The sequence below is a fragment of the Homarus americanus genome, unplaced genomic scaffold (genome assembly GCF_018991925.1).
Source record: "Homarus americanus isolate GMGI-L3 unplaced genomic scaffold, GMGI_Hamer_2.0 scaffold53377, whole genome shotgun sequence".
Classification (NCBI taxonomy): Eukaryota; Metazoa; Arthropoda; class Malacostraca; order Decapoda; family Nephropidae; genus Homarus; species Homarus americanus.
The window spans coordinates 359,579-431,071 of NW_024719124.1; the positions used below are offsets into that span (position 1 = coordinate 359,579).

A 71,493-nucleotide genomic window follows, 5' to 3' on the forward strand; every position below is an offset into this window, starting at 1 on the left:
GCGAGAATAATACCACAGTTCGCGGCGTATACTGGATGAATCCGATGAATGTACGCACGGTGTTAGTTATCAACAAGAGAGGCAGGAGAGATGGGGTCTTTTGTGTGGGGTTCGGGCCGAGGAGGCATCTCGCACCCCACCACTTCATCAATCTCCATCACCGTCATCCCGGGCGGACTGATCAGATCCTCCGTGTTTGATCAGATGGAGAAAGAAAAGAAATGTGAGGAATGAACGGTAATCACCCGAGTCCTCAGTCGCCACGTATCCACATGTTATCTTCGGGTGTGGGTTTATCCGCCGTTCTTTATCCATATATAACACGTTAACGTTCTCTTAACCACACACCATTCTAGTCATATATACACAAGCAAATATTTTATTATTTCGTCTAAATTTAATAAATACGAAACAACAATATCGGTACAGACACAAGAACGGATACTAGTACAGGTAGTCAATTAATTTATAAATAACGGAACAGGTACACATAGAGGCATATAAAGACAACACTACACACACACACACACACACACACACACACGCACACACTAATTAGGATCACTATATACATTGTTACGTCACAACAATTTATACCCACACAGTACAGGTCCTAGTGTAGCCTCCTGACCAATAGGAGTGAGGGTAATTAAGACTGGTAGACATAAGAACTGGGAGTCGTTAGTGACTGGTGGTGTGTGATGTACAGTAGTCAGGAACCTAACCTAACCTGACCTAACATAACCTAACCTAACCTAACCTGTAATCCTCCACAGTCTAGTTTTATAAAAAGTACGAATTGTTTTAATCAAATAGTTAACCTGTGTGATGCAAAACAGTCTGAAAAGCTGGTAATCAGGTCATTTGCATATGCATATAAATAAGCCAGCGAAATCCCCTGCATGTGTCAGGTATTTTCTGATATTAACGTTGTGATCAAAATGTAATGATATGCTGGTAACAACATAACCTTTATCAGTCTCTGAAACACACACACACGAGAGAGACAGGCAGACAGATAGACAGGCAAGTAGACATATAGATAGGCAGGTAGACATATAGATAGGCAGGTAGACGGACAGACAGACAGACAGACAGACAGATTTTAAGATACAAAAAAACAGGTTTAATTGACAGCGAACAAGAAGTCGGTGAATATATTGGTTGATGTGTGGGTAACTGTGGTACTGATCACTGCTCATCACTAGATAACACCATCACCTGATCACTGCTCATCACTAGATAACACCATCACCTGATCACTGCTCATCACTAGATAACACCATCACCTGATCACTGCTCATCACTAGATAACAGCATCACCTGATCACAGCTCACCACTAGATAACACCATCTCCTGATCACTGCTCATCACTAGATAACACCATCTCCTGATCACTGCTCATCACTAGATAACAGCTTCACCGTAAAGTATCTGAAACGTCCCAAAAGTTATCACAGCCTCATAAAAGATAACACTATCTCTACCTGACCCCCCCCCCACATCACCTGATACCCCCTTCTCTAAATCACTCTGACCCCACACACACATCAATTGACTTCCCCGTCACCTGACCCCCTTATTACTGTAAAATATATACACGGGTAAAGGGAACGAACACGTAATTCCTTATCAGTTTGACTCATCTCTGACCTTGACCTGACCTGACGTGACCTAACTTGGAAGGGGAGGTTGTTGATGAGAAAAAGCTACACCATTATTAAAGTAAAAAGAAAATATAGTGTTGCCCTTTTTGAGGTTGATCGCTGCATAACCTAACCTAACCTTGACCTAACCTTAACCTTTCCTAACCTTAACGTGACCCAACCTACCTTAACCTAACCTAACTCGCATTTACTTAACCTAACTAACTTACGTAAACCTAACTAATTCACTTAAACCTAACTAATTCACTTAAACCTAACCAAACCTAATGTAATCTACCAGAAAACTATGACCTCTGGCCACAGGAGATGAGTCAGCTGATTGGTGAACAGGTGACTCTCCTGAGCTCACCCCCTCCTCCCCTCCTCTCTTAACGGAAGGCCAGGTGGTCAGTGGAGAGGGGTGGCAGATGGAGGGTAGGTGGAGAGGGATGGAAGGTAGGGAGGTGGAGAGGGGTGGAAGGTAGGGAGGTGGAGAGGGGTGGAAGGTAGGGAGGTGGAGAGGGGTGGAAGGTAGGGAGGTGGAGAGGGGTGGAAGGTAGGGTGGTGGAGAGGGGTGGAGGGGTACGAGGGAATATTGAGACTCTAATGACCAAAGGTGAGGTGGAAGGAGTGGTTAGGTGAGGGAGGAGAGAGTGAAGGAGTAAATGGACAATTAAGGGAGGGAAGGAAGGGTGAGAAATGAGGAAAGAGTTAAAGGGGATAGAAGAGAGTGAAGGAGGGGATGAAGAAAAGGGTAAAGTAGGGAGTGGAGGAGAGAGATAAAGTAAGAAGTGAGGGAATGGAGAGAGATAAAGGAGGAAGGGGATGGGGAGGTAGGAGGAAAGAATGGAGGGTGAGGAAGAAAGATAAGGTAAGGAGAGAATATAGTTAGGGATGAGGAAGGAAGGAAGGGTTAAGTGAAGGACGGAAGGAGAGAGAGGGAGGTGACAAGGAACGGATAATTAAGTTTAACTGCTATTAGTTCATCGATTCTCAAGTTCTCAGTTGCTAGGTGGGACGGGGCGATGAGGAGAGAGGTGGGTGGTGGGGCGGGGCAGATGGGTGGGGGGCGGGGGTGACGGGCGATGAGGGGGGCAGATGAGTGAGAGGGGGTGTTAGACGCTGTGGGGGTAGGGGGAGGAGTAGTTCATTTGGTTACATTGGCAGGGGAAGTAGATGGATGTGGAGTAAGGGGGGGGGAACTAAGGGTGAGGGAGGGGTGAAATGGAAGGTGTAGGGGGAGGTAGGGATATTGTAGACAGTAGAGAAGGGAAGGAAAGGGTGAGACATATAGGTAAACACCGGGGAGCTAGCTAGGTGTAAACAATGTAAGTATAATATTAATATGTTATTACGTAAACAAATGTCTCCTAGTCGAGTTTCTCTCTCTCTCTCTCTCTCTCTCTCTCTCTCTCTCTCTCATTCATTTAAAGGGGTTATAGGTGGAATGGGGCCCAACCCTACTGGGCCCTCATTTTAACCATCAAGGTTGTAGTCCATTGCCATTAAAACACTTTAGGACTGGGCCCCCAATCCTCACTGTTAGGTTAGGTTAGGATAGGTTAGTATAGGATAAGCTAGGATAGGTCAGATCAGGTCTCCTCTTCCATCATTTTACGTTCTTCTCTCCTTTCTCTTCCTTCCTCCGTTCCTTTGTCTTCTTTCTTTTATATCTATATCTTTTCCTTCTCCTCTTTGTTTTCTGTTCCTCTTCTTCCTCCTCCTCTTCCCCCCTTCTTTAACCATTTCTTATCTTTCGTGTTTCCTCTTTCATCATCTCCTTCCTCTCCCTCCTCACCTCCTTCCCTCCTATCATCCCCCCCTTCCTTCCTCTTTTCCCTTCATTATCTTCACCACTCTTCTTTCCCTCCTTTCACCCCACCCCACCTCCCCTCCCCTCCCTCCTCCTCCCCCTCCCCACCTCCCACCCCTCTCCCTCCTCCCCACCTCCCCTCCCTTCCCACTCCCTTCCCTTACCCCACCCATCCCCTCCCTAGCGTCCACTGCAGCACCACCACTAGGTAATCATTATCGCAGGCTCGTATATTCATCAGGCGTCACGTGTTAATATCCCAGATGCAGGCGGTTGTTAGTGGCCGGAAATTGACTTGGTATCATTATTGTCAAGATGTGAACTTACACACCTCTGCTATCTTGCTCCCTCACCCGTCTCCCTTACCCGCAATGCCTTCTACACCTTTTAGGGTTTTTTTGCGTGTAACTTTCAAGATTTTTTTTATGGCCTTTTGTACCGGAAGTTAGTTATAAATCGTATTTTTTGTGACTTTTGTACCAGAAGTTAGTTATAAATCGTCTTTTTTGTGACTTTTGTACCAGAAGTTAGTTATAAATCACCTTTTTTGTGACTTTTGTACCAGAAGTTAGTTATAAATCGTCTTTTTTGTGACTTTTGTACCAGAAGTTAGTTATAAATCACCTTTTTTGTGACTTTTGTACCAGAAGTTAGTTATAAATCACCTTTTTTGTGACTTTTGTACCAGAAGTTAGTTATAAATCACCATTTTGTGACATTTAAACCAAAAATTCCTTAAACAACATCATTTGTTTTTTATTTGTGCCACAAGCGAGTTATTTACGAATCTTTTAAGTCGACAAGCTATTTAGAAAACGCCTTTTATGGGGCATTATTTTTTTTTACCTCTCTCTCCAAGTGGCTAATAAACATCTCTTTTTTCCCCTGTGTGTTAGTGTGTGTAAGGCGATACCAGCTACCCCGTGAGAGGTCTTTTTTCTGTTGTTTTTTATTTCCTTTTTGGTCGTACAAGTGAGGGGAGGCGATGCTTAGTAGTAGTAGTAGTAGTAGTAGTAGCAGTAGCAGTAGTAGTAGTAGTCCCACGTGAGTTGCAGTTTAAGAGTGTGGGCTATTGTGTTTGTGTGGTATTGTGGGTGGGTGTGAGGATTGCTGAGACAGGGTATGTCTGATTGCCACCACATTACACCACACCTCACCACACCACACCTCACCACACCACAACTAAGAGCGCCGCGCCACATTACTACCACACCACGTCATAACTACACGTCACTGTCCACCACACCACACCTTCACAACCTGTCACATCACTACCACACCTCTCCACGCCACATTACCACATACTACACTATATCATACTTCACTATACCCTACAGTACATCACAACCACATCACACCATATCACAGCCACATCACACCACAACCACATCACAGCCACATCACAGCCAAAACTATAACCATTTAACAACCACAGCCACACCATAACCACACCACAACCACACCACAACCACAACACATCAAACAAGTGTAAAGTTAGGTTGACCATACACGCCCACCAAGTTATGACAGTAGTTGAGTCATTAACAGAGTTGAATGTAAAGTCTTAATGGTGCGTGGTGAGTCGTGAGGGTGCAGCTGCCTGGAAAGTCATAGCATGCAGAGTCAGTCGAGATACATGTAGTCGTTAAGCAAAGTTATACCATGGAGAGAGTGTTGAGGGCGAGAGGAGTTTTGATGGAATTAATGTAGAGTCGTCATTGTAGGTCAAGTATAGTGGATTAGTCATGTAGAGTGGAATTATGTGCGGGGGAGGGGAGGAGGATGTGTGTGGGGTGTGGAGGATGTGTAGGGAGGATGTGTAGGGAGGATGTGCATGTGTGTGTGCTGGGTAGTGTTGGTATATGTAGAGTCGTAATGGTTCTCAGTATAGTGTTGTACTATCATCACCACTTCCATACTATCATCACCACTTCCATACTGTCATCACCACTTCCATACTATCATCACCACTTCCATACTATCATCACCACTTCCATACTATCATCACCACTTCCATACTATCACCACCACTTCCATACTATCATCACCACTTCCATACTATCATCACCACTTCCATACTATCATCACCACTTCCATACTACCATCACCACCACTTCCATACTATCATCACCACTTCCATACTATCATCACCACTTCCATACTATCATCACCACTTCCTTACTATCATCACCACTTCTATACTATCATCACCACTTCCATACTATCATCACCACTTCCATACTATCATCACCACTTCTATACTATCATCACCACTTCCATACTATCATCACCACTTCCATACTATCATCACCACTTCCATACTACCATCACCACTTCCATACTATCATCACCACCATACTATCACCACCACCATACTATCACCACCACCATACTATCACCACCACCACCACAACTACCACCACCATCAACGTGTACACAGTTAAGACGTGTGTGTGTGTCGCGTGCGTGAGGGTTGGCTGGCTGGCGTGTACCGTAATAGCCTCTCTCATTAACTCCAATCTAAAGTCCTGAATTATTCATTATCGTCGTCTCTCACACACCACTCTATTTTATGTCATATTTTCGTATTATTCCCAGACGAGTTACTGTTGTTATAAGTCAGCGGAGGTCGGTATTATCTTTGTTCCTCGCGTTACGTTTGTTCCTCGCGTTACGTTTGCTCCTCGCGTTATGTTTGTTCCTGGCGTTACGTTGTTCCTCGCGTTACGTTTGCTCCTCGCGTTACGTTTGTTCCTCGCGTTACGTTTGTTCCTCGAGTTACGTTGTTCCTCGTGTTACGTTTGTTCCTCGCGTTATGTTTGTTCCTCGCGTTATGTTGTTCCTCACATTACGTTTGTTCCTCGTGTTACGTTGTTCCTCGCGTTACGTTGTTCCTCGCGTTACGTTTGAGGGTCGGTAAAGAGGGGTGGGTGATGGGAAGGTTAATGCAGGGTCTGTCTCCTGTAGACCTTGGGGTAATGTTGTTATACCGTAGTGTTGTGTTGACTGATGCACACTAACCGACCTACAGTACTGCTACACCCACTACCAACCGACCTACAGTACTGCTACACCTACTACTAACAGACCTACAGTACTGCTACACCCACTTAACCGACCTACAGTACTGCTACACCCACTACCAACCAACCTACAGTACTGCTACACCCACTACCAACCGACCTACAGTACTGCTACACCCACTACTATTGTTGGATGTACTTGTTTGTTAGGTAGTAGTAGTATTGTTATTATCATTGTTATTATTATTATTATTGTTATTATAACAAACTTAGCATCGATCGAAATATTGAAACTGCTTTTAATAATAATAGTAGTAGTAGTAATGATAATAGTGAAAAATTCCCTCTCAAAAAGTAGACCATAAATTTTTCAACAATATCCCTGGGTAAAGAGTACTGGTACCTGAAGGCTTACTGAAATTAATCTCTTAATTATTTTTTTTTTTAGTTTTCCAAGTTCCAATATAAAAAAAAATCCTCCATTATTTTTTCTGAATTATTTAATAGACAATGACTTACTTGACGTATATACAAAGAGAAGGATTATTTTTTTATTAGATTTCTACATATTTTTAGGTAGATTTAAAAATATTTCGCTATTTTTAAAGTTATTCTCAGAACCACAACAAAAAATCGACTTAACTAATCATTATTTTTTTTTTACGATTTGGTCTCGGAACAACAACAACAATAACCACACTAGCAACAACCATCGTGTTTCATTTGTTAATCGTGGAGGTTGTGTGACTCCGCTTACCTGGTCGTACATAAGAGGAAAGAGCAGCGTGGGAGGAAACGTGTGGGGATTAGGAGGAAAAATGGTCGTTTTCATCAGGCGGTGTGAAAGAGCAGGACACACTGAGGCGCCCAGATAAAGGAAAACTTAATATGTGTCTCGTGTGTGTGTGTGTGTGTGTGTGTGGAGTATGTTAAGGTGTGTGGAGTATGTTAAGGTATGTGGAGTATGTTAAGGTATGTGGAGTATGTTAAGGTATGTGGAGTATGTGTGTGAAGGTGTGTGGAGTCTGTCTGGAAGTATCTGTTGGTGTGTGGAGTGCGTGTTGAAGGTATGTGGGGTGTCTGGAAGTGCGTAAAGGTGTCTGGAGTGTGTGTGTGTGGAGGTGAACGATTGGAAAAATAATTACGGTGAGGCGGATCAGGTAAAGATTAGGCAGGCAGGTATACTATCGCTTATTACACCTGGTGATTCAACACCTGATGATACCGTAATGTTACCTAGGAAGGGGATTGAAGTTAGTTTAGGTTAGGTTAGGTTAGGTTTAGCGTTACGATGGATTGGGTTAGGTTAAGATTAGCGTTAGGGTGGTTAATCTTAAGGTGATATAAGCTGCGGTCTCATCTTCATATGATCCGGTGAGGCTTGTCGAGTTACCTGTTTTGATTACGAAAATAAATTACATAGTTGCAACTTCTAAAAGCTACCACTACTACCACTGTTACATAACTACTACTACTACTACTTTCGTCATTATGAAAGTAAATAATACTTTAAAATGAAATTAATAATAATAATAATAATAATAATAATAATAATAATAATAATATAATAATAATTTACTTACACCAATACCCAATAAACTTCACTACTTTGATGCATTAATTTATAATGTTTTTAATTACTCCTTAACTTATAGGGCAGCCCTCTGGGGTGGTGTGTGTGTGTGTGTGCGTTAACGGTGTAAGTGTTGGAGACGGTGTAAGTGTTGGAGACGGTGTGGGTGTTGGAGACGGTGTGGGTGTTGGAGACGGTGTAAGTGTTGGAGACGGTGTAAGTGTTGCAGACGGTGTAAGTGTTGGAGACGGTGTAGGTGTTGGAGACGGTGTAAGTGTTGGAGACGGTGTAGGTGTTGCAGACGGTGTAAGTGTTGGAGACGGTGTAAGTGTTGGAGACGGTGTAAGTGTTGCAGACGGTGTAAGTGTTGCAGACGGTGTAAGTGTTGGAGACGGCAGCATCAGCCACCATCAGGAGGTCTTGGCTGCCTCGTTCCCCATCGTCCCATAGTATAAATGGTATCGTTGCCGCCCGCACCTCCCTCAAGTTTTTTCTGGCAGTATGAACGAGGTTGTACGCTGTTGTCACCCGCATGTCATGAATTATTAAACTTTTTTTCTCTACTGTGAACGAGGCGTTTCCTTTTATGAACGAGGCTGTACTTTGTTGTCATCTGCCTAAATCAGGAATTTCTTTTCCGTAGTGTTAACACAGGTAAACGTTGTTGCTATCTGCACAATTTTCAGAATGTTTGAACATTTCTCTTTTGTGAACGAAATATTTTTTTTCCTTTGAGAATTCAGGAATTTCATGTTATTTCAAGCATATATATACAGTATGTATCGTAGCTAGTCGACGTAGTAATATGAAAAAAAAAATCTCTAGTACAGTCGAAGTAGAATTTTGTTACCATCTGCCAGTGTATAAGAAAATCCTTCTTATTTTTAGTATGGACGCAAATATTCTAAGTTACCATCCAGCACAGCGCCAGGGATTGAATTATGGCTAAATTTACACTTGTTTCGTTATTACCCGCCAAAAATATCAGACATCACTCCATTTTTCCCAGTATAAACCAGAATATTCTTAATTACCATCGATCATGTCAGATTTTTAATTAATATAAGCAAGTTTAATATAGTTAGCTTATGGTATAGTTAGAGAGACAGCTTTTTTTTTTCTTTTTTTTTCTTTGCATTACGTTTATCAAGCCGAGGCAGCTCACGTACCCAGACCGCAGCAAACTTCATTAGAATTTACGTGACCAACTATGGCCGGGTTTATTAATCGGTCGGGCTGGAGGTGATTGATGGTGCTGCTGTTCATGGTAGAAAAAAAAAAGGATGCAGCCGTTTTCTACATAACCCGGCGACCTCCCTTGTTGGCTGAGCCCTGTTAACTGTGGCTCGTGTTGACGCTCCACACACACACACACACAGTACACACACACACACACACGAGGGCGGACAATAAGGTATTATTATGAGTGATCCACAAGGCCGAGTTACCACACAGCGACCAATAATAACCTTCCCATCACACACGGACACAAAGTCGTAAGTTGAATAATTCTCGTAAGTGAAGAGGGGTAAGACTCACCTGAAGTTCGTAAGGTGAATCTTTCTCAGGTTCGTAAGATTACAGTTCTTCGTTAATGATGATTCAAGGTTAGGTTAGGTCAGGTCAGGTCTAATGACGCATTTTACAAACACAACTTAAAAAAAAATGGCATCAAATTTACATTGACTTGACCTTAACTACTCACGCCCACTTAAGTACCACTTAAAGAGATGATATTAAGAGACGGGATCTTTATCCACCGATTATGTAACGTTATTGAAGCCTTTAAATGATATTAACTGAATGTATCTTTGTAAGGTAGAGTCTCGGTGGAATTTGGCTGCCATATTGGATGTCATTCGTATTTTGTTTTTGTTATTGAAGTTATTAATCAGTTAGTTACATTCTTCAGCCTTTGTAGTTAACGAGGATTTTTTTTATAATACGACCCTCTGAGAACGCCTTAGGGGTCGTTTGTGTCTTGCTGGTAGCCGAGTGATTAAGTGTATAGATAGCTTGATGCGACCAACTTAGCTGTGGGGTTTGTGGGTGTTATGAGGTGGTTTGTAGCTGTGGTTTTTTAGGTGGTAAGAGGTTTTTGGTTGTGGTTTTTAGCTGTTTTTTGTTTTGTGGAAGTTTTTATGGATGTTAAGGGGTTTTAGCTGTGTTTTTTATGGATGTCGTGTGAAGGTTTTTAATAATGTAGCTGTAGACGGCCGTTTTAGTTGTAGTTTTTACAGTACTTCTATCGCAACCTGTAGTTGTGATAAATATGGCATTTAACTTTGTACACATTTTAGCTGTGGTTTTGACACCCATCGTGTGAAATGCTTTTAGCGGTTTGGTTGTAATGTTCTGTGATAGCTTTAGCTTTTGTTTAACTGATTGTAATATTTTATAGATTATTGAGAATTGCCACTAGTAACAGCAAAAGCAGTAGCCCCCACCAGTCATAATAATAATAATAATAATAATAATAATGTTTACCGTAATAATAATAATATTATTATTTTTATTATTATTATTTATTATTATTATTGTTGTCGGTAATATTATTATTAATTATTATTACTACTATTATTATTAAACCTCATCACAGAGTATGTAACCCTGCCAATGAACCGTTACCACGACACTGTTACTATAAATTAATGTAGTTTTTGTAACTCCTATACGTGTCATCACAGCGCGAACCTTTACTATGGTAACACTTGGTCAGTTTTGCGTGACCTGCACCCACCAAAAAATTATGTAGGCTTTGTCACATGCTGACCAAACCTACCGAGTTTGGTGCAGATTTACAGACCAAATTTGAAGGTTTTCTGGGGACACAGACAGACGGGACAGAAAGCATTACCCGTCCATGCAGTTGTGGGCAGGGTAATAACCGCGTCGTTTCGGCCATCAAAAGCAGAGGGCTCCCTCCCCCCACCCGCTGTAAGCTACCTAATCTTTAATTGGAATTGGGAAACTCCCACTTGGATCAGTGTGTGTTCTCCGCCATATAATGATGCGCGCGCACAAGTTTTAGAGGCAGTTTAATGTTTAGTAATATTTATTATAATTCCGTGTCGTGCGTCACGGCCCAGAGTCCTAGACACATATGATAAATTTTCACCTGGGAATGCCAGAAGGTATCTCACCTGTCTCAATTCTGGTATCTGCTGCTCAGAGATTCCGGCTAGATTGGCGGCGGGATTGCACACGGATTGCACTGCAATTAAATACGTTCTCTTATCCCCAGTCTGGAAAAAGACCGACTTAAGGAGTTGTGAGAATCTTGTCTGGGAAGCTATTTTAACACTACCAGTCAATACTCGGTGTGTGACTTAGTTATTACACCAATTGAAGCATTGTTCGATATAATGTGTGAGTGTTGTGTCAGGGGGGGCCCTAGGAACAGTAGTGAATATCTGCATGTGTGAAGTGGGTGTGTCGGGGCGAGTGTACACGACGTCACTATTCTCCATTAAGCTAAGATGCCTGTGGCGGGGGATCACGCCTCAACCCAGGATTAGTGTTTCATAAATCCTTTATTGTACCTACGAACATCTTCAGTAACACACTATTGTCTACACTCTACAGTATGTCTTAATGCGCCCAGACTACACGACAAACATTAAAGCTGCCAGGAATTATGATGGGGAGGTTATAAAAAAGGATAATTACAGCGGAGTACAGCGTCAACACCTCCGTCTTCCGCCTCTTCTTTCAAAAGGCCACGAAGAAAAGCGCGGAAAACTTATTCCCTAATGGGTTCTTGGGGATAACAATTTCTCACCTTCTTTGTGCTGTTAACTGGTTCCACTCAGGCAGAGCGGCAAGGCACTCCCCGGGAAACACCTGGCTTTTGACCCCAAACTCTTCTTTTAATGCAAAAAGAAGGGGAGACGAGAGAGTATGAAAAGCTGAAAGGTTAAATGTTTGGCCAAGGGATGGATCGTGCGCGAGGCAGCTCTTCCCGCTATTAATCTTCATTCTCTCTTGTTTTGTTTACATTTAGTCTTGCCATCGTGAGGCGTTTTTGTCACTAGATATTTTGCCACCAGGAAGCTTTTTTTATGCTGTGTGACTGTTTGTGTTCGTTGCCAAGAAATGCATTTGAATTTGTGTTGGGCGCTGTCGAGTGTTTAGCTTGGGCTTATTCTGTAAGAGTGGCGTTTACGTGGGTACCTTTGAAGTGGTGTTGCGTGTTATGGCATCCGTTACCGAGGCGCCTTCACATTTACCGGGTGTCTGGCGCTGAGTTCCTTGGTAGTTCAGTAAAGTTGGCGCATACCGAACACTGCTTACCAGATACCTGTCGAAACTGCAATTATTAAAGTAGGAGATTCTTGTGACATACTTGAAGAAACATTTTGGTCATATGGTTAATTTATCTTCACAAGGAATATTATCTCAGTTATTGTATGGTAGAAGTTACTTAAAAGGTTGGCTGTTTACCCTAATATATTAACTAACCCCCCCCCTAAAAAAAAGTAATTAGAAGAAATCCACGAGACGTTTTGAGTTCCTGGTAATAAAAATTATCAATATCCAATACTCTGTTTATGTTTTGACTCCATTGGTTAATTCACGGTAGATAATACTTTTATCTCGAGTTAATTATCCAGTTAAGAACCTCAGTGCAGTTTTCCAGATGGAGTTATCACAAGTCAGTCAGTCAGTCTTTCTACTCAGGAAATGTGAATAGGATGTTATGAAAAGATAACATAGTGTTGATGTAGTTAATGATGTGTCGCGGGAGATAAGAGAATATTAATGTTCTCTTGTTGAAAGTTAATGGGATTTTAACTGCTGAGAAATACTGTATTGGGATTATATGTATCGAGAATTTGTGTTATAGAGGACCTCTCTCTCTCTCTCTCTCTCTCTCTCTCTCTCTCTCTCTCTCTCTCTCTCTCTCTCTCTCTCTCTCTCTCTCTCTCTCTCTCTCTCTCTCTCTCTCTCTCTCTCTCTCTCTCTTTTAGTACAAAATTTCCCACTGAAGTAACATCAATGACTATAATAATACCAATAATAATGTAAACAAATTATCAATAGACAGTTCTACAAAAAATACAGTAACTTAACAAATAAATCACCTTTACATCCAGTGCTGTCAAAAATAAACTGTTTTATTTCTGTCGTTAAATATGTTAATTTTGGTTCACCAGAAGTCTCTTCCCACAGCTTATTTCACCTTAAGATTAACCACCCTGACGTTATTGGGGAGGGTGAGGTTAGGTTAGGTTTGGTTTGGTTAGGTTATGTTAGCGTTACGTTGGTTAATGTTTTTTTTTGTGAAATAAGCTGGGGAGAAATTTTAGGTGAAATAAGCTGGTGGGGAGAATCCACGTAAAATAAGCTGGCGGGGAGAATCTTCACGTAAAATAAGCTGGTGGGGAGAATCTTCACGTAAAATAAGCTGAAGGGGAGAATCTTCACGTAAAATAAGCTGAAGGGGAGAATCTTCACGTAAAATAAGCGGGCGGGGAAAATCTTCACATAAAATAAGCTGGTGGGGAGAATCTTCACGTTAAATAAGCTAGCGGGGAGAATCTTCACGTAAAATAAGCTAGCGGGGAGAATCTTCACGTAAAATAAGATGAAGGGGAGAATCTTAAGTGATCCGAAATTTTTAATAAGGAGAGGAAAAGTGAGAGGAGGAAACAGTGAAGGAGTTAATGAGGGTTGAGAGACGCTCTTACGCCTCTATGAAATCTATTTAAGTTTCTTTAAAAAATTTTCCTCCGTTTTTTTATGGTGTATTTTAGGCTTTTAGTTATTTTACAGGATAGACTATAGTACTTTTTTATTTATTATACAGAATAAACTAGAATATTTTTATTTTACAGGTTTAACTATTTTTTTTGGGTAGGATAGACTGTAATGGTTGTTTTCTTTTATTAAATTTACAGGATAGACTACAATATTTTTTTGTTTATTTTACAGAATAAACTAGAATTTTTTTTTTTACAGGTTAAACTAGATTTTTTTTTGTAGGCTAGACTGTAATGCTTGTTTTCTTTTATTTATTTTACAGGATGAACTATACTTCTTGTTTATTTTATGGTTGATTGTTATCATATTATCACACGAAATATTGTCGAGAGAGAGAATGAGAGAGAGAGAGAGAGAGAATGAGAGAGAGAGAGAATGAGACAGAGAGAGAGAGAATGAGAGAGAGAGAGAGAATGAGACAGGGTAACAAGGTAAAAATATGAAAAAAGAGAACATTCTTTTTCATTACTCTTGCCAGCTGAGCGTTTATGATCAGGCAACAGTAGTGCCCCCCCCCACGCCCCACGTGACACAGATGACGAAAGGGGTAGGTGGCAGATGGAAAGGGTGTAGGTAGATGGCAGTCGGAAGGGGTAGGTGGCAGACGGAAGGGGTAGGTGGCAGTCGGAAGGGGTAGGTGGCAGACGGAAAGGGGGTTGGTAGGTAGGTGGCTCTAGATCTGCCTCGCACACTTGTTGAATTTCTTATCCTTTTTACTTAATCTTTTATTGAACGTCACTTCAAAACACCCGTCGGCTTGAAAAGGGAGTTGCTGCTGTGTTTTGATCACACTGTCCATTTGATCTGTGATAGGCAATACGGTGTTGTCCGTTGTCCCTCCTCCCCCCCCCCCGAAACAAGTGACGAGTGTTTGGTTGGGTGACTTAGGCACGTCACCCAACAGAACTTGTTTATTAGTAGTAGTAGTATATTTATAATCATTATTATTATTATTGTTCATTATTTATTATTTTTATTATTGTTCATTTATTATTATTATTCATTGTTTATTATTATTATTATGTATTTGTAATATTATTGTTATTTGTCGTTTTTGTTATCGTGCTCTTGAGTCAAAAGGTCTGGTAGGTTACAGCAACACGTTATAGTTTTACTTAGGTTATTGCCCCTCCGTCGTTCTCGTCATGTCAAGGAGGGAGGGAGGGGCAGGAACCGGTGCAGTTTTTCCCTGACGTTGACTGATGTGTGCAATGATTCTGTTGCGCGTGGAGGCGTGTAACGTGATGACCTGCTGTGAGGCCTTCGTCAGGGAGAGCTTAGTGTTACTATAGGAATTGTGAAACGTTTAAATAGAGATTGTGGAGACGTATCAATCGGGATTTTAAAGCATTGTAATTATTAATAGGGATTGTGAAGCCTTAGTTAGGGATGAGTACGAATTTTGAGGAAGGTGTGGTGTATGGCATGTTATTGTTATTGTTGTTAGTTGTACACACACAGACAAACACACACACACACACACACACACACACACACACACACACACACACACACACACACACACATCTCTCTCTCTCTCTCTCTCTCTCTCTCTCTCTCTCTCTCTCTCTCTCTCTCTCTCTCTCCAAAAAATACATTATTTAATGAGTTGTTGTTGACAGTGTACGCAAGTAATCCCAGGCTTTGATGTGTAAGCCATTCTTAGGTGGTGTTTGTTGGGGGAAGGAGAGAGAGAGATAGATGGAGGGAGGGAAGGAGATAGAGAGAAAGTGAGGGAGATAGAGAGAAAGTGAGGGAGATAGAGAGAAAGCGAGGGAGATAGAAAGTGAGGCAGGTTAGAGAGAGGGACAACGGAAGTTTGTCATACGGAATTAAAGTTTAATTACTGGTAAGACAAAGAGAGAGGTTGGGTAAGGGTGTTGGAGGAGGGTGAGGGGGTAAGGGTGTTGGAGGAGGGTGAGGGGTAAGGGTGTTGGAGGTGAGGGGTAAGGGTGTTGGAGGAGGGTGAGGGGGTAAGGGGTGTTGGAGGAGGGTGAGGGGGTAAGGGTGTTGGAGGAGGTGAGGGGTAAGGTGTTGGAGGAGGGTTGGTGTTGGAGGAGGGTGTGGAGGAGGTGAGGGTAAGGGTGTTGGAGGAGGTGAGGGGTAAGGGTGTTGGAGGAGGGTGAGGGGGTAAGGGGTGTTGGAGGAGGGTGAGGGGTGGAGGGGAGGGTAAAGGGTGTTGGAGGAGGGTGAGGGGTAAGGGTTGGAGGAGGGTGAGGGTAAGGGTGTTGGAGGAGGGTGAGGGGGTATGGGTGTTGGAGGAGGGTGAGGGGGTAAGGGTGTTGGAGGAGGGGTGAGGGGGTAGGGTGCTGGAGGAGGTGAAGGGGTAAGGGTGTTGGAGGAGGGTGAGGGGTAAGGGTGTTGGAGGAGGTGAAGGGGTAAGGGTGTTGGAGGAGGGTGAGGGGGTAAGGGGAAGGGGTAGGGTGTTGGAGGAGGGTGAAGGGGTAAGGTGTTGGAGGAGGGTGAGGGGTAAGGGTGTTGGAGGAGGGGTAAGGGTGTTGGAGAAGGGCGAGTTTTTTTTATAAGGGATCGGGGTGATGGGGGGGAGAGTTAAGCACCAAGGGGGAGAAAGAGAAAGTTACGGAGGTGAGGGAGGGAAGGGTGAGACAATAAGGGAGATGGAAGTGAAGGGGGTAGACGGAGGGAGGGCCAGATGAGAGAGTTGTAGGATATTAAAACAACAATAATAGTTTTTTTTTCCATCAACGATTTAACAATTTCACTTCACCCTGACGGCAACACGGCTCTCTCTCTCTCTCTCTCTCTCTCTCTCTCTCTCTCTCTCTCTCTCTCTCTCTCTCTGGGGGTCCTATTATGCAATGCCCTGATTAACTGCTCGTCTGTGCTGGTAACACTGTAGCTTTTTATACGTGATTCCCTCCTGCTACGTTGGTAACCCTGTTTGTCTTACCCCCAACTCCCTGTCATGGTAACATTACTCTGGAGCCTCGTCATTAGGGTACCTCCTCTTCACTGGCTACACTTAACATCTGATAGCCTGTCTCTCTCTGATGGTAATACTGTTTATCTTTTTTATGCCCTTTTTCCCATCCTCTGTGTTGGTAACATTGCTCAGATCTTTTCATGCGTACATCCTTGACTGGTAACGCTGGTTGACATCTGGTGGGGGTGATTCTCTTACATTGGTAACACTGCTGAACCTCACACGCAATGGTGTATCCTTTGGTCTGGCATCACTGTTCGATCGCTCATTACTGGAATTTTGTACTGGTGAAACACACTCACTCACTCACTCACTCACTCACTCACACATACACACACACACACACACAGCAAGACGGGGTCACTGGCGGGCCATTAGTTGCAACAATGCATTAAGGATATTATCAGTGAGGAACATTAATCTGAGTTGATTAGAGGACCCATGTCTGATCCATGGCTGATAACAGGCGCCTCCACTGATGGCTTAATTATGGGGGTGTCTGGCTTCTTAATGGGGGGAAGGACATGATGTGGGTTATGGGGTGGAGAGTACATTGATGTGGGTTATGGGGGGAGAGACATTGATGTGGGTTATGGGGTGGAGAGTACATTGATGTGGGTTATGGGGGTTATGGGGTACATTGATGTGGGCTATGGGGTGGACATTGATGTGGGTTATGGGGGAGAGTACATTGATGTGGGTTATGGGGGAGAGTACATTGATGTGGGTTATGGGGGAGAGTACATTGATGTGGGTTATGGGGGAGAGTGCATTGACGTGGGTTATGAGGAAGGATAGTACACCATTAAATAGGTGGATAGCACAATGTAATGGGGGAATAGTAAAGTGGTACTTAATTAGGGTATTGGCTTGTACATTGATATTATTAACGGTGAGAGAGAGAGAGAGAGAGAGAGAGAGTCCTAGCGTAAGGCCAAAATAGGACCCGATTCCTCTCTCTCTCTCTATTTAGTCTCAATATTTATGTTGGGTAGATACGTTCTCACATCCTCCAGCCGCTAAAAAAAAAAATAATATTCAGCGGAGGATTCCAAGTGAATTTCGGACGTAGCGTAGTAAAGGGATTCTTACTCTGAATACACGCGACATAACACTAGGCTCTGGTGTAGTAATCTTAGCTCACACTGTCCATTAAGGCTGTTTTCTCCAGGCAACTTGCAATTCTTAGGAGATTAGTGGTATATTTGTGGGCTGTTTGTCTTGTGGTGGAGGTATGGTGGTGGTGGTGGTGGGGGATGAATGTTGTACACGAGCGTAAAATTATATTTTTTTTTACACACTACTAATACTAGCTACAAGGTGTAATATAAATTCAATATACAGAAGCTCTATGTCACTGATAATGTGCGGTAAGTATGAGTGTGGTTGAGGAAGTGTGTGTGTTGTTTGTGGTGTCATTATATTTTGTATTATTTCCTTTAATAACAAAGTAGCCGGAGTTTGGTGAAGTCAGCACTAATGACAACAAGAGGTGGTGGCGGGCGGGAACCTGAGAGGCTGGTGACGACGCCCCATCCAGTTGGCCGTAATTTTGATAATGGATTCTTGTTTTTTTTCTTTTTTCTTTTTCATCTTAGCAAGATTTTACAAAAAGGCCAACATAACGTTGTGGTGTTTCACATGAGAGTCATGAGTAGATGAGGAGGTGGGCGCCAGGAATGTTGACACTCACAAGGTAAACACCCACGGTCACCACACCTCCCCGTATCAGTTATCATATATTTTTATTCTTTAATTTCCTCAAAATTGGAACCTTGAGATATCATCGAACTGACGTAAATATGACCACCACAATGGCGTTAGAATTGAAATGAAACTTTACCTCCATTTGGGAAACATAACGCGTCACCCTCCGAGACCCCGGCGCCGACCAACACTGTACGGAGAGAAGTTAGCCAGACGTGTCCGGGCAGCCTAACATATTTATGAACAAATTGCGAATAGTTTGCACAAATTTACACCTAAATATTGCCTTTGTTGGACGTAAAGCAAATAGTTAGCGCGCAGTTATAAGTCATCTGGTAACGGCCCACAACTCGGAGGAATGAATCATGGACTTTTTGACACAAAACGAAATCTGTTTAAAAGGTTTGTGTTGGTGCAGCTCTTTGGGGAGTAGCTCCAGCAGCCGGGGAACACCAGCCACATGTAAGGGAATATTTATCTCGTAACTTAGGATGACAGAACATAGTTAAGGTTAATTCTGAAGTTCTCTCCCCACACCTTATTTTGGCCGCCAACTCAGAATCCCAGAGGTAAAAAAAAAAATACGTACGGACTTTATTGAATCCGGGTTTATTGTGTAGCTGAGGATATGACCCTTAGAGAGAGAGAGATTGTTGCCTGCCTCCAGTAAATACTGAAAAGAAGCTTAAGGGAGCCGCTCGATTCAAGGGATCAACTTCTGAACGGGAATATTGTATTAATGTGCAGTGATGTAGCTCTCCTAGGTGATTCATTATTATTATTATTATTATTATTATTATTATTATTATTATTATTATTATTATTATTATTATTTTATTATTATTATTCTTTTATTATTGCTACTATTATTATTATTAGTATTGTTGTTGTTGTTGTTGTTGTTGTTGTTGTTGTTGTTCTGTGTGTGTTCATATTATCGCCGTCACCACCATCATCATCTACTCAACCAAACAACTAAACAGAGTCACAATACATTCGTACAAAAACAAAAACAAAATTACCACATTCCTTTTCATTCAATCGTCACTTAATTCTCAGCGTAACGCCATAAAACATAACTAACAAGTAATTCCTTCTGAGAAACGTTGCCGCATTACTCAGGACGACCCACCATTATTATACACCAGTAATAAATACTTAATGATATATATGTTCTTGGTGACGACTGTGGTATTAGGGAGGGGGGGAAGGGGGAATAAGTGGGGAGGTGTGGGTAGGGGGATGGGTGGGGGTAGGGGTATAGGTATTACGTGGGTGTAATGTTTGTATTGAACTCTCCTTCATTACACTGTCAACACCGTAACAACTTGTCTCCCTATTTTACATATAAGAGAAGGTAATGAGAATTTACGGATGCAAAATAGGAGTCTCCTTGATATTGAAATAGGGAATATTGACTTTTTGTTGATAGTTTATTGTATTTGGATGATCTGCTTGATACAGTTTTGTCAGAATGGGGAAAATTTCTCTCTCACACACACACACATACACACACATCGTATAGTTATCCAATTATTTTATTAAACAGAGCAATCACACGTAAATTACAAGGAAGGACCCGTCCCAGTCTTGACCAATGGCAGAGGAACTAAGCTGTAACCCTGCAGTACCACCACCACCACCACCAGAGCTCACCAAGCTTATATAAGGTAGTGGGCGTGGATGTAGGGTTGTGGTGCGGTGATTGTAGTGGTGATGATGGAGGTAGTGGGAGAGGTTGAGGTAGCTCGTGTGGAAGGGTTGACGTGGGTGAAGATGAGGTAGTTGGTGTGGGTGGTGGTATAGGCGTTGGATGGGAGAGTATAGGAGCGTGGGTGTCGAGAAGGGTTTAAAGATGGTGGTAATGTGGGCTGGGAAAGGGGTGTAAGAAGTGGTAGGAGGTGTGAGGGTGTAAGTGAGTGGGGGTGAGGGTGTAGTAGGCGGGGCGGGGGTGAGGGTGTAGTGAGGAAGGAGGTAACGTAGCTGTGTGTACTGTCGATAACCACTTGATAGCATCGAGACCTAAGGCATACTTGCTCGTATTGTGGTAGAGTGTGGTGGTGTCTCTGATGGGGTGATTGTGCTGGGTTGGTCGTGGTGGTGTGGTTGCTAGGTATGTAATAATAATAATAATAATAATAATAATAATAACAGCAGCATATTGTGTGTGTGTGTGTGTGTGTGTGTGTGTGTAATGGAGGGGAGGTTGTATGATGGAAGGGGAGAGAAGAGTGTATGGTGTTAAGTGGAATGGTTTAGGGTGTATGAGAGGGGTAGGGTGTATAGATGAGAGGGGAGAATGTTGTTTTATCTCTCTCTCTCTCTCTCTCTCTCTCTCTCTCTCTCTCTCTCTCTCCCATTTATCACCTTCAACCAGTAGTTTAGACAGATATTAACTCAAATTATCTCCTATAGCCAGTTTTGTGTTTGTGTGGTCATCGTTGCCATGGTCGTTGTCGTTGCCAAAGTCGTCGTTGCCATGGTCGTCGTCGTTGCCATAGTCGTCGTCGCTGCCATAGTCGTCCCCACCATTAGTCACGCCCCCAACAAAAAACTTAACGTGGTTCATAAATCTAAATTACCTTCATAAATTTTGGTGGAACTTGACAAGCCTGTTTGGGTGTGACAGTGAGTGAGTTAATACCCCCTCTCTCACACACACACACACACACTCACACACACAGGGTCACCATGTTGTTATGGGGTGAAACCTGACCTTAACCAAAAAAAAAATCCCATTTATTTTACCAGGTTAGATAATTTTTTTGGTTTCTATTTACAATTGTTTCCATTATTCTTAGATCACGTGTCACCCCCCCATCCACCCGCCCCCCATCCCTCGCTGTATCAATATCGAAACACTAACATCTACTTACTCCCGTGACCCAATCAAGTTGGTCAAGATTACCAGTTTTAAAGGTCAAAGGTCACTACTGGGTGATTCTGTAACGTTTGGGAGCATCAGTTAGTTTGTCATAGATCATAATAACCTAAACTAACCTCACCTGACAGTCGCTCCCCCCCCTCCCTCACGCAATATTCCTCCTAAAAGACTTTGACCACACATCCTGGCCTAACCATCGTCTAAAAACATGATTTATAAACATTTCCGTGTATTCAGAAATTGGTGAACTCCCCAGTGACTCGTATTCGATATAGCGCGGTAGTCCCTCGGCCAGGCCATCAACACGCTGTCTTGAGCGTCCCTCTACTGCCCCTCGTTCAGTCTCCCCTCCGAACATCATTGCCATTCCCGGATCAAACCCTCACCCGATTTCTTCAAGTTTCGTTGTAATACTCGTATGCTATAATTTACATGTTTATTGAATGTTATTGATATAAATTATTGGGATTTTACGTTTGTTACTCAGATATAGGGCTTCACATAGCACAAAGAGGAGGTAAAGAAGGGTTTTGAAATAAAAGTGTGTGGCATCAGTGATGGGTAACTGGTCCTAGGGTCGGCAGGGGCGACACAATGGCTGGGACTGTCCCCGCTAACCTAGCCACTTCTCCCTCTATTGACGGGCCTTTCTTACGGTGCCTCCCCCATGTTGACGCAGCTAAGTGGTGATTGTGAGGAGCCATAGTGCTGTATTGACTTGACCCACTCGCTGATGCTCAATATCTCTTGACTAAATTCTGTCTCATATACTTATTTCTTGGCGTTAACAGCCCTTGACATCCAGTGGCCGCCTCAACTCCAGGATTTTGTTCGTTATATATATGTATTTGTAAGTTTCCTGTGGACGGCTGCGTGTTTGTCATCTGTGACGGCCGTATCCTGTGTCCCTCACGGCCTGCATTCTTACAGGTTTTTACGTTGATTTTGACCTTAACTGGGGAGATGAGATCGTATATCACCCAACACAAAGATGGCGGCCATAATGGCATCATAACTGCAGTGCGACTTTTTATGCTCTTTTTTTGTTGTCTTTGTTCTGGACGAATCGAAGGTACGAAATTTTAAGAATCCTGGTAAGGATTTTCAAAGATATGAGTAAAATTCCCACCTTTAAGTGTAACTCTTACGATTAGCATAAAACACAGTCACTGCAACACTGACAGCCTCCAGCCTGGCCAGTAAACATGTACATGAATATCACGTAGTAAATATCGTCACCAAAGACAGTCAGTAGAAGACCATTCCACTGCTTAACGGTGCTGGGCAGACAGACACCATCTCTTATACTGAACTGTCACATCTCGGTACATTTACACAATAGGGATGTGCCCTTTGCCTGGTGAGTTACTCCAGGGGCGACATACGCGTACTGCTGGGTCGGCCCTGGCTGGAATATCATGTATCAAGGTGTATGAAATATTTTGAAGATCTTATGAATTGGGGAATAATATAATTATAGCTACGTTAGCATACCAGTATAGTTTGGAAGCCCTGTGTACTCACCTTGTTCTTGTCGCAGCTGTAAGTAAGTTTGTGAGATGCTGCATTACATCACTAGTTAAAGAGGAAGAAGAAACAAGGAGACGAGTGTTTTGAATCATCTGACGAAGAATCAAGGCAGAGCAGACACGGGCTCTAAGAACTTCTCCCAGTTAGCCAGTAAAAGCGTTCACAGAGCAGGTTTTCGAAGTAAGGTGTGACCGCTTTGAACCTCTCAGAATCCGGGACCAGAAGCCCAAGCTCACCCCCACCCGACCCCCCCCCCCGCCTTGTTTACATTAAGAACATAAGAATGGAGGAAACTGCAGCGGGTCTATTGGCCCATACTGGACAGTCCCAATTGCGTCCAACCCCCATTGCTCATATCGCCATCCAACCTATGTTTGAAGCTATCCAGCGTATTCCAGTTAATGATGATGTTTGGTAACTTGTTCCACTCGTCCACTACTCTTATTTCCAAATCAATGTTTACCTATTTCGCCCCTAAATCTAAATTTGTCTAATTTAAAACCATTGTTACGAGTTTGCTCCTGGTTGGATAGTTTGAGTACCTTTGTAATGTCCCCTTTGTTCAGCCCTGACTTCCATTTATACACCTCGATCATATCGCCCCTCACTCTACGTCTCTCGAGGGAGTGCAAATTAAGATGCTTTAACCTGTCTCTGTACTCAAGGTTCCTAATGCCCGGGATTAGTCTTGTCATTCTCCTCTGAGTTATTTCTAAGGATTCTACAGTATATCCATTCTGTAATACGGTGACCAGAATTGAACTGTAATCCAAGCGAAGTCTCACAAGATATAGTTTTAGGATGACTTTGCTAGTCTTGTAACTAATACTCCTTTGTATGAACCCAAATACTCTATTAGCCTTGTTTCGAGCAAATACACATTTTTTACTTGGCTAAGATTGCCACTTATCATTACTCCTAAATCTTTCTCGCAGTCGGATTTCTCTGTAACTTCGTTGTTCATCTGGTATCTGGCTTCTCTGTTTACATCTCCTATACTGAGTACTTTACATTTGTCCACATTGAATTTCATCTGCCATTTTTCAGACCATTCGATTTGTTTTAGATCTTCCTGTAGTTTTCCGGAGTCCTTGTGAGATTTAATTACACGCCTTATTTTAGTGTGATCAGCAAATTTACTTATGTTGCTGTCTATGCCGATATCTATGTCGTTTATACTTATAATAAAAAATAATGGTCCAAGTACTGAGCCTTGGGGTACTCCACTAGTGATGTTGCTCCAATCGGATTGAGTGCACTTAATGCTCACTCACTGTTTCCTGTCCTGTAATCACGCCCAAATCCATTTTAGAATATCTCTTCCAAGGCCATGAACCTCCACTCCTCGTATTAGTCGAGATATACCACATCATAATTGTGCCCCTCGTCCTCTGATTCGAAAACAGCTGAAAAGAATGTTAATAGATTAGTTAGACATGAACGCCCGCTTGTGAAGCCAAGTTGGGAATCATTGATCAACTTGTGCTTCTCCAGGTGATTTCGAATCGAGTTTGAAATTATTTCTTCCAGTAATTTGCCTACAATTCATGTTAGACTGATTGGGCGGTAGTTAAGAGGATAGTGATCTATCTCCCTTCTTGAAAATCGGTATTACATTCGCTATCCTCCAGGATTGAGGATTCTGGTACTTCACCCGTTTTTAAGGACATGTTAAACAACTTTGCTAAGGGCATGCTCAGCTCTTCCTTACATTCCTTTAATATTCTGGCAAATATCTCACCGGGACCTGGTGACTTATTAGGCTTTAGTTTGTCTATTTGCTTACTAATATCGTTACTAGTCACTACTACCTCGCTTAATATATTTTCTTCACTATCTCTGTATATGGTCGGTGCCTCAGGTATCATGTTTAAATTTTCGGTGGTGAAAACTGTTGAAAAATATCTGTTCAGATTATTGCTCATTTCTTCGTCGTTATCAGTTAGCTCGCCGGTATCTGACTGTATTGGTCCAATCGTTTCTCGTGTTTTAGTTTGATACATTTGATAGAATCCCCTGGGGTTTGACTTCGCCTTCTTTGCTACCTTCAGTTTATTATTCCTCTTTGCTTTTCTTATGTCGATCTTAACCCTACCGGCCAATACCTTATAATAATCTCGGAGGTAAACTTCACCACCTACTCTCACATGTCACTTAATTCCCCCGAGAGGCCACGTTTATGACTCGTGAAGGATATAGTCAAACAATATAAGACGTCTTTTGCCCCCACCAAACCTTTCGACTAAAACTTTCATAACACTTTTTAGTCTTTGCAAAATACGTTAGATAGACGGACATAAAAATACGCTAGATAGACGGACATAAAAATACGTTAGATTGACGGACATAAAAATACGTTAGATAGATGGACATTTATCATTGAGTTGTCAGGCGTTCTCGGGAAATTATTAACGCGAAGACATTACGTCGATGGGAATGAGTGTGAGAAAATAGAAGATATGTCAATAAATGGATCACCTGAACATTAACATTAACTTCAGCATTTCACTGCTGTATTTTTTTTAGTGTCTTAATTTATTCTCATAATTAATACCATATTTTTAAGTGTTTTTTTTTAAGGTGTAAATTCAGGAATTAAGGAGAGATATTCAGAGCGTGATGATGTGATGTGTGTGTGGCGGTAACAGAAGGCAGGTAGAGTGTAGGACAGTGTCTTCTCTCGGGTTCTGCCTCCTACCCCTATTCTTGCTCCTTCATGTTGTTATAGCTTCTCTTTTTCACCAAGATTTACAAAGGGCTGTAAGTCATCCGGTTAAAGTCGAGATTAAAAGTATTTTTTATACTAATGAAGTTTTGTGGCCCGTTTTTTTTATTAGAATTAAAAGCTGTAAGTTCACTGTTATTACACTAAACTTTCATTGAATTATTCTACTTAGAGAAATAATTATTTCCTCAGTAGTGTAAATATGGTCATGAGGGGCCAGGGTGAGCCCCGTGATTCATCAACATGCGGGCGAGGGTTCCCGGATGTAAACAACAGCACTTATAACCCTGATCTGTCGGGGATCTTGGTGGACGTGTCACCCGAGTACTGGGACCTGCGGGCGCCAGCTGCCACGCCTGTCTCCCACTGATGTTTTAATTATTCTGAGAGGCAGCTTAACATAACACAACACGGGTGTTGGAGACAGGCGAGTGTGGCCGGGAGCGGACGGTTACACTCCAGGGGGTGAAGGAGTAGTTGGGACCTGTGACTCTTGTCTTGCAACACGGGGGACTACTGGCTTAGCTCTCATCTTTAGTGGTTATTATAGTTCCGTACAGCCTAACGACCTAGTTTGTTTATCTGGAGTAACTTAATAGTTTTCCCGCCGCCTGGTGTTTCTCATAACCTCACCGCATCGTATGTCAACATCTTCCTTACTATTGTTTGTTTTTAATTAAATCTTAGTCGTAGTTTCGGTATCATTCGAATAAGATTACCATAGCGTTTATTATTGTCACACATACTCAAAGCCGTGGATTATAATTACAACTAAAGAATTAACAAGGTGTATGGAAGAAAGGGGGAACGTAAGCCGATTCTTCCCCTTTGCCGTTCCGCCCCCCCCCCCCTCACCCCGCCTACACGGGACTAGAAGGAACACCGATAGAGATGTTGGGCTGACGGGGATGACGTCTTGAAGGTCCTCCAGTGTACTTCACCCTCAGGAGACCAGGAACCTCGGCACCCCTCCCCCCCTCACTGCCTTATCACTTGGAATTCAACGAGGAATGACTGAGCTTTTAGTTCTTCTCTTAAAATTTACTCTTAATGTTATATATAAATTTATCCGGTGAGAATAACGTGTCTTGGTATAGGTATAATACAGTACAGGAAGAAACCCTAAATAATCATTACATTTAAGGTCGTGTAATAAACTGGAACCTAAATATCAAAAGAAATGACATATGATTATTGTGAATATTCTTGAATCGTTTTTATATATACTTAATCTTGTCACAACATGTATCCTGTCAAGTCTTACCAGAACGTGAGACTTGAGTAACGATCGTCTGTTTTATGCGATTTTTATCATCTTAATTAAATGGTCAGGTTAGGTTATGTTACGTTCGGTTAAATCCCAGAAAACAGACGATCGTCCAAGTCTGATGTAATCCCCTGGGGGAGCACCATAATGCTTCTAGTTGTTGTTTTAATACAGTATTATTAGTTGTAGTAGTATTAAAAATAGACGTATAATTATTATTCAGTATAGTGAAGGATGTGACCTGTGTACTGGCAAGGTGTGGAGTGTTGTGCCGTCAACATTATGCTGAACAAGAAACATCGTGGCAGTTGGTTGTTTAACACGTCTCAACGTCCAGTGTGGGAATGATCGGTCAGTTGCTGTGACCCGCTGCCTGAGGGTTGCTTCTTGTGTTAAACCCTTCATGGCAACTGGAGACACCAAGATAAAGTATGACAGGCTGTCGAATCGTCCTCGACTAAGTATAAATGAGCTTTCAGAATTGGGTCCTTGATACACTACGACTTCAGGCGAGAAATGTGAAGTATCTAAAGAATTTGAGTAATTATTATAGCTCGTATAACCATAATGTGTTTATAGCGTGGTGGGATGACGGACTGTATGAGCCAGTAACAGTGTATCCTTGAAGGCGTTGTACACACACTCACGACGGTCATCTCTGTTAGAAGTTGGCATTGAAGCCACACACATACGGGAACAATCAGAACTTTGTAAAGAGGGCAATAATGGGGGACTCCCTCTCCCTCCCTGTCACTCCACGAGAAATACGTCGATCCTTTAGCCTCTCCCTGTGACGTAGCTTCCGGTGTCTACCATCAACGCGTTTCGGTAATTTAACCTGCCGTCGTATTTAGAAATTACAAATTCCTTGGGAGCAACAGGGAAAATAATCCGAGGGAGGCAGGGACTGTCCCGGGTAACGAGGGGGAAGTCAGTGTCGACGTCTCCCTCGTGACGGGAACTTGGCCGGAACAGCTGATTCTTTGTCCTCCCTACTTCAATTTGGCGGGAAGCCAGAGAGCTTCCCGGATGACATAGTTCTCGTTTGTATCGAAATTTAATTACTTTCCCTTTCTCTTGTATGGTACAGTCTATGGCCTCTTGTTACAGGTAAGGTCTGTGTACTTTTGTTCGTTGTGAGTGACCAAACTTTATTATCATGCCTTCCTTTGGCTGATCCTCGGTAATGAACTCTTATGAAGGGCGTAGTGTTATTCATCATGAACCCACCTGTTAAAAATAGACTCGCTAAGAAACGTAAAATCCGAGTAATTTATTAACATTCCCGGAACTTTGACAAATATATCAGTTGCGGGGTCCTCACCTGGCCGGGCTCCTCACCTGGCCGGGGTCCTCACCTGGTCGGGCTCCTCACCTGGCCGGGTATCATATCTTCCTTCTCCTACACTGAGAAGCTTAGCTGTATACACATATAAATAATACTTTTACTCTTTTTTTTTGTGTACTAGGTTTTGCCTCTCTCTCTCTCTCTCTCTCTCTCTCTCTCTCTCTCTCTCTCTCTCTCTCGGGTGAAAATTAAGGCTGTATAGCGTGTATGCCTTTTTGCCGGGCTCACACCAGGGTGACAGATGTGTATGAGACATTCCAACCAAGTCACGATAATTAAAGCTTCAGAAACCTTATTTTGTTGGTCAGTGTCACAACCACAATGTTCGTATTGAGGTAAACAATTATTAATGAATGCACAGAAGTTGTCGTAGAGGTTTACTAAAGATTTATTTATGTAATTATAATGTTCGAAATATTTACTGACGATGCTTGGTGTGTTAGTTTGTATGTCGCGTAAGTTGAACCAGTCAGTATTTTGTATGTTGTATGATCCGGTGTATAGCCCTGGTGTGTATAGTACGTCTCTCCCGGCTCACGAGTATACTGAAGGGATTTACTGTTCCGAAGATTCATTTACCCGAACTTTCATCAGTAAACAAAGCTTCGGAACAAAGAACCGAGTGAGTGGAGGGTTTCCTGTGATAGTGGGATTCATGGCGCTTTGAATCAGTGAACCATCGGGTAAATGAACTGTCGGATTAAGGACCTTTTGGAGCATCGGACACCCTCGGGGATCCTGTCAGCTTCTCTTTTTTTTTTTTCCCCCTGCGAGTTAACTCTTTCCTCCCCCTTTTCCCTTCCTATGAGAGATACATTTCCTAGCCAACATCCGTAACTTCCGTGAACGTACTTTTAATATACGGTAGTTATGGTGGTTATGGACGCTGTAGTTACTGTGTGTTAATGGGGGATGTGATCAGATTTCTATGGAATGTTTGAGACACTTTAAGATTTTTACGGGTTGGTGAAGAAAATTTATACTGTCAAACTTATCACCAGGAAGGCAAAAAATATCCCTACATGTGTTACTGTAGTGTGGGAATTTCCTCGACTTCTTCTCTAGGGTGGTAGGGTAAATTTCCCCGCTCCTCTAGGGTGATTGGGTAATTTCCCCTAGCATCTCATGTACCGTAACGGATAAAACATTCATAGTTTTCTTAATACCCAGGGGGAAACATCCCCAGCTGCCCTATTGTTGTAGGGGAACATCCATAACTCCCCTAGTGTGGCGGGGGAACATCCATAGCTCCCCTAGTGTGGTGGGGGAACATCCATAACTCCCCTATTGTGGCGGGGGCATCGATAACTCCCTAATGTGGCGGGGAACATCCTAACTCCCCTAGTGTGGCGAGGGAGCATCCAAGCCCCCTAATGTGGCAGGGGGAACATCGATAACTCCCTAATGTGGCGAGAACATCCATAGCTCCCTAATGTGGCGGGGAACATCGATAACTCCCCTAATGTGGCGGGGAACATCCTGCTCCCCTAGTGGCGGGGAACATCCATAACTCCTTGTTTGGCAGGGAACATCCGTAGCTCCCCTAATGTGGCGGGGAACATCGATGCTCCCCTAATGTGGTGGGGGAACATCCAGAACTCCCCTAATGTGGGGGGAACATCCATCTCCCTAATGTGGCGGGGGAACATCCATAACTCCCCTAATGTGGCGGGGAGCATCCATAGCTCCCCCTGGTGTGTGGTGGCAGGGAACTCTGAAGGACGTCCGTTATCACACAGGATCAAGGCAGGACAATTCCACAATTTGCGCGGGATCTGATAACCCCCTCCCTCCCCCCTTTCCTTCCACCCCTCCTTTCCCACCTCCCTCCTTTCCCTCCACGCCGATTGTTCTTTGTTACACTATACCGTCCGTACTACAGCGTCTGTGTGATTGTCTGTTTGATTGTCTGTATGTTTGTTTCTGTCTGTAAGTTTGTGTATACGTCTGTCTGCTTGCGTCTGTATAGCTCAGTGTAGTGTGGAAGGTGTCTAGCAGTCACTGATGGATAAATAATATCGATGTAACTCATAATACTAGTGTAATAGTAATGTCTACCTGTTTGGTACACTTACGAGGAGACACTGGCAGACGTATTGTAGATCACACTGACAGACGTATTGTAGTCACACTGGCAGACGTATTGTAGATCACACTGGCAGACGTATTGTAGATCACACTGGCAGACGTATTGTAGTCACACTGGCAGACGTATTGTAGTCACACTGGCAGACGTATTGTAGATCACTCTGGCAGACGTATTGTAGTCACACTGGCAGACGTATTGTAGATCACACTGGCAGACGTACTGTAGATCACACTGGCAGACGTATTGTAGGTCACACTGGCAGACGTATTGTAGTAACACTGGCAGACGTATTGTAGATCACACTGGCAGACGTATTGTAGATCACACTGGCAGACGTATTGTAGGTCACACTGGCAGACGTATTGTAGGTCATAATGGCAAACGTACTGTAGACTGCCTGCTGGCCACTGGCAGATCGACTCGGCCACAATGTAAAAGACATTCTAAGTATTTGTAAACCTCATAATTGCATATTACTTTCAAGGTAGTTTTATCTTTCACTCTTTCAGTTCTTTTCTTGAACACATACACACGCACATACACACGCACATACATACATACATACATACATACATACATACATACATACATACATACAGTTGTGATAGGTGCCCAGGTGTAAGTGGTCCCCATCCACAAGAACAAAGTCCCAAATATCTCTCATAGACATATTACTAAAAGATTGTAGGAGTCAAAAATAACCGTAAGTGTCCAGTAGTGAAGATGAGCCACACGTATTATTTCGAATCAGTACGGTCCGGCTCTCTCTCTCTCTCTCTCTCTCTCTCTCTCTCTCTCTCTCTCTCTCTCTCTTGACATTTTCAAATCGGATTAATTTGATATATGACCCCGAGCGTTGATAGCTTCGTATAATCCGTCGTTGGGGGGAATCAGAGGTTTTTTTTTTTAAGTATAGAATATGTAAATGTGGATTACCGTAGTTATAATGGTTATTGAAGGTTGTAATAATTAGATTTTATGCTTTAGGTGTTAGATAAAAATGAAGGATATATGGCAGTAATGATAATAGTTTCCTGTTGATTATAGTTTATTTGTCTTGTTTATATTACAGTAAGAGGTCTGTGTATATAAATATTTATATTATTTTTTGGTGTTTTGTCCAGTGTTGTACATTTATTTTTGTGTAATTGTTGTTATTGTGTAGTTTTGCTATTTGTCACTTTCTTAAAATTTATAATTATTATATCATGATACTTTTTGTTTTCATATCACAAATATTATAAAATTCGAGATAGACTGACAGTGGTTGAGGTAGGGAGTGGTTGTCGGTGGTGGTGTATTAAATTAGCTGTTTCTCCCGTACCACCTTGAAGTCAATTTCTTATCAGTGTGTGTGTGTGTGTGTGTGTGTGTGTGTGTGTGTGTGTGTGTGTGTGTGTGTGTGTGTGTGTGTTCGCATCTCTGCAGCCACCTCCCTCCCCATTATTCCCCCGTAATAAAAAATGAATAACAAACACTACTCCTCTAGCATAGTTACTATAGTTTGTATTTATGAATTAGAAACTCGTACACAAGTTTTTGCTGGAGGTGAATAAGAAGTGTCATAGCCTGAGACAAAGGAAGTTGACAATAACAGTTGGTAGAGGGTAGTTCCCAGGTCGGCGGCATCAGATAGAGGCCGTGTGTGTGGGGTAGATAACATCTTGGCCTGGCGCAAGAATAATGTAAACAAACTGCCACGGTGAAACTTGGGCAGGCAGGTCAAGTGGCGCGCATCCACCAATCAGCGAAGAGTTCTGGGTCGGTATGCGGCATCAAGGCAAGTGGATGACTGATGAGAACTTAATTGAAGTTATTTTTAATCTTACAAGATATTCACATCGTTGAAGTTAATAAATCGCCCGAATCCATGTGAGTTAAGATGTAATCCATCCATGCACAGGCACACCGAAGTGCAAGTGCATGACTTAGAGATTATAGAACCATATGTACATGTAGAACAAACTTATTCTTTAAGGTATGAATTTATTCACTTTGATACTCACAGTAAATGTGTTATAATTAGATTAATTATAATTACTTTCGGTATTGCAGCTAAATTGTTTTTCGGATGATAATTGGATTAACAGCCATGATGGAATTAGCGTAAAGGAACTACTGTACCAATATCAGTGTTTGAGACTGAGTAAAGCTTGATTTGGTTTGTGAATTGTTTGTCTTGATATAAACAGATAAGAGGGAGGGGGGTCATATGAACATTAGCCCCATGAATATTTTACCGGAAGTTTAAACACGCTAATGCTACCTGGAGGTTAGGTTAAGTTAGGTTAGATTGACATAGGTTAGATTGTTTTATCATCAAGTGTAATGTGCTGGGGAGCCTTATTTTCAGGCGGTCTGACGTAAGTACTACCTCATCACTTTTTATATTGAATGGTGTTAAAAAAAATGTGCAGTTATTTGCAACTTGTATTAAATGAAGCTTTAATCCTGAAACCCCATTTTACGGCCGATCCCACAACCAAATAATCTTAGAGACCCACCATTCTCCAAATTGGTAACTTAAAAATCAGCTGGAAACAATGTATTTACACCTGAGTGAATTACAAAACTGTACAGTACAGTATTGCTGAACCATCTGTTGACTTCTGTTTCCGATGGGGATGTATTACAATTCTTTGCGTGATTACCAGGCTAATGTCAAGGATTTGTATAGGCCTGTAAACATAGTGATCTTTACTGTACTTAAATGGGTTAGATGTGGACTGCCACAACAATAGGTTTTCAGGACTAATCATTTTTTTTATTACATTCAGTAACTAATATAAATTTTCAAATTTCAGCACATGCACAGAACACTGACTCGGCCTACGAATACGAGTATGACGACACTCCCAACGATTATGAGGCAAACTTCTACGATCCTGAGAGCCCTCCAACCTTCGTGGCCAATTCACAACACTTCTCTGTTGAAGTTGGAGGAGACATAACCTTTCCCTGTGAAGTGGAAAACCTTGGTTAGTGTCAGTTGTTCTTTCCAGGAAAACTTTTATTTTATTAATTGCATTGGAGTCAAAGATCAGTAAACAAAGTTTTGTTGAGTAATTCTTAGGTTTCTCCTATATGAAGCACTACTGTATATCATTTATATCCTGAAGAGTATAACAGTGCAGTACTGGACTGTATATATTAGTATCAGGATAAGTTTAGTTTATATTTAAGGAACAAATTCAGGTGTATCAGTTATGTGTCAGTTGCATCACTTTATCCCCTTAACATCAGACCCAAAGACGGTACAGTACTTCAGAAATGTCAGTAGTGAAATCCATCAAAACGGCATCTATTACTGAAAATAATTTAAGTTCTTGATATTGCAAAAGAACTGCATGGGTATCCGCAGGGTGTTTTTCCAGGGTGCTAGAAAACAAGACAAGGCCTGACATATCAGTTTATTCAAAACAGGTACTGTGTATACCTCCATATAAGAGTATGGTAAAGTATAATAGAGTTACTTTCGAGTATAATCGGCAATATCACTTATCATTGTTATCACCAAATTATTAATCACTAAAAGTATTATTAAAAACTTACAAAAATAATTCATTTGATATCATTAATCGTAAAAATCTAGCGATTACCAATGCTAGCTGTCTTTTACGATAGTGACTTGCTCAGAACATTAGCAGCATAATTTCAATGGTGAAGGCTTCCTTTCAGTCTGTCACCTTTTAGCTATGCACGCTGAGAATGCACAATCCAGAGAAGGGTTCAGTTGACATTGTTGATTGATGCCATGTCTTAATGTGTCCCAGCTTGCTAAATGACCGCTCTATTTCACAAGTGGAGGCTGGAAGTGTCGAGATCAGTAGAGCTTATCGAATGCCAGGAAACAAATCACACTGCTTCAGAAGATCCATCAAGGTTGCACCGGAATCAGATGCAGTTTTCTTCTGGGAATGTTGACGCTGTGTCCACATTTCAAACCAAAACTACAACTCAGCAAAATTATTGATATTGTAGATATCATTTAACTATGCCATCTTTTCCTACAATAATGAACCACAACTTGGTTTTGCAAGTGCTTAGTATACATGAACTCATTGTAGTAGATTTTTGAAGCATAAATGAAAAACAAATTATCCCCGGGTTTACCGAGTTCAGGGCTTTCCACAATACGTACAGTATTTGCATTGCTCTTATTTTCATTTAAGAATGATAATATTAATGAATGGTTATAGTGTTTATAATTATGTGTCATATTATACTAAAAAATATCATACTAGTTATCAAAACTTGAAAACCCCACAATTAGTTAAATAACGTTACACTATGCAAAGAGTATCTGAAAAATTATAATTTAACTACAGTAACCGTAAAATAATCCATAATTAGGCAGTTTTGATGACAAGTGATTGCTGCTTCATCGTGACCTAACACCAAGTACTGTTTTGTATGCTGTACTTTATTCCTCTGTGATGTCAACATCATGACAATCTTACCCTTGTCAGCCAGCCTGGTCCAACCGCCAGTTGTCACTCTTATCAATGACATCATAATTCTCACACACAGAGGAATTGTCAGAAGTACTAGCTTACCTCAGGTGTCTATTGTGGGAACATCAAGGAACAAACTGCTCACTTAAAAACTTGTAATATCATAGACATATTGTGAACAAGGATTGCAGAAAAAAAGAACATTCCTCATTTTCTAGATGGATTCAAGTGCTCCTCCCTGCTGATGCCCATGCCTGTTCCACTACAGATCAGTCACAAAGTTTGATGAGCTTTAACTTTACTGAATCATATTTCCCCCCAAATTTATGAAAACTCGGTTGAAATTAATCAGAAAGCATATTTGGCACAGTTCCCTCCACGGAGTCCAACTGCCTTTCATGTCTAAAGGTTGACAATATATATCTTTTCATCCACCTACTGGTACAGTACAGTAGTACTTTTTTTTGCACAGTTGTAGATGGACCACAGTTAGGCACCTTTGCCAATTACCTGTATGTTCTTAAGTCCAAAGGTTCTACTTCTGACTCCACTCTCTCTTACAGTAACTCAATATCATACAAACTGAAAAATCGATTCCGAAGACTATTTGGCATGGCTTTTACAATGATTATTCAGATATAAATTGCAGCCACAGTTAATGGTGCTTTTTTTTATATTTAAAAAGGTTATTCCAGCCATGATCTGTATTATCACTACAGTAGACTCTTGCCATTCACGAGTTTGCCTATACACAATTTAGACGACTCGCGGTAAGCAGATGGTGGCTGTGGTGGCTAGCTTGCAACCCCTTTTCCTGCACCACAACGAGTCACCCCACGCAGCATCTCGTGTTGTGCTCTCATAACTTTAGTGTTTCTGTGTGAAATGGCCCCTAAAAGACTGATGCTAGTGGAGTGAAATGTAAAAGGCAGAAGTCAGTGATGACCCTGACAAAGAAAGTTTTATTTTTTAGGCAAGTTAAAAGAGGGGATGAGTGCTGCCGTGGCTGGTCAGTTGTTTGGTATAGGTATACAGTAGCGCACTAAGGTAGTATAAGTTGCTATTCGTGGTTTTGCCTATTCGCGCCGTTTCTTGGAGCCTATCCTTCGCGAATGGCAGGGACCTACTGTATATAATAAGGTTGTTCTGACAAGTTTCATGTTTACAGGTGACCAAGTTGTGATGTTCAAGCACATTATGCTCAATGGTGAAGACAGATTACTGTTTGTTGGAGAAATTGATGTAAGTAATAATTAACTGTATTACTGTACTTTCTTCATGCTTCAATTTGAGTTATTCTAAACCAAGTGAAAGACAGACATTTTAATTTTTATACAGTTCAGGTATAATGTATTACGACCCTCAAATAACATTAAAGCTGCACTCAATAAGCCACGGTAAATGTTCATAATTTGCTTAGAAATAACAATACGAAATTTTACCATATAAATTTAGGCCAGGGTGATTGTACACAAGGGTGATAGAGGTGAAGCACTTGGTGGTGTCAGGTATCAATGCTCATTCTTTCCACAGGTGGTTGTGGTGAGATGCTTGGTGAAGTTGTGTATACAGTAGTTGCCTGCACTCCTAGTAGGTCAGCGGGTGGTGGTAGTGAATATGAAGTGTGTATGAGAGGGACACTGTGATTAAGGTGTTGTATTGTATGGGGAAGGGAATGCAGTGTGTGAATGAAATGAATGGATGGAGGAAGTCTTCAGTGTGTGGGTAAAGGGATTTATTGTGTGGATGAGTGAAGTGTGTAGTGGGAAGGGGTATAGATTGTTTGGAAGAAATGGTTTTGTGTGAGGGGGAATGGGTGTTTCGTATATGAAGGAGAAGGGTGTAATGTATATGTGTATTTGAGTGAATATTTGTTGTATTGTGTAATATACAACATACAGTACAGTACCCGTATATTGTTTCTCACTTTTGATCTTTTTTGCATTTTTGTATTTCTTTATGGTTCTTTATTATTATTATTACGGTGTTATTATTATTCGTATCATTATTATTTTATTATTTTTCGATTTTGTATTATTTATTTTAAATTGTATTTAAAGGTACTTTGAATTATTATTATTATTATTATTATTATTATTATTATTATTATTATTATTATTATTATTATTATTATTATTATTACTACTACAGTACAGTATTACATTTTCGCCCCCCATGCCTCGATGTGGGTCAGTGACCTGTGCCTGAGTGGGCTAATCCCCCAAAAAAAAATAAAAAACCTGCTATACCACAAACACCCCATGTGTTTGATGTTTTAAAATTTCATGGGGTAAATTATAATATCCTCATATTATTTTTATATTGCAGTTGAAACCTGCAGCAAAATTCACCAGGAATGGAAACTCATATGTTTTGAATGGTGTGACCAGACGACATGCCGGCAAGTATGTGTGCCGCATTGAGACCTCCCCGCCCACCGAGCTGGAACACACGCTGGATGTGCAGTACCCAGCATCGGTGAGTAATGTGTTAAGGGATCATGAGGAACTTATACTTTATGAGATAATGTTAAAAGAAAAATAAGGTACATTTAATGGGAAATGAAAAAGAAGGTACATTTAATGGGAAATGAAAAATAAGGTACATTTAATGGGAAATGAAAAATAAGGTACATTTAATGGGAAATGAAAATTACAGTAATCTTATTTGATGTACGACATTAGTTATTTCAATCCTAATTCATCACAGGTAAGACGTGAAAGTGAGAAGGTTCAGCGTGTGGTCCAAGGGTCAAGTGTGACCCTAGAGTGTATGGCAGATGGTAATCCGACTGCTGCCATCAGCTGGAGCCGTCAACAGGGACACTTACCTTCTGGAACACAATCTGAAGAGGTAAGTATAAAAGCTGTTTTTTTATTGCAGTGACTCAATTCAATCCTGGTATAGTGGGAACCAAGCATTGTCAGATTTTGGAATGTGCCTTTTTTAGAAACCCTCCTCATCCTTCTCACCTTAATAAGCAATGCCTGTTACAACACCAGCATCACTACACTCAACACAAGGCAATAAATGGCTTGTAAGAAGTCATAATTGGGGGAAAACTTAGAATTTGTCAATGAAACAACTGGAGATACTTCATTACAAGCTCAGGAACTGTAATCAGTTTATTACCAGCAGTGTAGACAAGAACAACAGCAAGGACCTAGTACAGTAATTTTGAATTTTGTGGTACTTTTTGCTGTATTTCAGACAAAATTGAATTACCTGTATTTGAAACATTTTACTGTTAATTTGGGGGAACTTTTGGTTTTCGAATGCAAATATCAGTACAGTATTAAGCAAATTTAAATCCTTCATTAAATATCATCTGTGGTACTGAATGATTAATGATGATCTTGGAAGATTTAAGGATTATCAGTAACCGGAATGTTTTGAGGGGTATTACGGCAGTGTAAGCAGTGATGAAATATTTTGTCAATCAATTTTAACCAGTGGAATAATGCAATTTCTCACAGGGTCTGAGCATTACCTTAGAAAATGTCGACCGCCACGTTGAAGGAACATACATCTGCACAGCCTCTAATGGTATTGGAGACCCTTCTTCTGCTAGCATGACAGTTGAGGTGGAATACCCTCCTGAGGTCATCACTGAACAGGTAATTGTAGCACTTCATTTCTTTCTGTACTAGAGGTGTGTTATAATTGCAAGTGCTTTTTATACTGTATTTTTTGTTTGCTCTCTCTCTCTCTCTCTCTCTCTCTCTCTCTCTCTCTCTCTCTCTCTCTCTCTCTCTCGCTCTCTCTCTCTCTCTCTCTCTCTCTCTCTCTCTCTCTCTCTCTCTCTCTCTCTCTCTCTCTCTCTCTCTCTCTCTCTCTCTCTCTCTCTCTCTCTCTCTCTCTCTCTCTCTCTCTCTCTCTCTCTCTCTCTCTCTCTCTCTCTCTCTCTCTCTCTCTCTCGCTCTCGCTCGCTCTCTCTAGCTCTCGCTCTCGCTCTCTTCTCTCTCTCTCTTCTGCTCTCTCTCTCTCTCTCTCTCTCTCTCTCTCTCTCTCTCTCTCTCTCTCTCTCTCTCTCTCTGCTCTCTCTCTCTCTCTCTGCTCTCTCTCTCTGCTCTCTCTCTCTGCTCTCTCTCTCTCTCTGCTCTCTCTCTCTCTCTCTCTCTCTCTCTCTCTGTGCTTTCCTTAGTCTTTTTTGTTACCTTTCTTGTAGTTTTCAGTTGCATATACCGGTATCCTCTCCTCTCCTCTACTGTCTTCATTCCTTACCTGCTTCTTTCTTTTACTTCCCCTGTATTTACCTTTTCACTTTCCAGATTCCTTCTTTTTCTTTCCCATATTTCCTTCCTTCCTTTACTTCTCCCTTGAGTATCCTGTACTTAATGAGAAAGCTTCTTTTTTGTCCATTCAGAATAATCATCTCGCATATATACAGGCAGTCGGGCAATCTTCCACACTTATGAATGGAATCCTAATACAGCCATCACAATTTTTTTTAATTAAAATCCTATGTTTTTCCTAATTTTTATTATTCTATGCAGGTAAACCCCGAGATACAATATCCCAAGATGCGGTGTTTCACTTTAGCGATGGTTATAAATCAACAACCTCTCCCAATATAGATCAAAACAACTCGCTTCTCTACCTTCACTTGTCAGCCTGCCCACGTGGTGATACATGTGTGTTTGGGGACTGGCTGGGAACGTATCCCATTGAACCCCAAGTTATAATGCTCCCTATTTATGATATGTCACCTAGCAATGGGTTTTTCAGGAATGTCACCCCATCGTATCTCGGGGGTTGCCTGTACTGTGTAACATCACTTTATTTACAGTACTGTATTTACATTATTTATTGAGTATAGGATATCATTGTTGCTTTGTATGGTCAGGGTTGTGCTTTAACCTAACATAACCGATGGAATTAATACTGCTCTGACTTACGAACAAGTCCACTTACGATCGGGGTCCTGGAACGTAACCCTGTCATAAGTCGGGGAGTGCCTGTAGATCAGTATGTGACAAACTAGCATCTACAATCAGGTATAGAGATTGTTATTACCCAAAACACTTTGGGAGTGTAAATGCACTTTCCACCTTGCATAATTATGTAAATATCATGTTTGATGCAGGTTATGTTGAGTGCAAAGTGCTGCCTGCTGTTAAGGATATTTTGTATTATTTTGAAGCTTAAATTTTGTTTACATATTGAAATAACCACAAAGATTAAAGAGCATTTTTTATTGAAACCGTGTCATATTTAGTAACATACAGTATGTTACAGTTGTCATAAGAATATTCTCTGATTGTAATCCTCTTTGTAGGCAATTCTCCACACTGGTGAGGGTGATGAGGCCAAACTGATGTGCATTGTTCATGGTCGTCCCACCCCTGCAGTTTCTTGGAGCAGGAATGGAGACCCACTCATGACAGACAATCACATCATTGAGCATGACAGCCTCCACCGTCACACACTTACCATTAGCAAAGTGAAGGAGGAAGACTTCGGTGATTACACTTGCACAGCTGAGAATGCCCGGGGACAGAAAGCAAACACACTCAGACTGACTGGTTAGTGAAGTGTATTATATTAAGTTAAAAGTTTAAGATTCACTTAATACTGTACATGATAATGAGTACTGTACAGTAAAGCTTTTGCTAGCCAGACTAAATTCATTAACAAGCTTGTCGATTGAGATGAAATTTCCTTGCACCTGCTTAGTTTATACCCTTGTGGGGATGAAAGAAAATTTAGCAGAACTAGAAATATGTATTCTTGTACTCACCAGAGTACAGGGAGGTGAGTAGCCTCATACCACAGGTGGTCTTCCAACAGTTATAGTCTTTTAATACTTAAAAGTTTTTTAATTTTAACAAGCCGGCACGGTAAATGGCACTGGAGCACAAAAGCAGACACGAAGTGGTAGACTACATATTTAACTAAAAAAAATTGGCTTGGTATTATTTGATGATGGCTATTGCTTTGTTGTAACCACCAATTATTGGCTGACATGATGGTGTTACTTCACCATATTAATTCTTGGCATCTTTCAGGCCTTCCAAAGACCCCCAAGATGACAAGCAGTCCTGCTGGTGGGGAGAAGACCTCCTACACACTCACCTGGGAGACAGAAAGCTACACCCCTATTGCCCAGTACCGTCTTCAGTACCGGAAATTTAAGGTAGGTAACTTATTGTAATTAGCACACCTTTGTAAATTCATAGCGAGAAAGTGACATGGCTAGTTCTGACAGATTGGAGAGGGAATATTTAGTCTTTGACATTTCAAGTATTATTTTGTTCATTATTATGTACTTTAAATCATCTAATGTACAGTATATGATCAGAATATCTTTAATCTTTAGCTATAAACTTACTTTTAAATTACTGTCTAATAAAAAAAAGTGGCTGGTAACTTCTGTACTTATGAATTAACTGCTTATGGAAAAATTTATTTACATTCTGCAACACCCAAAATTAACTTAATTTTCTCCCATCATTTTTTCATTACTTTTTCTTAGCTGTGTTTTTCTTCATGCTCTTATTGATTATTTATTATGTTAAAGTTGAAATACTAAAAGGTGTGTAAAAAACTGGAAATTAGGTTTAATCATTAAAACCTGTCATCTAGCACTAAGAGAGCCTCTGAATGATGGATGGGCCCAGCCATCTGTTGGTGTGCAGGGAATGTGAATGAATACCTGCTAAATTTTTAAGATTTTTCATTAACTTAGAAAATAATGGATTACCAGTAAAAGAATTGCCAACTAATGGGGGCTACCTCTATTTACAGTATATTTACTAGAAACTTAAGACAATGTGAACATATTAACCTTATTTCTGGAAGTCATATACTGTATACTGTGTATTGTGCTTTCATTAACATGAAACTACAATACGTATGATGTCATAATTTTAAACTGATTTCTGGACGTTAGCTTTAGTGCTCTTATATGATCTGAAACTTAGGAACACTTAGGCCATAACAAGAAGCTGAATTCTGGACTTAATAGTTTTGTGATATAATTTATGCTCTTACAGCCCAATGTTACAACTCAGGCCCCAGGACAGTGGATTGACAGGCTTTATTCACCAAAAACATCAGAGAACAACTTCACTGGCCCTATTCACCACATGACCCATCCTATTGAAATGCTTGAACCTGCTACCGACTACGAAGCAACAGTTGCTGTTGAAAACAAATTTGGATGGTCAGGCACCTCAGAAGTCTTCCAGTTCTACACAAGGAAAGGTATGGCACATCCCATGGAGACCCAAGGGATTGGATGTGTATATGGGAAGTGTGATGAGCGTTAACATCTTAAACTAAAACACTGATTTTAGATAATTTATTAGTAAATTATCATTATTAATATTTGTATTATCAAAGGAATATCGGATTGCTCTTATGGAAGGGTCTTACAAAGTATAATTATTAATAATTTTCCCATATATACAATCATGACATGATGTAGCTTCAGAGAAATATGAGCAAATTACCTCAACTTTTGGCTTGTAAATTAGTTCATTGCATCCTTTTAAGCTATATTAGCTTGTTTTCCAGTAAACTGTTTGTGTTTCCTCCGTCTAAATTTTGTTTGAAGTCTACAGCAATATTCCCTGCTTTGAGTTTTGATTGAAAGCTTATTACATTAAATTTTTTATTTAGAACGTCTACAAGTTCTTTGACGTGTAAATGTTCCTTTCTCTAAGATTATTGTATTTCAGAGAAACAAAATTTTAGTAACTACCAGTGGATTTTCATTGGAGAATATTGGGTTCTTGTGAGGTAGCATTCCTCTGTAGGCACAGCCATTCTCATAATATTTGAAGTAAACAAATTGTTTAGGGGTATCTGTCATCCTGCTACTAAGTGAAGACAAAGATAGTTAATGATAAAAAAATTGCCACAAACAGGATTGCAAAATCATTTATCATTCAGGAGTCACAAACTATCCAAATCTACACTAGGAATGTTTGGTTAGTTTAGGTCAGGGTAGTTTAATATTTCTTGTTTTGAAAATATATAGATGATATAACAGTTTTGTTTGTGGTATTTTCTAACATTGACCACTTTTGCAAGTTAATCACCACCTAAGCTGCCAGTATTACATACAGTAACATTGTACAGTACTGCCTTAAAAAAGTAGAACTCTTACTTAATGGAATGCTATTAATTTTCATTAGCAATAATATTTTATCAACTTCTTGGAATGTAATATTTTGAATCAAGACCTTCATAATAACTTATTAATAGTTGAAAGCCGTTTTTCTCTCAGCAGTAAAGTACTGAAGGAGCTTCTTGTATGTCTGCTGTGTTTCCTTGGCTGCTGAACCAAGTCCAAATACTGCTTTTCAGTCCCTCTGTCAACCTCTTAAAGTGTTATATTACATCACCAGATTTTAAACCAAGAGAAACAATAGTTGAAAACACCTACTTCATTATGTGATCAAAGTCAATACTCCATTAACATACTGTATTATATTTTTGGTTTCATTAGATTTCCGAGATATTTAAGTGTGGATCCTGAAGAAGTTTTCCAAATATTTAACAGATTACCTTGGTGAAACCTGAACTCAGCATATTTTTATAGGCAATCACTCATGTCCTGCCACCCTAAATTATCACAGCATCTGCTCCCTTTCACAAATTTTTCATTCATATATACTGTACTGTTTGTCCCCCTTTCTGTTTGTGTCTACATGCCCATATCATATCCTTGGTACTGTACTTATTGTAATGTACTCTACAAATTTCCTCATTTTTCACCTTGCAGACTATACCAGAAAGTATAGTACTGTACAGATAGTAGATTGGGTTGGCTTCATTCCCTTCCTTCTCAATTCCTTATCTCCTTTTTTTTTTATACAGCCACATAAGCTTTGTTTTTACCTCCTTATGTATTATTCTTTTGCTTCATTGTTAAGTGAAATATTTCTTCTTTTGTCCCATCACTTATGTCATTCACTCAAAGTAGTGTCTTTTTTTCTCATAACTATCCTCAATAACAGGTACAGTATTTTCAGTTTAAAATTCACCTTTTCCATATTAAGAGCAGCCTCATTTTACCCAGTCCCACAGTCTTATCATGTATCTTCTGACCAAAGCATAATACCCAGACAAGTCTATTGGGTCCTTATCCAGTGGACCTCTAAACACTGCCCATTGATTAGTACAGTATTACCTATTCATAACAACCACATCCTTCAAAAGCAAATTGCAAAGAACTTATTACTGAAAGCTAGAGGCTAACAAATTGAATACCACAGTAGTAAATACTACATTCTTTACTTTTATCCTCTTCGCCACTGATCGGCTTGTTAGCCGCTTGGGCGATCGGTCACGTCTCTGATTACTTTTCCTTTTCATTTATCTTCTTCACCAAAAGATCGGCTCGCTAGCCGCCCGGGCGATCGGTCACGTCTCTGTCACGCACTGTTGGCAAGTACTGGGCATGCACCGGCTCCTGAATGCATCTGAACCTGCTCCAGTGTTGGTCAAGTCTTGTCTGGAAAGAGCTCACACTCGGTGCCATCACAACACTCTCTGGTAATTTGTTCCAAGAGTTTACAACCCTCACTCCGAAAAAGTTTGCCCTCACAGTTTTCTGGACTTGCGGCTTCTTCAATCTTGAGCTGTGACCCCTTGTGGGGCGAGCATCCGCCAGCTCCAAGTAAGGACACTCGACTGAGTAGTGCCCCCTGAGATGCTTATACACCTCAACTAGGTCCCCCCTTGCCCATCTGTAGTATAAGGTAGGCAAGTTCAGGTGCTCCAATCTCTCTGGGTAGCTGAGGTGCCAGCTCCAACTTTTTCCAAGCTGGCTTAAGTTTCATGAATCATCTGCACCAAGCCTGGACCAAATGACTTGGGTCCCTCCCTCCTCTCAAAGTGTCACTGTATAGTCAGTGAGTAATTGATCCAGTTCAGGTATTCCCAATTTGAGGCTAAGCCTTGAAGTGATGGCCAGAATACACATTTGTTGTGTGGCAGTTGAATTGTTACCCTACAGCCTTCAGTGATATTTTTGTTTACCTCTATTTATCCATTTATGGCCTTTCACTTGACAGTCTTATAGATCTGATTTTAGTGGTTGGGGTTGGGACTGATCTTAAGGTTCATCTGTCTTCTCCAGTAGCAACTGACTTCCTAAAAGGGACAGTAGACGCACAAGTGTGTGACATCCCATTAGTTAGTGCACTCATGGTTCAACCATGATAGGTTTTTGGTTTCAACCCCAAGTTATTACCAGCCATACTTTCTGCTGCGCAGTTGGTTTCACCGGACAGCTTTGGAATGCATCGCTTCAGTTCATTTAGCCCCTTTTCTGGTATTTAGGTTGAGAACCACACAATTTTCAGCGTTAATATAAATATTACAGTTAACTTTGACTGGATATAAGTTCCTTTCTGTCTTAAGAAGAATCTTTCAGGGAACCTGTTTCATCAGTATCACCACCATTTTATGGCTATTTTCCACACTTGCTTGAGTTACCCATGATTACCTGATGGCATGGTGTCCCCGTTCCAGGAAGCCAATTTGAAGGAAGTTTTCCAACCAAATTCCTTTCCTATTGCCAACCCACTTTTACTGAGTGGAAACTAGGCATTTTATGTAAGATTTCCAAATGCCTTCTTAGCTGGCAAGGCAGGGTCACAACTCCCTGAGGTATGGTAATCAAAGGTTGCCCAGATGTGCTTGCAACATGGAGATATTACTTATCAACTGAATAGTTCCAGCTGGCATTGTCTAAGAATCCCCTGGGTGCAGAATCCCCTGGAATTGTCTGGTATTAAGCAAGATGACTGATCCAGCCTTGGTAATAAAGTTGAATGCCAGGATTAGTCCTTCATTTTTCTTGAGATACATTTCACATTTTCTTTCCTTGGTATCACTTTTTTACTTCCCACAAATAAATAAACCTGAAGAGCTTTAATTATTCATTACAGTACTTAATACACCAATTGTATTCCTGATCCCTGTGTTTATAAAAATAGTCCCTGTTACATATTTTGTGCACAAATCAATCGGGTTGTCACAATATCAGTTCAGTTTATTTAATTCAACATTGCCAGTATATTTCCTAAAGTTTTATTTATTATTGATTGCTAATACAGTACTTAAGATGCTTTAGTAATATGATCACTTGTATTGGTGATCTTTTATCCTATTCTGAATGATACTGTTCAGATACTATTACAAAATCATTCATGGTCTTTCTTTCATCTTTTCAATATTTTATTTCTTGTGGGAGGGGGGTGGGATACAGTATTATATCAATCACTTCTTCCTTCTTCCAAATGAACTCCAAATGTGATGAGTAAAAATTTAATACCTGTACGGGAAGACTTCTCTGTTTTGGTCTAATTGAGGTCAAAACCTGATTGATAATTCTTTCAATAAATTTTAGCATACAGGGTATTTAAAATATCTTTGGCATCATTTAGAGTAGATTATTGTAACATCCAGTACTGTACAGTACAGTATAGTCTTGATTTACACGGTCAATTGAACCCGTGGAGGTCAGCGTAAAGCGAGAAACGCGGAAACGAAATAACAGAACGTATGAGATTAATTGAAATAGAGACTGGGCCGACCGCCAGACATCCCTTTTTCCGACACAATACGTACGTTGTGGTAAAAATAACATCTTAATTTTATGATGGTATGCACACACAATTAATATTTAAGAGAATTATCAATAATATTAGATTTTTTAACACTTACGTGAGTAGAAGAGATGGCTGGGCACACGGGGATGGGGGGTTGGTTCCGAGGCAGAGGGCAGATTATTGGCCTTCACCTGTATCACTTGTATCAATTGTATCACTATCCACCACAGAGGCTTGCAGGGCCTCTTTGTCAAACCCCTCAAAGTCCATATCCTCACTATCACTATCACTATCACTGACGTGGGCCGGCTGTGGTGGGTGGCGGGTGAAGAACTCGGTAATGTTTTGTTGACTGGGCGACCTAGTGCGCACCCTGCCCGCGACTTCCCGCGTAAATGATGGAATGTACCGCGTAACTAATAATTGCCGGTCTGGCCAGGTGCCGCGTAAATGACCAAACGCGAAAAGGAAATCCGCGTAAATCCAGACTATACTGTACTACCAGAATCAAAATCGCGAACAATATGTCATTATTGATGTTGATACAGGCATAATACAAAAGAAATTATAGAATTTATATAATATAATATAAATAATAATAATAATGCAGGGTACTTGTACAGTAGTAAAAATATTCCATTCAGCTGTACTGTTCCACTTCCTTATGGGCAAGCAAGTGTCATCTTAGTGTCAAGGGTCACACCAAAACCCCCACTGTTGAACCCTGAATCCCTTCCCTAAATAAAGAATCTATATTCCTCAATAATGAAACATGAATTTTCTGGTGCAGTACTTTACAATATTTGTTAGATATTGTTATTATTATTAATGATAATTATTATTATCATTATTAATATTATTATTATTTTTATTATTATTCACATATTAAAAAAAATCAACAATTCAGCTGATGGGAGATGCTAGTGTTTTAATTACTGGTTGAATTAAAACACCTCCTAAATCTAGCATGGTTTTTGTGTAATTTGTATACAATATATAGATAATAAAACAAACACAAATATCATCAAGTAACAGATAAGTCAAGTTTTGTCTCCGATACATTTGGTGGTTGGGTGTCTATTTGTGAGCTTTAGAACTGACCAGCATCAGTGTGCTTCTTTACCTGCTAATTGAATCATTGTATTGGTATCATAGTTATACATGTTTTGACGTACAGGAAGATGAATACACTACAGTTCTTTGTTCCAAGCGGGCACAAGGCATAGCTGAGCCAAATGATAAAGGAATTGATACAGGTCAACCAGTAGTCCTCTAAAGACATGAAAATAAACCTTAAATTCATGTTCTGAGGAAATGTATCTTTTGTTTGCAGTTTGAAGTTTCATATCAATATTTCATCGAGCACTGAGAAAGTAAATATAAAAACAATATTCAATTCATTTATATACAGCAATTCATAATTTTAAACATTACTTTATCTGTATGTTACTTCAATGAAAAGTAAAAAAAAAAATATTAAAATTCATAATTCATTAAAAGGTAAACAAATGTATACAATACCTTATCCTCAAGACAAGAATATTGAGGTTGTTGAGGAGGACTGCTGAGCCAGATGTATCTTGTGCAACTTTTGTCCATTTACACTGACAGACTGATAAAATTGATATCGGATATTTTTGGTATTTATCCTCTTTGCCACCGATCGGCTCGTTAGCCGCTTGGGCGGTCGGTCATGTCTCTGATACACACTGTACAACAGTAACACTCACGAGAGATGAATGAAGACGCAGCATATCGAGGCCTGGTGGTGAAGCATAGTGGAGTTCGGGAGTTAGTGGGAGAGCGAGTGAGTCTTCTGGGTAACAGGTTACCCTTGTGTTTATGCAGCTTAGAACAGCAGGCAGCTACAAATCTTGTTTAAAACTCTGTTATCCAAATTCTAATCTACACTGTATCAAATCTACATCAAGCAATGGATATCTGTCTAATATTTTGTATTAGTACTTACACCACAAATTGCATTACAAAAGAACACAAGGAGATTAAACAAGTAACAATAAGATGAAAATATGTACCCGGTATATTGTATGTGATCCTGCTCACTTTCACCTAGTTTTTATCTGTTTACACTTGGTATTGTACTTGCAAAGTGATTATTTGCTTCAAAATGAGATTCATTACCTAGTGTGGTTTTTGTAAGAAAATTTTGCTTTATTGATGGCCACATCTAACTGACTATTTACGAATCCTGAAACACCGCACTGTAACCTAACCATTGTTGAGGCAATGGATTTACATTTTGTCCACTTTAATGGTGCTATTCTGATGTTAATTTACTCAGAATATAATTATTGGAGAATCCTTAGTTCATTCTTATGACATTCCGAATGTGCTGTTGCATGGTACAGTACTTTGATGTACTGTACTGTTGTATTGCAGTATACAAATGTTAGTTTGACCCACTTCCAAAATAAATGAGATTTCTATGTTTCATCTGTAAGGTTTATTTAAAATAAAAGGCTTCCTGATTGGTCTTTGAAAGAAATATATGCAAATGAAGATGTTCAACTAAATTTCTATAAAATCAGCTTCTGTTGCCAGGAAAGATCCTCTAATCATATGAAAAAAATCTTGAATGCAATTGGAAACCAATGTATAGAATACCTCCGTACATGTTTTTAGTATTGTACTGTTAACACTAAAGCATATAGATTGTCAATTAGTAAATTGTTAGAATATCCTACAAGTTGTCACCTCCTCAAAGAAGAGAAGTAACACAACAGTAAAGATGTTGATAGATAGATAGACGATGAGGAATAAAATACTGTATATACTCAATGTGTTATCATTGAGATCTGATGAACCAATACACTTTTACACTAGCTTTCTTATTGTGATATTTTGAACACTAGAAATATAGGGCAAGACTTCAGATCCCTATGTTATGTTTTGCACTGGTGTCACTTGAATCTTACCATATGTAGTTAAAGGATAAAACAAAAATGAAAATATCAGGATATTGGAGTTGGATGTTTTATATAAATCGGTTATTGAGATAGGCACCGACAAGTTATACCCCAGATGTAAGTGAAAATGAATTTATTGGATTAGGTTGCATGGTATAGTATTTACATGCTGAGCATCATCACTTGGAAAACTTTTTACTTAGGAGGATCATAAATTGACAATTGATTATTTACTTACATTTGGCTGAAAGTTAAAATTCCATTTTTTGGGGGTCAATAAGTGCTCACATAGCCCAGTTTTTTCTAATTTACTCTCTTGTTTTATATGAAAACAAAAAGCAACAATATTTTTCGAACTTATTCTTTATTTGTATATAGTACACTTTTTGTACTACTGCACTCCATACCATCAATTTTGCATTTGTTTTGAGACATTTTAAAGGCAACACACCTGGTTAAACTCCTCAATTCTTTCTGAGTGATGAAATGGGTCTGTAGACAGCACAAGTGCGCAGATGATACAGGCCTTTGCTGCACCCGCCAGCCAGCCAGCCAGCATCTCGGCTCCACTTACCCAACCTCGTGCATTGCTGACACTATCTACACCCCGATACTTTACTTCATTTCCAGATTCTACACTTTCTCTTACAACTCGACACTTTTGTTGTACAGTACATAAGTAATTAGCATATGAAATTTAAGAATACAAAATAATTTTCTTCTACTGCTTATCATTTTCCACATTCTGTACCTCTTATACAAGGGTAAATGAGAAGAAATTGGAAAATCAGGCAACTGGCTCAGTGAATGTCTTCATGTGTGTGTAAAGACTAAGTTTTTTGGTGATTGTAAGAGAATGATGACACGTTAAGGTCTTATTTGTAGACTTAATGACTAGTAAGTGTTAAAGAATAATGAACTAAGTGAAATAAAAAGTTTACTTGTATTATTTTACATTTTCACTATTAATAATGATTTCTTTTCCTAAATTTGGGGTTTTCACTCATAAATCACAACGTAAGACAGGGAAACAATTTCATAGCTGCAAGCTTGTGTAATTCAAATCCTGGTAAATCAGGGTCTGCCTGTGCTTCAGTTGTGGTTGCAGTTTATGGACTGAATCATTACCTCATTTGAGTATTTCCATTTGTCTTTCAATTTTAGTGACAATGTTTCATTTTTATTAGATAATGTACTACATACAGTATATACTGTATTGATTAAAATACAGTCGATAATAATTTTCAAGTGGATATCAATATGACATCATTGTCATCATCATCACAAAATCATTGGAGTAAATCAAAGCTTTGACATGAGAAATCTTGTGACCTAGAAGTTGGAAGTTGAGTCCAATATTTTAAATGTCTCCAGAAAAATACTAAAAATGGTCAGGATTAACATAATTACCCACTACCCAATTTAGCTATTACAGTACAGCTATTACAATACAGTATTCACTTTCAAGATTCCAACCTTTCATCATTAATGTCAGTGTTTGAGACTATGGAACACTTCTGTGGTCTAGTCATAAATGTAGTGTACAGTGCTGTATATTTACTTTGCTGTGATTTTCTCGTCTGTCCTTGCTAGTTTTATTCAGAGTACCAACTTGTACCCCTGCAGGTTGTGAAGTACAGCTGTACTGTACATGTATTCTTAAGGTTATTTTTTACGCTCTCAAAAATTCTTAGTGGCCAAGGTCATCATTTTTGCTCTGTGTCCTTTTCTTGAATTTCCTGGCATGATTGTATTAGAAAAAATTCCACCAAATGTTTAGAATATGGACAAAGAAGCAGATCGAGTGTTGGTGGTCAGTGGTGGGTTCCCTTTCTGTAATTTTAGTTTCCCGGAGTACAATACCGAACTGTATGACCATTTCTTGTATACGTGTTTCTCACCTATGTTTTTCTTTTATATTTTGCTTTCATATTTATGTATTGTGTAGTTCAAGGGGTACAGAAACCTCAAACAAATGGGGAAAATTACTGTGGTGAGAAATACAAGATCAGTGCAGAAAATAACAGGAAAGGGTTTAGGCACTCTACACACTCGCTCATATTCTCAACTAGTATAAGCAGTATATAAAAAGATTCCCTTATATCCTCACTGATTTATGTTTTTTATGAATTTACTGTAAATACAAAGTCATCAAGAATTGAATTTTGTTTTTTCTGTATAAGTATACCATTAAGCCAGGAGCTGGATAATGAATAATAATTCCTCTAAAATGAAAATAGGTGAGAGCAAAATATCTACTGTAAAGAATTGGCTGATGTCCTCTGTCATGTAGGATTTATACGGTATACAGTAAAATTAATGGAGGATTTAAATAACCGATGACGTTGAAATTGTACAAATGAAGAACAGTGTTAAAAATATGGTCAAAATAATCCTAAGTGAAGTTTATGATTCTGGAAGAGAGAGGGACTCGTCTGGTGTCATTAAACCATTTTAACTGATGCAACAGTTTTGATATAGACTAAACAATTCTGAAGTTCTTATCAGGGAATCACTGACATATTGAGAACTCGGGACAAAAATCTTGCCAGATGCAATGATTTTCAGTGTAAAGGATATGGTTAGTAGAGATTATTTTTTTGATCAGCGCAGACTCATAAGTTTCTCCAATAAACTAGTATGATCCTTAACAAATACTCTTAATACAAAAGTAAATCGTCTGTTTTAATGGCAATATTATTGGGAAAATCATAATACAAAATTATATGAGCAGCAGACTGAACTTCTTAAATGTTATAGAATAAAAATCAAATGGTAATAACTCTACAAATAAAAAACAGAAAATAGCTATGAATAATTACTGAAATTTAAGTCTTTATCGTTGAACAAAAACTGACTATAATCTTCTGGTTTTTCTTTGTGGGATTCATTATCATTTATCATCATGGTCTTAAAATAGAATAACCTAAAGGATTCACACTAAGTTAGAAAATTAAAAACCATTAATTCTATAACCACATTATTGGAATTAGTTGAAAATTTATCCCTCATAAATTCTTGACTAGAAGCATCCATGGATACTTTTATGTCAAAAACCATCAGGTTGGATCATCCTTGGATCCCATGTAAGGACTTCCTAGTCAAACTTGTCCCATTTTCCGTTATTTAGAAGACCCTACTACTACTACCACTACCACTACCACTACCACGACCCTGGCCCCGGAACCCGAGAACATCGCTCCTGTTGTGGAAGGTTTGTTCTCGCTCAGAGCAACTAACCCTCTGAATTGTAGCTTCCCTGCTGTACAGCAAACAATCCAGCTTTTAGCTTCAGCTGAAGGTCTCTGCCCTACCTTTTCTGTGTATAAGTTTTTAGGTCGAATTCTTAGTATCCCTTGAGTGGTGGTAATAATGTCTGGCCACTCCAAGCTCCAATCGACATACTGTACATCAATTTCGGTTGGGTGACATATGGGGCCTTACGAATGGGACCTAGATCTCAAGTGGTGATAAGAATTCAGGCCATACTACAATACTCTGGATTGTTTCAAAACACTGACTAACCTTAACCTTGTGGTGTAGAAAACATTTACTCATCTCTTGGTGCCTCTCCGAAGTATTATTATGTCCTGTCTTGTATGGCAGTGTCTAACCCAAGCATGAACCTATTTTAATTTACTCACAGTTTTGCCACAATTTGTTGCAGGTGTTCCCTGTGGATTACAAGAGGAGCAATGCTTTATTATTCTTAGCTTTCTTCAATAACTAGTATTGTAGGATGATTGCAAGTGGATCCTGTCTTTAAGTATCTGTGACATAATTTTGTTATACAGTACTGTATTCTTTGTAGTTTTCTTCAATATTAAAGTCAGTAAAAACTGTACTCATGCATATGTGAATGGATTGAAATTAAATATAATGCATCCAAAAGTTAGGTACAGTACAACTATATTTGATAATGTTCAGTAACATACTGTACATTGCTTTTTTGGTTTTGTTTGTTTGTTTGAAAATAATGTGACAGATGCAAGGAGTGAATATTGAGTAATCAGACTGACACAGTACAGTACATTACAGTACAGTACAGTAGTTGATATATGGATGACCCTGCTTATTAACACCTGTGATAGGGATCTCATTATATCCACAAATGAATGAGCTATAATGTGGAGGAATTAATTTTTATTTTATATTATTTAAATAGTAAATCATAAAGTGTCAAAGAAATATGATGCAGTACAACTTAATTCCTTGACTCATTCTAGCTTATATTGGAAGGGATGTGATATATTCTTAATATATTTTTTTAACACCGTTTTGACATCCTGCCCTTTAATATCTTTGTTTTCGTGTACAGATTTAAGATGGTGACTTGTTGCTCTTAGAACAGAAATGCTTAGTCCTTGATGCTGGGTATTACATAACATTTTGCGTACAATTTGTTAGGGGTTGGTCCACTTACTACCCTGTATTACAATATTAATTTGTTCATACAGTATGTCAGAATTGAAACACGACTTACTGGAAGAAAATTATGATGAACTAAGAAATGGTTTTTTTAGCAAGTGAGCTTTTGGTACATCACATCCAACTTGCCAATCCAAATGTTTATATTCTTTACCATGATAATTTTTTTTTTCATGGAAGTGCACAGGTAGTTGACAAAAATGAATAAAGAACATTTTATTATCTATATATCTGTTAAAGTAAGTATAATTCACAGTTACTCATTATGAGAAGGTTAGAAGACATGGAGCAACTTGGTCATTAATTTTTAATTATTATTATTATTCACCTAAAAGTGGTTTTAATTACAATGTGTTTTGCATATATAATAAAAGCACATTTTTTTATTTTAATTAAATAACTCACGGTTAATAATTACTAGAGGAATCAAATATTACCGAGAAAACATTTGATACTATACATGTACGTGCAGGTATATAAGAAAGCACTGAGAAAATGTTCATTCCACTGTTTGGTTTAGTTGTTTTGTATGACTTGTTCAAAAGTTGTTTGTCAGTTGCAATTGAGTGACATGCATGTCTTGCTCCAGATCATGTGCAGTACAACCAGGCAGTCCATTGGTACAGACTGTTTCTCTTTACTTCTGTCTGTAATAATGATCTATCTTGAAACCAAGTAATTATCAGTCTTTAAATAAATATCCATGTTTGATAACATCATAGCCCATTTTAAATTGCAAGCAAAATTTTCAAAGGTTTGCAGGATTAGTTTGGTAGTTTGTTTCTGATTTCAAAGACTTTTCATTGTTTTGTAACCAGAAAATTTACTCTCTTCAGACACTCTTAAATAATATTTCCTCTTTGTTTAAAAAAGTGAAGTAAATACAATAAACCTCAGCATCCCCAATAACAATATTTTCCAGTATCTGTATTTGTTTAATGCTTAACAACACAAATTTTCTTTGGTACAGAAGTGGCCATTGGTCAGTCAGCGAGTGGGTGTGGCACTGCCACCCTAAGTATGGCACTGTTGACACTGGCACTGGGTGCCTTCCTCTCATAAAGATCTAGGACATGTAGAATCTTAAGGTAAGCAATGGTCAGATTAAGACGGCATGTATGATCACTGTACATAAATGTGTTTCTTCCAATTCTTTTAAGCCCTTTTCTGCTTTAATGTAGGGAATCCAAAATCAAGAGCAAACACACACTCCCTTCATCTGCTGTTGTACTTTCTTTAACAGCTGTATGTTTGATGATGTTCCCCCTTCCACAACAAAGCCCTAAGATATCCATCTGGTTTATTAGCATCACTTCACACATTCCGGCATCAGTCATCAACAGGATGTCATTCCCTAAAAATAAAAAACACGACACCATACATTCTGGTTATTCATACACAATACTGTTTCTTGGTCATCTAACCTATTCTTTAGTGTCTCCCTCACTTCTTCATTTTTCATCCATTTCTTTTACTTACTTTTATCCTCTTCACCACCGATTGGCTCGTTAGCCACTTGGGCAGAGTGTTATGTCTCTGTTGTGCACTGTTGGCAAGTACTGGGCATGCACCGGCTCCTGAATGTACCTGAACCTGCTCCAGTGTTGGTCAAGTCTTGTCTCGAAATAGCTCACACTCGGTGCCGTCACCACACTCTCTGGCAGATTGTTCCAAGAGTTCACGACTCTCACTCAGAAAAAGTTACCCCCTCACAGTTATCTGGACTTGCGGCTTTTTTAACCTTGAGCTGTGACCCCTTGTGGGGCGAGCATCCGCCAGCTCCAGGTAAGGACACTCAACTGAGTAGCGCCCTCTGAGATGCTTGTACACCTCAATTGGATCTCCCCTTGCCAGTCTGTAGTACAAGCTAGGCAAGTTCCAATCTCTCCGGGTAGCTGAGGTGCCCCAGTGCAGGCACCAATCTGGTGGCCCTCCTTTGGACATTTTCAATCGGCTGACAGTCCCTAGCATATCTCGGGGACCAGACCGGATGACAGTACTCCAGGCGGGGAAGCACTTCACTCTCGAAGATCGTTACAGTGTCCGATTTCTTTGTCCAGCCATAGACCTCGCCAGCCAAACTCGCCCTTGAAGTCTGCCGATCCCCTCAATCCCGCCGACTACAAACATAAAAAATATTTAAAAAAATGATGCAATCTACTCACCATCATTTTAATGTGTAGTCCTTCCCCGACGCCTAAGTGTCTCCTGAAGAAGTTTTGGTACTGAAGCACAGAGATTTTGTAGTTTCTCTGGAGGTATATTGTCCCACACCTCACATATGACCACCTCGAGCAGTGGCAAGGAGCTGGTGTCCTTGTACCGCAGATCCCGCTTAATCATCATCATCCTCAAGTTCTCTATGAGGTTTAAGTCAAGGGAGTTCTCTGGCCAATCATGGAAGAGCTTCACTGGACATTCACGCAACCACTGTACCACTGATTTGACCAAATGGCATGGGGCACCGTCCTGCATGAACAAGTTTGTGCGGCACCGTTGAAAAGAGGGAGGCAAGTGGTCACAAAGTAGTTCCAAATAATTATACTGTATTGGTTCATATATTGGTTCTTTGGCAAGAAAACAAGATCACCAGTGCAAAAGTAATTAAAACCCCATACCACTAAAGAGTCAGGGTGTTTTACGGTACATGTACCAAATTTGTAGCGATAGATGTTTTGGCCGCAGTTGGAAGTCACGGTGAAGGTCGCCTCATCATTCCACAACACTCGTTGCCACAGTCCAGACTTCTTAACAAAAGTGACCCTATGCTTCCTCTGCAGAGAGGTGAGAATGGGCTTACGGCTTGGGCGGCGGCTTCTGTACCCCAGTCGATTAAGGATTCGGCTCACAGTCCTCACAGAACATTACCAAGCAATAGATGGTTATTTACCTTCACTTCTATAACAGGCAAATGAGTATTTGCTTCAATCTGCCTCTTGATAATATTTAGAACGCATGGGAAGTTTTCCTAGCCTTCCCAGGGTGAGGCTTGTGGACCGGCATCTGCACCCCGCCGCCATCACGAAAACGTTTCACCCTCTTCCTAGTTGAACGCTCACTGTCTTCCGTAGCTCTCACAATTTCCCTTATAGGATGTCCTTTCTTATGTAGGACTATAATCTGATCAATAGTCTCACTTGAAAGTGGCTCATTCTTGCCCATTGTAAGCCTAAAACCACCAAAAATGAGGAGAAAGAGGGGGCACAGAGATGTGCCGCACAGACCAACCACTTACACAAGTCTGCTCACCACGACAGCCCAGAGGATACCGAGCTGCCGGTCTCCTGCCAAATGGGACGCCAGCGTATGTCGATTGAAACTGGTAACCGGCAAACTTCATTGGCGTGTTTTGCCTCATGTCAGGGATGACAGTACAGTTTTAGCCATTGAAGTTTGCCGGCCCCCCTCAACCCTGTTGCAAACTTCAAGGGCGAGTACTGTATATTGTCATTCTAGATTTTTATGCCACCTGAATCATATGTGATGAGCCTACAGGGGTCCTCGACTTACGAACGGCCACCGATACGAATAGGGTTAAACTTGAAATTTATAGTATTTTACTTACCTGATGACTTATTTTTTTACTTTCATTTACTGTATTTTGTCATTCTGTTTCTTCTTTTGTCTTAAATTAAGTGATTCTAGATGTATATAAGGACTCAGTCCATGATATAGTGGAATTTTGAACATTGTTCCGTAAGCGTTCCGACTTACGTACAAATCCGTCTTAAGAACGTCCTCGGGAACGGAACCCATTCATAACCCGGGGACCTCCCGTACTCACCCTCTTCTTAAAAAACATACTGTGCTACTTATTACCATATTTAGTGCATCCCAAGTTCAAGTAGTGTTTTGGTTTCAGTATTTTTTTATTCCAAAGCCTTTCCCACCATACACACCTCAACCTCATGTGTGTTCACCAACTTGGCCATATACTGTACGTAGGTCACTACCCAATACAGTTCTACACTTTCCCTTTTGCCAAGCTCATCCCAGAGCTTGTCCTTTTTTTCCTCACCTGTGGGACATATGCAGATACAGCAAACATCAGATTCTTGCCCACCAGTAGCTTCAAAACCAGGATTCTTGCATCTATCCTTTACCTCATTACAGTACTACATCATGTCACCCGGAATCCCTACCTTTTCTGTAGATTTGATACTTGTCTTTCTTAGCAGTTATCAACCTTGTCGATTCTCTTTTTCAGCAATAGTAGTTTCTTATACACAACAGGCATCCACCTTTTTATGGCTTAATATAAAGCAAAATTTCTAGATTTTTTTAGTCCAAAATTGCAAGTTTGTCATCTTATGAAGTTATTATTACCGTTTGCAACTTAAAAAGGAAAAAAAAATATGAAGTGATTATTTCTGTGTATCTTAAAACTTAAAAAAAAAATAAGAAAATTTTATATATATACAGCCACTCCTCGACATTTGATTGAATGGTGTCATTTTAAACTTGAATTTCCTTTTGTTCCAGTGGTTGTAAAAGAGGCTCCTTATATGAGACGCCATCATCTTCAGTCCAAAAGATAAGGTGCCGCAAGTTTTAACAACTTCGGTATCTTATCTAGAGTTGATTCTCGGCCTACAGGTATTTAAAAGTCTTGGCTGATGTGTACTACAGGTGTGAAATCACAAACAAACTTTCAGGTGCAGTGGATAAAATAATGTCTATCTTTTAGGTTTCTTTTACTTTCATGACTAGAAATGTGTCATGTAATTTTCTCATGGCTATACCCTTCTGAATGGTATTCTAAGAATCTAGTCATCCCTTTCCTGTAACTGGTTTGTATGGACAATTTAAACAAACCCTGATTGTCCAAGGAGCACTCTGTTATCTAGCTAATGCTTTCTAACTATAAACTAAAGACAAAACATTAGGTTTAGATAGATTATACTCCACAGCCTGGAAACACAAAAAAAGGAACAAAGTTTTCTACCATTTTTGAGTAGAATTGTCAAAAAAAAAAACAAAAAAAAACATTTACAACGTGAGTAACTGGCCGTCTCTTAAGATAATTAAAAAAAAGACTAGTTCATTTAATTCTTCCAGTATTTTGCTACGATATATTGGCTTGGCAATGCCAATCCTATTGCAAGTGTCTGCTAGCTTTTGTATTCTTAATGGTGATTCAGCTGCCTAATGGAGGCAGGAAGCACATGTCATTTGTGCTTCTTGTGTGTATCTGTTTGTATGTGTGTGTGTAAGGGTGTGAGAATGAAATGAAAGGGGAATTTTGTAAGCCCCATGCATGGGAGGTTAGTCACTGTGTATATAGTGTGTTCACATCTCCAGGTGTGCTGATTATAAACCACATTGACAGGTATAGACACAGTAAGGGTAAATTTTAGGCTGTTAGAGCTATTACTTTATTAGCTTTTGTTAAATTGAAGGCCCATATTTATATTCGACATTGATAGTTTTTTCTACAAGCATAATTAACTGCTGTGTCTGCCCACAGTGAGTGTGGATCATAGTGTTAAAAGTAATGTACATTTTACTGTGCTATGTCCAAGAGACGTTCCTCCTGTGTTGTGGATGAAACATGGGAATGGCGGTGGTCATGTGGGGAAAAATAACTTTAGTGGGAATGCTTAAAAAATCTCAACAAAATCTATTTCTGAAGCCTGTTTATTTAATCTCAGTGCTTAATGTTTAAATGCTGAATATCCTGTAAATCGGTCAGGAGCTTAACTATTGAAAACATATTTGAACTGAAAGCTTGGTTTGTATGATATTTAAGTGTCACTGACTAACATTGTGTAACGTCCTTTGTATGTATTTCCACTGTTGTTTGGCCTTTTGGATAAAATGTGTACTCAGGAGGCTAGCATGGTCCTTGATCCACCGCGTTATTGCCTGGTGGTCTTTGCCTCGGATGAACAATGCTGCAGTGTTAAAGGGAACTTATTTGGGATTTAATGTAATCAATAGTAAATATTTTACCACAAAAACCTTTGAATGTGAAGCATGCTATATGTTATTTTGAATAACTGTATAAGATTTCTATAACAATACACCAAACATGGTAAGTTATGTCATTGCCAAAACTCACTGTATTCATATATTAGAAATATATACCTAAAGTTAAGCAGTGTAATGTAATTTTCTATTTTATAATCATTGGTCTTTTGCATAAAGAACACTGCCATTAACATGCTTTCCATGCAGCTCTCCTGTGTTGTAATATTTTGTACTATAATCTGCAAATAAACGTGTCAATGTCAAAGGTTTTCTTTGATCCTCTCTATCATTCTTTCAAAAATGGTTAACATTAATCTCTTCTCACCATGTCAAGTGGGAACAATTGTTGTTCTTGTAATACCATGCAAGTACCCTGTATACACTTCATCTCCAATTATATATATATATATATGTTGTGAGCACAGGTATATGATAAAACGCGTTAGGGCGGTAATACTGTGTATATATATATATGTATATATATATGTATGTATATATATATATATATATATATATATATATATATATATATATATATATATATATATATATATATATATATATATATATATATATATATATATATATATATATATATATATATATATATATATATATATATATATATATATATATATATATATATATATATATATATATATATATATATATATATATATATATTACCCCCTAACGCGTTTTATCATATCTGCGGTGCCTGCCAAACTGAACTTTCACTTAACACGGATTTTTTCCACATATACGCGGTGAGTGTCCGGCTCGAGACGCTATTTTTAGATTTGCCCCACCCGCCACCCTGCCTGACTGCCTGTTTTAGCTCATAAAATTCATACAAATTACCCGGCCAGAATATAATTTACATTGCTGGAATTCTTATAATTTGGTGATCATTTTGAATATAAACATCATATATTTTGCATTAGACATACAAATTTTAGATAAAAAATTTTCTCAGAGTAACTATGTTATCTTTTGTGCAAAATATATGACATTTATATTCAAAATATTCCTGGTCTTACAAGGAATCCAGCAATGTCAATTATATTATCCTAACTTTAGTTTGAGGTATTATTTATTAAAATTTAGTGGTTATCCCACACATCTCCTTGGGACGGTTGGTGGGGGGTGGGGGGAGGGAGGGACCGACCGACCATCTGTTACCCCGTGAAGAATTATTTTTTTTTTTATTAACTGAAGATATTTGTTTTAGCTCATAAAATTCATACAAATTACCCGGTCTGAATATAATTTACATTGCTGGAATTCTTATAATTTGATGATCATTTTGAATATAAACATCATATATTTTGCATTAGACATACAAATTTTAGATAAAATTTTTTCTCAAATTAACTATGTTATCTTTTGTGCAAAATATATGACATTTATATTCAAAATATTCCTGGTCTTACAAGGAATCCAGCAATGTCAATTATATTATCCTAACTTTAATCTGAGGTATTATTTAATACTAAATGTTAAAAACTCTGGAAGGGAGGATTGGTGGGGGGTGGGGGGGAGGGTTGGGACTGACCGCGCGGTTGGAAGAGGGGGGGAGGCAAGGTGGGGTACTTTGATTGACAGATAGTGTCGTGAAGATTATTTTTTTTTTTATTAACTGAAGATATTTGTTTTAGCTCATAAAATTCATACAAATTACCCGGTCAGAATATAATTTACATTGCTGGAATTCTTATAATTTGGTGATCATTTTGAATATAAACATCATATATTTTGCATTAAACATACAAATTTTAGATAAAAATTTTTCTCTAGGTAACTGTTATCTTTTGTGCAAAATATATGACATTTATATTCAAAATATTCCTGGTCTTACAAGGAATCCAGCAATGTCAATTGTATTATCCTAACTTTAGTTTGAGGTATTATTTATTAAAATTTAGTGGTTTTCCCCCAAAAATTTCTCTGAGAGGGAAGAGCCGCAGTGTAGTGTGAGAGGGGGAGGGAGTTGAGTCCATTATTTGAATGGACATTAACTTGGCGACTGTATTTCTCTATTTCTCTTAAGTATTAATTGTGTGCATGTACCATCATAAAATTAAGATGTTATTTTTACTACAACATAGGTATGTGCCTTCAAAAAGTGGAGTTTGGGGGTCGGGCCGGTTTCTATTGGAATTAATCCCATATGTTCTGTTGTTCACTTAACGCGGATTTCACTTAACGCGGGACCCTCTGGGTTCAATTGACCGCGTTAAGTGGGGTACAACTGTATATATATATATATATATATATATATATATATATATATATATATATATATATATATATATATATATATATATATATATATATATATATATATATATATATATATATATATATATATACTATAGTGGTCCCTCGGTTAACGAACACAATTCGTTCCAGAAGGTTGTTCGTTAACCGAAAACATTATTTCAATGGGATTTCGGGTAATTGGTTCCACTGCCCCGAATCAACCATTCGTTCCCTTAAGAAGAATAAGGAACCCTTAGATGCTTCTGTGAATGTATTCTCGAGATTTTCTAGTCGCAGGACGTTCTCCGTTACTTGACTACGAAACCTACCGTTAGTTATCACAGAACATTACATTCACAAGTGGGTGGAAAGAAGAAACCGTGAGCAAGGCGACCTGTCTGGGCCACAGATAAGGCATCAGGTCCGTGTTTATTACGCTGCAGTTGCACAGAAGAAACGTGTTAACTCTCCACTATTGTTCAATGCTTCTGATGGTTGGTTGGCCCACTACCATGGGGAGAGTGCATCGGCTGATGTCATAGCAGCAGAAAAATATCCACCTGTCTTTCAAGCTCTTTTGAAAGAGGGTGGTTATTGCCAAGACCAGATCTTCATTTGTGACGAAATTGGCCTCTTCTGGAAGAGCTCACCTGAGACCTCTTTCATTGCCAGGGATGAAAAACAGGCCAGGGGTGTAAAGACTTCAAGAGACAGGATTACAGTTTTATTCACAGCTAATGCAAGTGGAGATTTCTTGATGAAACCCCGGGTTGTTAACAGTGCTGCCCGTCCTAGAGCCTACCGTTATGCCAATATGTCGCAGCTCAGTGTTTATTGGACGTCTAATAAGAAAGCTCGGGTTATGTCTTTATGCACCGATTGGTTTGACAAGCACTTTGTGTTGATTAATATAGTTAATTGGGTACATTATATAACAAGTAAAACACAACTATGCTGGAGGAAAGTGTGGTAGATAGTTGTTGGTTATTTGCATGGAGATGTTTCATTGGGGTGGTAGTGGGCCTTCACAACACTCATACGGGCACCTTCAATTTTCCCTTAATATTACCTACATACATAAGGTCGCATACAAGGACTAGTGCAGAATGCGTACATATACAAATACATATTCGAGTTACCCCAAAAGCGTGACGATTTTCTGTGACGCAATTCATAATGCCATAAAAGACTTAGATATTATGCATAACATAAATAAGACTACGGTATTTTCTTAGATGCAGTTGTAGGAAATTATATATACAGCTTCTCCCCGACTTGCGACTGGGTTAGGGACCCAAATCCAGGTCGTAAGTCGAAATGGCCGTAAGTCGGAAATGCTTAAATAATACATAGAAAATCTAAAAATGGGTGTTTCTTTTTCTTCTCTGCACCACAAAACACTCACTTTTAAGCTTGCCAGCCATTTTAAAGTGAATTACAAATGAAAATTTTGTCTATATTGACGTTGGGGACTCGAAAAAACATAATTTGACAAAATTTTGGTACGACTGAGGCAGGTCATAAGTGCGGATGGTCGTAAGTCGGGGAGGAGCCGTACAGCTCCTCCCCGACTTACGACCTACTCGACTTACGACCACCCGGACATACGACCGCCTCCGTCGTACCAAAATTTTGTCAAATTACTGTACATATTTTCGAGTCCCAACTTCAGTGATTGCGCTGTGTACTGACAAAATTTTCGTTTGTAATTCTCTTTAAAACGGCTGGCAAGCTTAAAAGTGAGAGTTTTGTGGTGCTGAGAAGAAAAAGAGACACCCATTTTAGATTTTCTATGTATTATTCAAGCATTTTTGACTTACGACCCGGATTTGGGTCCCTAACCTCGTCTTAAGTCGGGGAGGAGCTGTAGCAGATAACCAATATTATCCTGCAGTACAATTTAAAGTTACTTTTGTTTATTATTTAAAGTTCATAGTTATAACTTGTACAGTAATTGTTTTTTCCTTCCACTTTATATTAATTTCTTTAACTTGTTTTCCCTCCTCCCTCTTGGTGTATATAACTTCTTTTTAGCATCAAAACTTATAATGTCAGCCCAAGTTAGGAGTTTTAATTCAGTTTTTTTTTTAGTGTAACTTGTATTTTGTGCTATACATAATGTTACATAGTACAGTATATCCCGGCTGTATCTTTATCCCCTTGTGTATCTACTTACTGTAGTATATACTGTATGGAGATGTATCTGATCTATTGCAGGTGTGAGAATTATTAGTAAAGGGTTAAGCAATGAACATAGTTTCTTGTATAATTTATTTCATCATGTATAGTAATGTTGTAATAATCAAAATAATGGAGATTATAATACAGTACAGTAATGTTGAGTATATTACTGTAGTTGTAGTGATAATACTTTAATGGTAGTGATGGGACTGTAATGAATAGTAGTAATTGTAGTGCTAAGTAGTAGTAATTATGGTGATAGTGCTTGCGGTGGTGGGAGGGGTAGTAGCAGAAACAATGTGGTGCTGTAGTAGCAGTTAGTAAGCCCTGCCAATCTACTACATCCTTCCACCGCCCAAGACAAGGGACAGTGCGAGTGGACTGTTCCAAAAAAGCTGTCGGCCACAGAATCGGGTGAAGAGCCACCAGTACAGGTGCTGTAGGTGTGAGGAGGAGTCGAGGACCGCGAGTGTGGACAGGAAGCCGCTGATGCCCGGTGAGTGGTTGGGGCAGGTGTTGCTGACCAGACCAGGGGACTACTGACCTTTTCAGTAAACATTATGGATTGTTGATGTGCGAGGTTTTGTTTTAATGAATGCATTTTATGAACCTAGTTTTGTTTATCCTTCCAAGTCTGATCAGTGTGGTAGCAGGGAACGGGTGTCAAAAAAAAAAGTGCCAACCTTAGGTATTCCACCTCAATTTTTGGCGGCCATACGGATGGTTATCCTTTATAATGATTGTGAAGGGAAATAAGGTATTTAAGATGCCTGTCAATTGATAGTTTAGTGAGGGAAACTTATAAAGCTCGAGAAAGGGAAGAGAAGGCTCAGGAAATTCGACAACCATTAAAGGAATTGAAGCAATTAAAACGCAGTTGGAGAGGTTGGATCACGACCACTGCTCTACCATGTCTTAAACATTAAATTAGGCAACTTAAGCTTCCAGGATTTGGCCAGCTACAGGACCAGATGGACTAAGTGTGCAGGTTTGACCAAGTGGCAAAGGATGCCAAGTGGAGTAAGGATACCTGGCCCATTATCCTCCCTTCATATGTTGTAACGGCACCGAGTGGGAGCTCTTTAACCAACACTGGAGCAGGTGGAAACCGGTCCGACTAATTACCCAAATGTAGCAAAATATAGCCGCAATGAAGTCAAATGATGGTCGTACAAGCGTAATTCGGGCTGTGAATCACTTCTCGATTGTTATTTGGTGTCAAAGTAAAAAAAAATTGGTAAACTTAATTTAATCTGAGTTGTGTTGTGTTAGGTTAGGTACATGCACTTGATCTATTAACTCAGATTAAATTAAGTTTACCAATTTTTTGTGACTTCGTGACACCAAATACTAGTCGAGGTTAAGTTAGGTTAGGTATATGCACTCGATCTATTAACTCAGATTAAATTAAGTTTACCAATTTTTTGTGACTTTGTGACACCAAATACTAGTCGAGAAGTGATTGGCAGTCCGATTTATTCATCTAGGACCATTATTTGACTTCAATGCGGCTACATTTGGGTAATTAGTCGGACCCGGTGGAAACACATTCAGGAGCCAGTGCATGCCAAAAGTGTGTAAGTGATGTGACACTGCCTTAGTTGTTAACGGGCTTATCAGCGGTGAAGATAAATATTACTCAGTGGCAAGGCAATTAATTACTGCTAAGGCAGAGGACCTTATGAGATTAGGACAGTTAAAAAAAAGCTTTTGATTACACCTGTGAACGGTTTACGTTAATTCAGAGGTGGAACGTTTCGGGAGGATTAATCTGCTTTACTGTTCACAAATCTCGAAGCTACAGGTTTGGTGTATCATGCAAGGTGGTTGCGAGGTTTATTTTAACGGAATTGGTTATTTTTAGGGCGGGAAGAACTGAATAGTTGTCCCCACATGTTCCTTGGAGAATGGAAGTAGTGGTGTTCAGAAGGACACAAAGGATCTAAATTTGGTATATTTTATCATACGTCATTTGCACTGTTTTAGCAAGTAATTATGTTTGGCAATTTTGTCTTAAAATACTCTTTTAAAATACATTTCCGACGGAAACGCAATAGAAGAAAAGGGGTTGTAGGAATTCGTGGTATAATGTTGTCTAGCACTCAGGATGGATGGAAACTCTAATGTGGTTTTCTTGTATAATATAAGTTATATGATAGACAGTCTGGTGCTAGAGGTGCCGTGTGGTGAGGAGCTGCTCAGTAGACACGTTTGGTGAGTAGCGTGTTGAAGGAGGTAGATGTGCAGGAGCTTCGTTAGAGAAGATGTTGCCTGTTGCTGGCCTCCTGGTTGAATGAATGCTGACAGCGTGGAGCTTGCTGGAGGTGTTGCTTGTTCAGGAAGATGGGCAGAATGAAGGAGAGACAGAGCTTATATACCCAGCAGCCGCGAGTCCTCTATAAGTCATGTTGGGAAAACCCGAGAAAGTCGCCGGTCTCTAGTTCCGTTGCTAGGTTACCGTAACATCTGCTGTCGTCGCTCGGATACTGCCGCGCATCGGAATGTGGATACGCAGTTGTAGGGGAGACGTCCACTACAGGGTCCTGGAATTTTCTAAACTACCGATTCTAACATTCACATGACCTGCACTGTAAGTTTACTCAATTTCGACTGACAATTGGTCGTGTTCAATTGAAAAACTACACAAATCAATATTTAGTTCTGTAGTGGCCTATTAACACTTATATCAAAGATAGAATTTCATCTTTTTATTTATATGTAAAGCAAGGTTGTAAAATTTATTAGGCATTTAATATTTTACCACTTCTGGTGGTAATGGCGTTCAGAAATAACCAAGAACAGTTTAATCCAGTCAAGATCAAACCGTTCTTCGCCCACTCCCGATACGAGTAGTGTACTTATGTGAATGATTAGAATCAGCCCATTTTCTTTTGGACATTTAGAAAATTCAAAACCCAAAAGTTTTATCATTTGTCCATTGGGTTATATTGCGAAAAAGTTTAAAATAAATAATATTTGAAGATAATTTTATCGGGATTTCTTAAGCGGTAGAAGCGCTTAATACCATTAAATATTTTGGGACACTTTCCAAATATCAGACGTAGTTCAGGTTTTAGTATACTCTAGATTTTGATCCTGTGAAATAGGAAGATTTTCTTTAAGTTAAAAGTGAAATACAAGATAAATAAAACAATTTTATTGGTTACATACATATTAGACGAACTTAATTCGTACATAATTGTATTTACTGGCACAGAACACAATTCAACAGCGCTTTTTGAAAGGGGAATAGCCCACCTGGCCGGGGGGTGAAGAAATACCATTTACAGTAGTTACCTGAAAACACAACTTTTTGATAGATAAACCACAAATTTATTAGGAAACACCAATCCTAGTCTGAAGCTGTGGAAAGGATTCACCTCCCACTAACCACGGTAGAGCTTGAGTAAGGAAATAATTCTTCCCGATGGTCTACTCCAGCAACACATAAGTAGAGACTAGTAGAATCTCCCAGTTGTTCTCTGTTGGGGTGCTAGTCACACTGCAGCGTGTCTAACGAGCGTGTTCTAGAAATTGGATAAGAATAAAGACAATTAATGTAGTTATGGCCTGGTGGAATGATATGACAAGTCAAAAAGTTTAGTTTATATTCAAAGAAACAAAATAAATTTCACGTGAAATTTTAAACTATAACATGGTATTCATAATCAAATAACTTAAATTTTTCAAGATACTCGTACAATCGATACAAGATTAAACAGAGATAAACACAACAGCACCACGACTCACACTATCTACACCAGTTGTTATATCGTCGTCGGGAATCTGTGTTCACTCTAGTGTACCAGGCCTTATATACAGGCGGCCTCACTCCCTGACCAATCACAAGCTGCTTGTTACGGGTTAAACTTTAGCCAATGGGAACATTACCTTCTCATGACGTCAAAGTCACACCATGACGAGGCTATTCGCCTGAAAGCCGGCAGGTGTGTCAACCCGGTGGTTATAAATGACTGTTTGATGACAAGTAAATTATTTCAACTTTATTATGACATAAAAGAAGTGTATAACGTGAAAACAAAATATGGAAACGTATTTACAGCCATTCATAGTTACAGGAGGTTTCAAACTATATTCACTGCCTTACTTATCTTGGTAAGGAAATTGTGAATGTATTAAATGTATTACAACAGCAATATTGGTCTCACTTTAAGTCTCAGACCATTGTTAAGAGACATATGCATCAAATTAGTAATGTTGTAATATCAAAAAGTCATAAAATTAAATAAAATAGAAGAAAAAATATGACGAATAAAATATGATAAAAAGGTCACTAAATATACTGATAGAAAGAAAAACAACAAACCATTGAGTTATTATTAACCTTTACTTCAAATTAACCATACAGCAGAAACACTAAAATTAACAAAAGCTTTTAAATCTTACAGGTGATTATACAAAGATACACATTTGTTACAACAATCGAGAACAAAATGCAGAAATGAAGTATTGTAAAGTCGTGAGTGCTTAGTGCTGCTTGTACTCAGCGGATGAATGCAATATACTCGTAAGCTTCCCCCGAGGAGAGTTAATTGCATTGGGTATAGTTTATGGCCGAACTGTTAGCTTCATCACTTACATACACCAGTTTTGAGTTTACATAGCAATAGTTAGAGATATTTACTATTACTGATAAAGCTCAAACACGTATAATCTGATAATGATTTATATGGTCAGGCTTCACCCACTATCTTACACGTACAGTATCTTGGAGAGTAAATGTGGTACCTGATAATATACTGTACATTTATCTCAAGGAATTATTATATAACATTTAGTAACATCTGGGTTAGTACACGTAACATGGTGTTAGTAAATACATATGAGAATGTTACCACATTTGTTTTAATTTTTAAACATTGCTATAAATATGTGTTCAGTATTTTACGACCAGTTAATTACACGTTGTTCAGTTCCTGACTTTCGTAAATTCATTGTTCATTGTTCTCATCAAGGAATGGAGATCTGAGTGACTGTGGGTATCTTGCTATTTGCATCTTGGAAGGAAACATTATTGACTACGATACTGCCACTGTAGGCTGTGACTTCCTATCATGACTTTTTCGTTCCTCTGCTTATCACAAATTTTCTCGTCCAGTTATGTTCATACTGTTGTTCAGTGTGAATATCCAACACAGCAGTTTACCTCGGGGTGTTGTAGGGGGGCATAAACCCCTCGTTTGGTTGTGACGGTGTTTGCTGGAGAAGTTTGGAGTCTCGAGGATTCACAAACCTCGAATCTGGTGGTTTTGAGACCCTGAAATTTTGACTATATATCATGAAATCGACTTTCCTGGACTTGGTTTTAATAATATTGAAGATCAATCTAGAGTTCTCAATACCTCCTTGTACTTTGACGCCAAGGTGAACAATAAAATCTCGAAAATTTGATGTTTTTCGAATGAACGAATTCACTGAGCAGAAAGCGAATGATTTGATGGTTCACCAGCGAGTCTTGGCGGCAAGCGAGGTCACCTCAGAGGTTCAATCAGCATCAGACCTTCAGTTACCCTCGGTTCTGTGTGAGGAGTGGTGGTGTTCGTGTTTATTGTGTTACAAGGTGTAGTTTCTGAAAAAAATAAACTACATATAAAGTTGTGTTAAGACTTTTCATATTTCGGGAGTTAGTTGCCAACACATAAATGGCATTCTTAAACGCCTTTCTGTGGTCTATAACACCAGTTGTACGTATTAGTGATGTATTAGACTTGAGGCTTTTGGAACATATTTAAGAAGCTTGTTTGTGGTTAAGTGGCGAGCTTTGGAACGTGCTTAAAACTAATGTACCCGGAGTTCAGATTATTCTAGTGAAGACGGTAGTTTAATTAATTTTAAACTTGTGTAAGTTATTATTATTCTAAGTTATTATTTACATTTCAAAGTGTTAATATTGTATTTTATTAATTTGGTTGTGTTGTTGCGTCTCGGTATCAAAGCGTGTGACCGAATTTATTAAGTGAATTCGTAAGTGCGTTAGGATCGTGTGAATGTGCAAATCGATGTAGCATCTTTGTTGTTCACGATTTAAGACTCGTTTGTTCTCAACATTTGACTTGAGTTAAAGCTGTGTGGGTAAGAAATTATCACCACTGATTGTGTTAACATTTCGGGAAATTTAAATTGTGTTCATGGTTGTCACTGACCGTCTATGAAGTGATTAGTGCACATAGTACTGTACCTTCAGCTAGGACAGTTCATTGTGATAAGTGACCGTTGTGGAAACCTGAAAATAAAGTGAGGAAGCCGCAGCTGTGAGTGTTTTAAGTAATAAACAACATTGGTGTCTGTTTTCTTGCTTATATTTTGAGACTGCATATGGAGATCTTGTGTAAATAGTGATAAGTGATCTCGTGAAACCGGGGAAGAAAATAATTCTCCCGACAGTGACCGGAGATAAACGTGGATGCCAGGGTTCAGGACCAGAAGGTCAGGTAAGTGAATGAGTGCTATGGATATTGAAAGTTTATTTAGCCAGGAAGATAGATTTGACAATAATAATAATAATGACATGGATGAGGCAATGGAGAGCCTGATTTCATAATGGGACCTGATGTACAGTACATTTATCTCGAGGAATTATTATATAACTTTCAGTGTAGTCTGGAGTACAACCCATGGTGTTGCCTTGCTTACCATTACTTTTTCAATATTTTTTTTGTTTATACATTTTAGTAGACCATAATGTGATTAGAAAGCAAAGCAAAAACCGCGTAAGCCACACACGGCATATAATTGGCCGCGGAATCAACAAATGGCGTTAGTGTGCATGGTGCGGGTCGTTTGTCAGGGGGTTCGTAACCTTCATTTTTCCTGCTGTGTGTGGACGGGAATTGTTGTACATGCGGCCGGCTGAATGACGTTCAGACTATTCTGCTGGGAGTCGTGCGACTTCTTGGACGTTGACAGCTGTCTCTCTACTAAAAACCGTGACTTATCCTGGGCTTGGTCCAAGCTGAGTGTTCCATAGTTTTGTTTGCACAGCCCCAATTTTTAAAGTTCTATACATCATAACCTAAATTAATCGTGAATATATTGTGGAGGACAAGGTAGTTTATATAACGATGAATTATTTCTTCGTGACGTAGAAGAGCTTGTTATCGCAACCTGTGTTGCTTCCTAAAAACTGCATCAACTGATAGCTACGAGGCTCCGCCCACTACCGTAGATATTTCGGATAACTGCACTGGAATTGCGATGGTCATATACATTTTTAAAACAAACCAGAGGTGATTTGTGCATACATCGCAGATGTGTAGAGACAAGTTGCTTGCTGACAAGCTTCGTCAGATAGGGCCAGCAGAATGCTAGGCAAGGCGAGGCTAATTTTGCTTTGCGTTTTGTTTAGGTTTTATGAATAGCCTACAACATGT

The 71,493-nt window shown here is 39.5% G+C and overlaps 1 protein-coding gene across 2 annotated transcripts; it reads left to right on the forward strand.

The window, feature by feature from the left end:
• Positions 1-33,112: 33,112 nt before the first annotated feature.
• Positions 33,113-59,924, forward strand: LOC121859941 (neural cell adhesion molecule 1-like). Of its 2 annotated transcripts, XM_042356901.1 has the most exons (11): positions 33,113-33,291; positions 35,936-36,009; positions 37,096-37,245; positions 37,477-37,620; positions 38,244-38,384; positions 40,046-40,292; positions 40,776-40,903; positions 41,763-41,973; positions 52,392-52,475; positions 54,660-54,777; positions 58,172-59,924. In XM_042356901.1, exons 2-10 carry the CDS (start codon positions 35,950-35,952, stop codon positions 54,749-54,751), a joined length of 1,257 nt encoding a protein of 418 aa, XP_042212835.1. In that variant the 5' UTR covers positions 33,113-33,291; positions 35,936-35,949; the 3' UTR covers positions 54,752-54,777; positions 58,172-59,924. The 2 variants fall into 2 exon arrangements, with proteins under 2 accessions (XP_042212835.1, XP_042212836.1); XM_042356902.1 differs by lacking the exon at positions 52,392-52,475.
• The last annotated feature ends 11,569 nt before the right edge of the window (positions 59,925-71,493 follow it).

What these genes read in the sequence shown, in the direction of transcription:
- LOC121859941 (XM_042356901.1), top strand. Translation starts at nt 35,950, where the DNA reads ATGTTCAAGCACATTATGCTCAATGGTGAAGACAGATTACTGTTTGTT. An exon ending in TGTTTGTTGGAGAAATTGAT is followed by an intron (nt 36,010 to 37,095) that starts GTAAGTAATAAT and finishes TTTATATTGCAG; the next exon opens with TTGAAACCTGCAGCAAAATT. An exon ending in AAACACACTCAGACTGACTG is followed by an intron (nt 40,293 to 40,775) that starts GTTAGTGAAGTG and finishes GGCATCTTTCAG; the next exon opens with GCCTTCCAAAGACCCCCAAG.